This window comes from Cololabis saira, chromosome 22, assembly GCF_033807715.1.
Source record: "Cololabis saira isolate AMF1-May2022 chromosome 22, fColSai1.1, whole genome shotgun sequence".
In the NCBI taxonomy this organism is placed as follows: domain Eukaryota; kingdom Metazoa; phylum Chordata; class Actinopteri; order Beloniformes; family Belonidae; genus Cololabis; species Cololabis saira.
In genome coordinates this window covers 2,613,965-2,686,053 of record NC_084608.1, presented here as the reverse complement: position 1 = coordinate 2,686,053, position 72,089 = coordinate 2,613,965, and the positions used below count along the sequence as shown (strand labels likewise).

At 44.7% G+C, this 72,089-nt stretch overlaps 1 protein-coding gene across 1 annotated transcript; it reads left to right on the top strand.

Annotated features, from left to right (window-relative positions):
* The first annotated feature begins 17,274 nt into the window (after window positions 1-17,274).
* inhbaa (inhibin subunit beta Aa) lies at window positions 17,275-52,482 on the top strand. Its single transcript, XM_061713620.1, has 2 exons — window positions 17,275-17,830; window positions 49,219-52,482. Exons 1-2 carry the CDS (start codon window positions 17,410-17,412, stop codon window positions 50,037-50,039), a joined length of 1,242 nt encoding a protein of 413 aa, XP_061569604.1. The 5' UTR covers window positions 17,275-17,409; the 3' UTR covers window positions 50,040-52,482.
* Window positions 52,483-72,089: the final 19,607 nt, after the last annotated feature.

The window sequence follows — 72,089 nt, the reverse complement described above, 5'->3', positions numbered from 1 at the left end:
ACTGGTGATTGGTGACGATGAACGTTTTTTGATGCACTAGTGGCCTTTATTTAGAAAGTAGGTAGACAGGAAATGGGTAGAGAAAGAGTTGGAGAGACATTGTAATACAGAGCGTCACTCTGGGACTTGAACCTGCGCTGCCCGAACGAGGACTATAGCCAAATTGTTGCCGGCTCAGTGTACTGAGCTATCCAGGGCCCGTGACAATGAAAGTTTACAGAAGAGAAAATGTGCAAGTTCTCAATTGAAAACAATGTTTACCAGATGTAGTGGTATTTTATCAGAAAACAATCTAAATTTAGACTAAAATGTTTGGAGGAATCAGAGCCCGCAGCACTGGGCAAACGGAAACAGACTGCAAACAACAAACAGGAAGCAATATGTTACCCCCAACCAACCAAGTATCCAGAGAACGCTGCAAAATACAACTAGTGATCGAGCTGGAGGAAGAAAAAGAGAAGAGGAAAGGGAAGAACGGTGGTTAACAGGCACTGCAGTCCCTCCTCCTCTCCTCTTACTGCTCTGCCTCCTGTCATTTGAAATCTGTATAGATTTAGAAATTTATATCCGACAGATTTCTTCGAGATTTGAGATCTTGTATTTCTGTGACACATCAACGGTACCGGTCCTGGTAATGGTACTCCTGCTCTGTTTTTATCAGCACTCTGAGACTCATGCATCTTATTTGCCAGGAGTCTCACATTCCTCCATTATCCCTGAGGGACGAAATCAACTTTAACTTCCTCCTCTCTACCCTCTGTTTTGCTCCTGCTTTAGAACTACTACTTTAACTTGTTTGGATTTCCTGTCTCATTCTGGACATCACTTTAAAGCCCAGTCAGGGAAATCACTTTCTTTTTGTCATGCTTTGGCAGAGGCTTGAGAGTCCCAACATTTTCAGCAAAAAGTCAACGAAGAAGCGATCGAACGTGGGATATAAAAAGATCAGAATTTGAATGGAAAAAAAACAAGGGATAGAAACACGAGTTGTCACGTGCACTGATCAGCATGAATGGCTACACCCCCTTTGGAAAGTCAGTTTAATAACATCTCCATCAAAACAAGAACAACTTCCAAAAACTGGATTTTATAGACAATTTTGCTCATGAAATGAAAGAAAGGGCTGACTTGTACGTCTTCCCAGCATTAAATGAACAATTGGTGACATATTATGTATATCTTTTTCTTAAAAAATGACCTCCATCCAGCCTCCAGGCTCCTGAGAGCGATGCTCTCACTTTGTTTAGCTTCCGGCTTTTCCGGTCACAGTGAATCAAAGAGATAAGGACAACTATTGTGCAAAAAACCAAAACAACCCCCCTAAAAAAAATCACACACACGGAGAAAAGAGGCTGAAAGTTCACGACTGCTTCATGAACCGGAACCAGAAATGCGTTGCTACCAAGTGAACCAATCACAGGCCTCTCGGTCTGCGTTGGGTCTGCGTTGGGTCTGCGTCGCCTCAACGCGTAGTTACATTTTTTGAGAGGTGCACGTCAGTCTACGGCGTAGGCTATGGAGAGTTAGTTAGTTAGTTAGTTAGTTAGTTAGTTAGTTAGTTAGTTAGTTAGTTAGTTTTATTTTGGTCCATTAGTAAATCAAAACATGCACCACAGTAAAGCTGGATATATAAATAAATGAACCAAAATAGGTGTAGACTGAAGCCGTAGCTTATATAATGCCTACCCTTTTTTACAATACATCACAACAAATCTAAATAAAAAGTATTACAGAGATCCATTACAACAAGAGCATGTGATATAGAGGATTTACAGGAGAAGCTGCTCTTGGTCATAGTTTATATTTATCAATTGCCCTAAGTTTAGACATTTTTTTGAATTTGCGGATAGAACTACACATTTTGAGCTCATCACAGAGACTATTCCACAAGTTTACCCCTTTAACAGAAACACATCTACTTCTAAAGTTTGTCCTTACCTTTATTTTTTTAAACATACAAGTTCCCCTGAGTTCATACCGACTTTCTCTGGGTGAAAACATTTCCTGAATGCAGTAAGGAAGTAGGTTGTTGTGCCTTATACATTATAAGAGAAGTCCTTAGCTCAACTAGATCTACAAATTTTAAGGTATTTAGTTTAATGAAGAGTGGGTTCGTTGGGTCGCAGTATTTTGAATTATTTACAATTCGTATGGCTCTCTTTTATAATTTAATTATTGGATCAATGTTTGTTATGTAAGTCTCCCGCATAGCCGCGATCCTATGGCGTAGGCTCTGCGTTGATTTAACGCGGAATCATAATTCAGCCTTTACAGGGGACGAATAAAGCCGGGGTTGAAAGACAAGCTAGTTTAAGCCTCCTCAAAGAATCTAAAATGTTTTCCTAAACGAGGCCTCCAACTTTGGCATCTACACGAATTACAAGTGGACTTGTACAGATTTATGATGTTGAGCAGCAAACGTTAGATGTAACAAGGATGTACACTCATTACCATCCAGTAATAGAGCGAGCTTTCCATTATTCAACACGACACGTTAACTCTAATACAAACTGGTTCAACAGGCATCGATTAGTTCACCTGACTTGACTGGAAGCTCCAGAAGAGCTTTTAATGACAGTTCTGCTCTCCGCCGTTTGAAGTTTCATGACTGGAAAATCAATGTTTCATTGATGTTCCGAACGGAAGTCGCGATGATAAACTACGATGCACAGCCTTCCGTGCGCTGACGTGTGAAACGTTCAAAAGCTCCAACGTGTTAAAAGTGATGGAAGATCCAAGTTTGGGGTATTTCAGTGGAAACCCAGCAGAGTTACGCCCACCAAAGCTCTCAGATGTTGGTTCAGTGCCAAAATATTTATAATCTGATCCAGTGACTGTGGCAGAAACAGGAAGAATTCAGAGATCACAGCCTCTTTGACTCAGCGTCTCTGCAGAGAGCGCGTTGGGGGTCCTGATTCACTGCTTGTTTTACATGAGACTCGCACGTCTTTAATGTTTGACTGCGGAAGCGGCTCTGAATCACCTCAGACTCTTTGAAGTGTCGGTGGACTGTTTGGAAATGTCTGGACGCTTGAAAACACACACAGAGCCTTGAAGATGAGGAGGTGGGGAAGTGAAGTGTGTGTGTTTCCATCCGTGCTTTTCCATCTATCATTGCAGGGACTTGGCTGAATTTTACACCTTGAGAGGACCAGGGGGCCAAACTTTAAAGGACACTTTCAGATTCTGGTTAACGGGTTCCAGAAACAGGTTTGGGGCGTTAGGATGAGTTCACTGGAGAAAAAAGCATCTGTGACCTTTGGAAAGTCAAACCACTGATTCTTAATTAACGGCCCTTTGAAGTACAAAGATCAGCACAAAGCTCCTCTGAGCTGCTAATTTGTACTCTCTTCAATACTTAATACATTTTCTACCTATAACATATGGTTTTAATGTATTTTATTTGGCATTAATAGCCATATTTTCTCTACGGGGTGAAACAATGAAAACTGTTGCACAGCTTATCTGAACTTTTCAGATAGTCTTCAAATGACCAGATGGAAGCAGAGATTTACAGGTTTGGTTTCAGGACACATGGAGACGGTTTGAAGACACCTCCAGCATCCTGTCCTTGGGTCTTGGAACTGACTTAGGCCGCGTTCAGACTGCAAGCAAATATCCGATTTTTAGCCCATCCAGATTGAAACTGGATGTCTCTTTTGAAGTCAGTCCCAAACCACATGAGATCCGATTTTTGCAAACCAGATGGAAACCACCTCCAGGAGGTAGTTTCATATCCGATCCATATCGCATTTGGGCAGATGCGTCTCAGTCTGAACAGCTCCAAACACTCAGATCGGATATGACTGTCCCAGACGCTCCAAACCACCCGCCCATTTCCAGTTGTGGAGCTACTCATCCTTTCACAGAGAGCATGTACAATCTCTGATGTCACGTCAAAAACTATTATTTGTAGTTTAAGTGTTGCAAATTCACATTACAAATCATGTTTTAATAGCAGAAAAAAGACTGCATTTCCACGTACGGTGTGGATCGCCGCGTACCCTACGCCGTAGGTCTGCGTTGGTGTAACGCGGAACCATAAATCAGCCTTCATATCTTCCTATCAGTCGCGCTGTGAGCCTGAACCTGCAGTCCGTCAGCTCATTTGTTGTTCATTGCTGGTTCGTTTTGTTAACTTTGATATTGTTGGTTGGTTTGTTAGTTTGCTGGTGGTTTTGTTCTGAACACTTTTCTCTGTTTCTCATTTTGCTGGGACGCCGGGTCCCTTCGCCGAGACACAACTTTTGCGGTATGCGTTCATTGTTATGTCTAAAAATGATGCGCAGTGCCCACCCAATCAGGAAAGGTACAGATATATATATTTATATATATATATATATATATATATATTAAAAAAAAATATATAAAAAAATAAAGGATCCCCAATACCTTTGATCTGGGTGGGCAGGACGCACGTTTTGCCCCAAAACCAGCCTCGAGTTCCAGTACACAGAGGTCCGACGGGAGGATTAGAGTGAGATGGGACAGTGTCAAACGATTTAAAATATTGCACAGTGTATGCCCAGCTTTACAGGTATGGAACAGCATGTGAGCTGGCTCCATATTGTTATTGTTTTTGATGTCGCAATTACATGACTTCACACAATACACGCGCTGGGTGATGCCTCCGCCTCCGCCTCCGCTCCAACATCGTTGCTACGGCAACCCGTCAGATCAGTCAATGATGTGGCCCAGTCTGAACAGAGCCAGATCCGATTTGGACACTTGCTAAAACCAGTGTGGACAGTCAGCCCTGAAAATCGGATATGAGAAGGAATCAGATATGAATCAGATTTGCCTGCAGTCTGAACGCGGCCTTAGCGTGGTGACATCATCACCTTTCTATAATCTGATTGGTTGAGTCAGTCAGTATGGTTACATGCACTAACAGAAAGTCGAATTGTTGCCTTAATGCAACCAATATCGAATTTTTAAAAGCCATGGATACACCTTAGCCGGGCTATGGTCGAACCGAACTGAAGCTCATGAGATCGAGCTGTTAGTGCCAGATGACGCGTCCTAATCTGAGTTATTTCGGCATGTATATGCAGTACTGGAGTTGAGGGGAGATGAGGGGGTATGAGGGGGTATGAGGGGGGATGGCATCCCCCCCTGAAATAAAAACGTCCAAACAGTGGTTTAGTTTTTTACGAAATTTACAGAGCTGCTGCATAGTTATCGTCCATTTTTTCACATGTTGTTGTCTTCCTTCGCGCTTGTTTACTAATTGTACCGGAAGAATGCCAATACGAAAGTAGGTGTGGCGCCACCTAGCGTTGCAGAGTCGAATGCACCTCACTCAATAATCGGTCGTCTTCTTGCGAATGTTTACTTGGATTTCTCTGAACCTCCAGTTTAATCCTTAGCTGGATTGTTGCCAATAGGGGGTCTGCATGGATGTCACTTCCCCACTGGACCACGTCCCCTTACTCACACTGAGTGGCAAAACATCAGCAAAAATGGCTGCAACTAGTCAGGGCTTAAATTAAAGGCAGTTGGACTTGACAGTGACCCGTACAGTTACCCCAAGAACCAGTGGTCCAGGGACATTAATACTGCATTTGGTACAGTTACCAAGAACCAGTGGTCCATGGACATTCATATTTGGTACAGTTACCCCAAGAACCAGTGGTCCATGGACATTAATATTTGGTACAGTTACCAAGAACCAGTGTTCCATGGACATTAATATTTGGTACAGTTACCAAGAACCAGTGGTCCATGGACATTAATATTTGGTACAGTTACCCCAAGAACCAGTGGTCCATGGAGATTCATATTTGGTACAGTTACCCCAAGAACCTGTGGTCCATGGACATTAATATTTGGTACAGTTACCTCAAGAACCAGTGGTCCATGGACATTAATATTTGGTACAGTTATCAAGAACCAGTGGTCCATGGACATTAATATTTGGTACAGTTACCAAGAACCAGTGGTCCATGGACATTAATATTTGGTACAGTTACCAAGAACCAGTGGTCCATGGACATTAATATTTGGTACAGTTACCCCAAGAACCAGTGGTCCATGGAGATTAATATTTGGTACAGTTACCCCAAGAACCAGTGGTCCATGGACATTAATATTTGGTACAGTTACCAAGAACCAGTGGTCCATGGACATTAATATTTGGTACAGTTACCAAGAACCAGTGGTCCATGGACATTAATATTTGGCCACGAATCCAGTTTCCTGATATTTATATGTACTTAATTTCTACGCCGGGGAAATACACAAAGCAAAGCTTGAAGGTAGACAAAAGTCTTGACGCTTGGTCCGACTTCAAGGCAGGATTTGTTGGTGAAATTAAAGTGATGAGGACACCAAACTTTATGATTTGACCGTTTAACGTTAGCTACCCAAAAATCCAACATTACCTGATACAAAATGGGAACCGCAAATCCACGTTTCGGTGCCTGGAATCCAGTTGTTTCTGTGAATTGCAGCGATCCATATGTCTCTCTTCAGAAACTATAACTCAGATTTCTTGCTAAATCTATGAGTACAGTCGATCGCACAACAGCTCTTTCCCATTTTAGATGTTTTCGAGTTGCTTAAACTGAAAGTTTACGCTGCCACTCAGTCTTTCTGACACTCAGTCTTTCTGACACTCAGTCTTTCTGACACTCAGGGCGAAATCCACAAAGAATAGTTTGCGCCCGCAAATAGCGCTGTGAATTGCGCCGCATTTGCCCCCGCAATTTGCCCCGCTTTAAGGTCCTATTCACAAAAGATTTTGCTCTAATGATATACCGGCGCAAACACGCCCATAAAGTTTTGCGGCGGAGTGCAATTTGCCCTTGTCTGAGTAAGTGAGCGGGGCTGTTTCCAGTGTTCTCCATATTTCTGCACACACATTGGTCCATAATGAAAACTGCAGAAATAAAAAGTAAAGCAAGTGAAAATAAAACGCTGTGAGGCGCAAGGGCGCAATTTCCACTGGGAAGAGGGGGGGCATGTCCCCCCCCACTTTTCAAACTCATGCTTTTGTCCCCCCCAGCTTTTTTACAGTTTAAGAACTAACGGTAGGCTCAGCCTGTAATTACAAATCATCAGGACACTGTGCGAAGACGGGACGGCAGCCCGCTCCCCCTCCTCCCTCCTCCCTCCGTGCTGCTCAAGGATGATTTATGGTTCTGCGTTAAATCGACGCAGAGCATACGGCATAGGTTATGCGGCTGGCGCACCGTACAGTGCGTGTCGCCGCGAACCCTACGGCGTAACCCTACGGCGTAACCCTACGGCGTAACCCTACGGCGTAGTCTCTGCGTCGATTTAACGCGGACCATTATTTAGGCATAATTAGGCTTAACTAGTATGTGCGTATGTGACAGACGTGCATGGGACGATTGTAAAATACGGAATAAACTGTTTTATATGAATTCTAATTCCCAATTACGTAACAATTCCGTATTTCAAGGGACGGCTGGCAGCCCACTCACCGCGGCTGCAGCTCCAGCAGCAGCTGAGAGTCCTGACTGACGCTGAGCTTCACAGGGACACGATCAGCGCTATTTTATTATAAGTCTGATATATGTTGTGATATGTGATTACATTATTAAGCTGTTAAACACACACATTCTAGATTTATATGTTTATATGGTGGAATTGTTATAAGCAGCCCCTTACTGTATGGATGAATCCTGAGCTCCTGTTATTTTTATTTTTAAATCCGAGATAAGTCCACAACCCCACTTGATCTGACTGTGTACAGTCATGTCTGACTGTAGATTTCACCCTTAATATCATTCAGTATCACACAGGCTTGAATGACATTGAAGAGAGAGAGAAACAGAGAGATGGGGAGTGAGGAGTGAGTTTACGCGCAGTTAATACACGCTTCTGAAAGACGGTATTTGCTCCACTATTTTTGCGTGTGGCAAATAGCGCTGGCCTTTGTGAATTAGACGGTTTTTGCAATGAGGCTTATTTGCATAGAAAGGGGGCAATTTTGCGCCGAATGTATGAATATTACCTAATTTACATGCATGCAAATGGCACAGGCGCACCATGACGCTATTTGCTTGGCAGCGCAGTTTGTGATGCAATTCGCCCTTTGCGGGTGCTTTGTGAATTAGACGCTCTCTTTTTGTCTCATTTGCACCGGTTTAGCGGCCGCAAAAGCCGCGCAATCCTTTTGTGGATTTGGCCCTCAGTCTTTCTGACACTCAGTCTTTCTGACATTCAGTGGGCATAACCCGCTGTGAAGTCACATCTGTGACGTCACGCACATTCCCTCTATAATCGATTGTCTTCTCGCACATGTGTACTTGGATTTCTCTGAACCTCCAGCTTAATCCTCAGCTGGATTGTTGCCAATAGCTTGATTTAGACGTGCATGTAACCGCACTGACTGTCATGTCCGTGCCCACACATAGACACATATGTGTGTGTGAGTGAGTGTGTGTGAGTGCATGAGTGTGTTTGTGTGTGCGTGTGTACGTGAGTGTTTTAGAGTGTGTGTGTGTCTTAGAGTGAGAGAGAGAGATGGAATGCAGCCTGTAAATAAACTGCGCCCCGCACAGATGTTCCTATATTTCCAAAAGTCTTGCACACGATGTTATCTTTGCCTTTCCCATCAGCCACTGCTGTAGTGGATGTTCACTGCCACTTAGCTCTTGGTAGCAGGTTGACACGTTAACGAAGAATGTAAACACAACATCACACGCTCACCTGGTTAGAAATGTTATCGCCTACGTCTGAAACCACCTCAAAATACCGTTTTCTTCAAATCTCCAGAGATTTAGTTTGAACGGCATCTGAAAAGAATACTTTTTAATCTAAAACTTCTTTGGCAAATAACCCCAAAACATATAAAAGCCTACAGAAGCACATACCCACACGCACGTAAACCATCTTTAAAAATCCCACATGCAGTCCATTTGTTGCAGTATTTTAGCCAGATATTTCCAGATGTTTCCTAAAACCTGCCCAGAAGACTCTATGTAGAGAAGGTACAGTATGGCCAGCTAATTACTGGAGACACCATGAAAATCCATCTTTGACCACTGCAGTCCCCCTTCCAAAAATATTCATTATACATTTGATCAAAATCTTGATTCCAATAAAAGTCTACCTGGAGCTACTTTAACTCAGGAAGTCCTGACCCAACATTCATCCGTCAGATGTTCGAACTTCCATCGTAACAATGAGTTATTGCCCTAAAAAACATTAAAAACTGACTTCTGGCAAAAGTTACTAAGAGTACCAGAAATTCCTACATTGAACCATGCACTCCTGTTACAGCACTTGCAGAAAGTTCAATGAAATGTTGTGTAATATGCCTTAAATATAATTCTTATTTATTTTTCTGTCTTAAATTATGTTTAGTCTAACAAACTTGCTGTTGTTTCTGTCTGAAAGCTGTCCAGATTATGAAACTATTATACATAGAAAAGCAGAAATACCTGGAAACCATTCAGTCCCATAAACAGCCCAATGACTTTAAAAATCCCTTAAAAACCAAGTCATTAACAGTCTTTGGAAGCCATATGTCTAGGTCTTTTCAATACAAAGAAAATCTAGAACCTTGTAAACACCCAGAGGCTAGCTGGGACCTCTAGGAACACCACTGGCGCTTTTCCACTAGTACTTACTCAGCCCGACTCCACCCTTGTTTCTTTTCAATCGCAGATCAGAAGTAGGAGGTTGGAGAAGCTGCTGTGACGTATTTGATTGTGTATCTAAATGAAGAAGACAACAACACTAAAGATGTAGAACCTGGAGGAGATGATAGATGTGCTGCTGGATCTGTAACTTGTGTTTGATATCAAGTTAAAAAATGAGAGTGAGAGAAGCTTCAAGCAGCAACGCTTTTTCTTTCCGTTTGTTTGTCTCTGCGCTGCTGAAAAGTCAGCTGGAGCCGTGAGCAGCTATGAAGAGACAGAGCTCCTGGTAGATCTGGTCGTTCCTTATCTCCGTCTAGATCCCTTTTTAATTCTCTCCTCAGCACCAGCTTTATGAACATCTGACCCTCAGAGTTGGATCATGAAACAGACTTTTGCTGCCGTTGCTGGTTGAATAAAATGAACCAGAATCCGTCAGAGTCTCTTTCTCTGATGTCACATCCTGACTCAGACGTCTGACTCCAACCCCCCGACCAATCGGTGGCCTGTAGTGTGATGATGTCAGATACAGCCGACTCAGCAGCTTAGAACCTCGGCAGAATAGTTACAGAAAAGTATCTACTCGGCACGTTAGACCCCTAGTGGAGTTCAGTAGTCATAGCTGCAGCTACAGAACAAGACTATAATAGTTAGTCTCAAATATAGCTTGGTGGTAGATATGCTGCTATAGGCTTATGCTGCAGGGGGGGCCGACATGATCCACTGGGCGGTGAACATCACCCTTCTTCTCTTCTCCTCTTCCCTTCCTCTCTTCTCCTTTTCAATTTTTATTTATTGTAAGTATCTCATAGCTATCATTTTTTTCCATCATTCCAGTAGTTTCTTGTGCTGGCCCCCTTTTTTTCTCTTTTGTGCATGTTTGCAGGCCAGAGCTTCAGGAGCTGCGTGCTGGCCTGTGGTCCCGCCCCCCCCCCCCCCGGTCATCCCGCTGCTGCTTCCACCTGCCTGCTGTGTGCTTCTGACGTCCCTGATCCCCCAGTCTGGCCTTCGGCAGGAGGGTCCCCCCTTATGATCCAGGTCCTGGTCCAGGTTTCTTCCCTCCTAAAGGGGAGTTTTTCTTGCCACTGTTTGGCTTAAGGCTTTTCTCCCACTAGGGGAGTTTTTACCTGCCATTGTTTATGTAATAATTGCTCGGGGGTTTATGTTCATGTTCTGGATCTCTGGAAAGCGTCTAGAGACAACTTTTGTTGTATTAGACGCTATACAAATAAAATTGAATTGAATTGAAATTGAATAGTGGAAAAGAACCAAACTGAGGCTAGGTACTAGTGGAAAAGCGCCATTAGATTCACCTACAAGGAACTTCAAAACTGAATCTGCTTAATTTTTCTGAGAAACCTTTGAAATCCATAAATCATTTCCAAAACTGATTTTGTTGGCCTTTAAGAAAATTTTTGGCCTTTCTATGCTGCTGTGCTTGGGTCCAAATGAAGTCCCTGATCCCTGGGTAGAAAGACCAGGTGAAGTCCCTATATACATATACATATACATTTTTTTAAGTGTGAAGACTACATAAAGAAAGAAAGAAAGAAAGAAAGAAAGAAAGAAAGAAAGAAAGAAAGAAAGAAAGAAAGAAAGAAAGAAAGAAAGAAAGAAAGAAAGAAAGAAAGAAAGAAAGAAAGAAAGAAAGAAAGAAAGAAAGAAAGAAAGAAAGAGAAAGAAAGGGCCTGTGAGGGGCTTTGAGGTCACAGTGGAAGTTACCGCTGATGTCCAGTAGAGGGAGCAGTTCAATGCTCTTCCACCAACCTCTAGCATCCAGACACAAACACACAAACACACTCATTAAATACATACCACAGACACGTTTACAGACCTGTCACAGGGTAGACAGGCAGGACACAATCCTTGTCTAATGTGTGATGGTTCGCCAATAAAAAAAAACTACTTTTAACACATTTACTCAGAAGAGTTGTGCTCAACGTCCTGCGGTTGGGTTTCCCCTGAAATGTATAAAAAAATCTAAATGATTTGAGGAATCAAGACAAAATCACAAATAAAATAATCCTGGGTGTTTGTTTAAGTGTGTGTAACATTAAACCGCAATAACATGTCCGTCTTCTGCATGACCACTGGATCATTTCATTCCCTTTTTCAAAAAATTCAGTCTGACATGTTTGGTATCTTTGGAAACTTTTGGACCTCACTTGAACCTTCATAAGGCTGTGTGGTTTTGAAGATGTTCACTCCTTCGTAGCATCTTTTTTCAGCTGTTATGAATATATCCTGGATGTGGTTTTTCAGGCCTGGAGGCAGCTTTAAAAACAAAGCCCATCAGTGCGTTTGCCGGCAGTACGTAAGGTTCATGACTCAAGGGTGGAGACTTATTTAAAGAAGCCACCAGTGCAGACACGTTAATGAAATACTACACACTGCACAGTCTTTATAAGGCAACTCAGCGAATGGTGAGCTCACGCAGGCATGAGCTGGAGTGTTTTTACAAAAAACATGCAGACAAGTGAGGAGTCACACACACATACGCACATTCACTCGTGGGCTCGCACACGTTCCCCGCAGTGGTGATGTCAGAGCAGAAACGGGAGAATCCCAGACGTCTGATTAAAGCAGGAAGCCTTGGTGTGTAACTGCGCGTCTTCTCTGCTTCCTCTACACTCACAGCTGACTCGCTTTCAGGGGAACTCGGTGGTGGGGGGCAGTCTTCAAATCTGATTCCTCATCTACACGGGTCATATCTGTTCCTAACCCCTGGGCTGTCCTCGGGTCAAGGAGGGGAGGAAAGAAGGAAGGAAGGGAGGAAAGAAGGAAGGAAGGGAGGAAAGAAGGAAGGGAGAAAAGAAGGAAGGAAGGAAGGAAGGAAAGAAGGAAGGAAGGAAAGAAGGAAGGAAGGGAGAAAAGAAGGAAGGAAGGGAGAAAGGAAGGAAGGAAGGGAGAAAAGAAGGGAGAAAAGAAGGAAGGAAGGAAAGAAGGAAGGAAGGGAGGAAAGAAGGAAGGAAGGAAAGAAGGAAGGAAGGGAGAAAAGAAGGGAGAAAAGAAGGAAGGAAGGAAAGAAGGAAGGAAGGGAGAAAAGAAGGGAGAAAAGAAGGAAGGAAGGAAAGAAGGAAGGAAGGGAGAAAAGAAGGAAGGAAGGGAGAAAAGAAGGAAGGAAGGAAGGAAAGAAGGAAGGAAGGGAGAAAAGAAGGAAGGAAGGAAGGAAAGAAGGAAGGAAGGGAGAAAAGAAGGAAGGAAGGGAGAAAAGAAGGAAGGAAGGAAGGAAAGAAGGAAGGAAGGGAGGAAAGAAGGAAGAAAGGGAGAAAAGAAGGAAGGAAGGGAGAAAAGAAGGAAGGAAGGAAGGAAAGAAGGAAGGAAGGGAGAAAAGAAGGAAGGAAGGGAGAAAAGAAGGAAGGAAGGGAGAAAAGAAGGAAGGAAGAAAAGAAGGAATGAAGGGAGAAAAGAAGGAAGGAAGGGAGAAAAGAAGGAAGGAAGGGAGGAAAGAAGGAAGGAAGGAAGGAAAGAAGGAAGGAAGGGAGAAAAGAAGGAAGGAAGAAAAGAAGGAAGTAAGGGAGAAAAGAAGGAAGGAAGGAAAGAAGGGAGGAAAGAAGGAAGGAAGGGAGAAAGGAAGGAAGGAAGGGAGAAAAGAAGGAATGAAGGAAGGAAGGAAGGAAGGAAGGAAGGGAGAAACGAAGGAAGGAAGGAAGGAAGGAGGAAAGAAGGAAGGAAGGAAGGAAGGGAAAAAAGAATGAAGGAAGGGAGAAAACAAGGAAAGAATGTACGAGGGGAGAAAAGAAGGAAGGAAGGAAAGAAGGAAGGAAGGGAGAAAAGAAGGGAGGTAGGCAGAAAAGAAGGGAGAAAAGAAGGAAGGAAGGAAGGGAGTAAAGAAGGAAGGAAGGGAAAAAAGAAGGAAGGAAGGGGAAAAAGAAGGAAGGAAGGGGAAAAAGAAGGAAGGAAGGAAGGTAGGAAAGAAGGAAGGAAGAGAAGAAGGAAGGAAGGGAAGAAGGAAGGAAGGGAAAAAAGAATGAAGGAAGGAAGGGAGAAAACAAGGAAAGAATGTACGAGGGGGGAAAAGAAGGAAGGAAGGGAGGAAAGAAGGAAGGAAGGGAGAAAAGAAGGAAGGAAGGAAGGAAGGAAGGAAGGAAGAAAAGAAGGAAGGAAGGGAGAAAAGAAGGAAGGAAGGGAGAAAAGAAGGAAGGAAGGAAGGAAGGAAGGAAGGAAGGAAGGAAGGAAGAAAAGAAGGAAGGAAGGGAGAAAAGAAGGAAGGAAGAAAAGAAGGAAGGAAGGAAGGAAAGAAGGGAGGAAAGAAGGAAAGAAGGGAGGAAGGAAGGAAGGAAATGTCCATAATGTCCAAAACCAACAAAAGCTGGTGTGTTTGAGAACCCTCTTACAGAACCATGAGAACATATGAACCCAGTTCAGACACCCCATGTCCATTTCAACCCCTTCAGGGAACATGTTTAAAGTGGCTGAGACTTGAAACCTGCATCTCTCACTGAACTTCACTAGACTGTTTGAAGGATTCTCACATTCATTTTTAGAAATCCAACTATTTCCAATCATTTCAATCTAATTATATCAGAACATCGTGGGAACTCCACAGGAATCCCCCCCTGATTTCCTCCGAATACAGTTGGACAAACCCTAAGATCCCATCTGAACACAGTCCTCCCTGCCACAGCCCGCCATTGTACGAACTCCTTCCCTCGTTCCAGACAGTTTCTGGTGTAGTTGTGAGCAGCGCTGACGATGAAGACTAAACGGAAGTTTCCATCCGTGATTAAACTGGTGAGTTTTTGTCAGCGGTGCTCAGCAACAGTTGGGGGTTGTCCAACAGGGAACAGTGGGTTGATGGAAAATGACTAATGATGATGATGATTATGATGAGACAGTAATGATGCAGACAAACACCACAAACATCCTACAATGTGTTAAGAGAAAATAGCACGTTGAATACCTTATAGAGCCATGGCAAATCTCAGCATTTACAGTAGGCCCTCGTTACAACTTGCTTGGAAACAAATAAAGCCCTGTCATAGTCCTGCTTGGAGCTTAAACCACTTTAGGACAACTTGGTACCTAAACAAGCTTCTGGGATATCATAAAACTATCCCAAAGCTTTATTAGGCCAATTGAAGCCTGTTAGAACATTCTTGTTGATATTGCTTTGTCTTACTCTGACCATTTATGAGAACCCTTTCAAATACATTTAACAGTCTTGTAAATCATACATTTATTTGTCTTTGAGAAGTTCTGACATCCCTTCCTGCCCAGGTTCTATTACTTTTGTTAACTCAAGTGCATGAACTCAGATATATTTCGTACAGTATACGGTAGAATGGATTCTTTGCAGATAAAGCATCATAACTTGGTTTCACACATTTGTATTTAATCTTAACTCTACTCATGCAGCTATTTTCCCACATCTCTTACTTGAGTTGTGAGTAGGGTTTGTTGCCTGGTTGTGATGATTCCTCGGCTGGCTAGTGGATCTTTCTGCTCCAGGGCGTGTTCTGAGCTCAGTTTGCTCCTGGCATCATAAGATCTGACCCCAAGTCTTTGTATAAATGATCGATGTGTCCCACTGTGACGTCAGATGTCAGTGTATGAGTTTTGAAGAAATGTTTTATGTTTGAAGAAGAAGAGCAGAACAGTTCATCATACGCCACACACTTTTAGTCCCAGTCTTCACCCAACCGGCGGTTGCGAAGCGGTTGTCACTTGTTACGTAAGAGTCAATCAAAGATTCATCCAAAAGGCTTGCCGACACATTGCTGAGACATCTCCGCTGAAAGACAGGTAGCTAGCACGATTAACATCTGGAGATGATGGTGATGTAAGGTAAGGGAGACCCATGGAGCAAAGCAGCAACAGGCTGCACCCCTCGGTTTTCCTCGTTGCATTTCCGACCAAGCAACGCCAGCTTTGCACATGGTTTCCTGTCATTTCTTATGTCCCCTCTCCCGTATTTTGTTAGACAAAATGTGGTTTGGAGACCAACTGGGTGATGAAGTTATTGTTAGATGCTGTAGTTTGTGACCCCCTGCCATCGGTCATGTAGTGCGAACGCCACAACAACTTTAAAACTCCCAGTCACAGTACGTCAACAGTGCAGAAGTCTGCCCAAGTCAGGGGGTCTGACGCAACCTTTACCTGTTAACTGTAACCATCAGGTGTATTATTAACCTCCAGAAGAAGGACAGGATGGTTGGTCGCTGCTTCTGCACCCGCATGACGAGGTGAGGGGATAATGTGCATGGAGACCAGTCTGGCCTCCGGCAGGAGGGTCCCCCCTTATGATCCAGGTCCTGGTCTAGGTTTCCCCTTATGATCCAGGTCCTGGTCCAGGTTTCTACCCCCTTATGATCCAGGTCCTGGTCTAGGTTTCCGCTTATGATCCAGGTCCTGGTCTAGGTTTCTACCCCCCTTATGATCCAGGTTCTGGTCCAGGTTTCTCCCCTCCTAAAGGGGAGTTTTTCTTGCCACTGTTTGGCTTAAGGTTTTTCTCCCACTAGGGGAGTTTTTACCTGCCAGTGTTTATGTAATAATTGATCAGGGGTTTATGTTCATGTTCTGGTCTCTGGAAAGATCCTAGAGACAACTTCTGTCGTAATAGATGCTATATAAATAAAATTGAATCGAATTGAATTGAATGGAGAGTTGAAGAGCAACCAGACTAAACACATGAGCGTGTCAGACGGACAGACTGACTGATAAACGACCAGACAGATACCAGATGGAAAGCAGAGTCACAGTTCATCTGAGATTTTTTCCCCTCATTCACAGTCGACCGTGGGAGGAGGGATAAAGGAATCCCAGCTTTGCTCCATTAACAGTCGAGCAGAGGGAGGGAGAAGGTGAAAGTGCTATGAGTCACTGTGGAAGATGGGAGGAGACTTGATTGGAGGAGAGAGAGGGATGGAGGGCGGAGGGAGGTATAATTATGGTAGAAGGCTACCAGGGTGAGAGAGAAGAGCAGCAGAGGGAGGGAAAGAAAGACGAAAGCGAGGAGGAGAGAGGGAGTCCAGCCCACTCTGCTAAAAACCATTCAACTGGTGAACGAGGGAGCGCATTCAACTCTCACAGAGGGAGAGAGGGAGGGAGCAGCAGAGGTAAAAAGAGGGAGAGAGAGAAACTCCCTTCGTCTGGGATAACTTAGTCCAACTGCCTTTCGAACACACACTCACTGAGAACACACACTCTGCAGCGACTTCACCGGGATCAAGGACTCTCCTGCACCAGCTTTTCCTTCATCATTACGTTTGACTACTCTCCTTTTCTTGTTTTCTCATTTTTTCTTGCCCTTTCTTTCTTTCATTCTTTCGTGTGACGCCTCCACATTTTGCAGCCATCTGTCCCTCACAAAAAAGATAAGGATTACTCATTCCTCTCTTGTCGTTGTATCTTTTCTTGCTTTTTTGATATAGTCCTCCCTCGTTTCTTTTTGAGCGTTTTTCCCTCCGTCTTGCAGGTGGACTGTGAACTCAGTTGAACTTTGCGGCTTCCTAACTTCTGAGGAGAGGAAAGACACGGACAGAAAGAAAGCAGAAGAAGGAGGGAACTCTTTTTGTTTTTCTTTTTTCCAGGACTTTTTTTTTCAACCACTTTTTTTCCCAAATTTTGACTTTTACTCCGGGTTTCCGGCTGCATCTGTTCATCTGCACCAGCCAGCATCTGCTCCTCAGGCCGGTCCAGCTGCCCGTCAGGTGTCTCCAGCCGTCATGTCAACGTTGTCCCTGTGGGCCGTCCTGGTCCTGGTCCTGGTCCAGGTCCGAGGCTGCCGCTCGTACTCAGAGCCCCGGCTGCAGCCTCTTTCCCTGACCGTTCATCCTCACCACCAGTCCCCGGCCGGATGTTGCCCCCAGCTCCGAGTGCCCGTCCTGTGCCCTGGCCAGGATGCGGAGGAACGAAGGGGCTACGGCGTCGGAGGATGACCCGGCGGGTCACGAGCGGGGCGACGAGGGGGGAGGCGGCGGCTCAGCAGGACGTGGTGGAGGCGGTGAAGAGGCACATCCTCAACATGCTGCACCTCCAGGAGCGGCCCAACATCACCCGGCCAGTGCCGCGTGCCGCGCTGCTCAACGCGCTGCGCAAGCTGCACGTGGGGCGGGTGGCGGAGGACGGCAGCGTGCAGATCGAAGGGGAGGAGGAGGCGCGGGGAGGCCGGGGAGGCCGGGGAGGAGGAGGGGCAGGAGGAGCGGCGCTGGCGGAGGGACGCTCGGGAGATGGTGAAACGCAGGAAACCACGGAGATCATCACCTTCGCTGAGGCTGGTGAGTCAAAGCAGTGTGTGTGTGTGCATGCGTGTGTGTGTGTAAAAATTTTTAAAAATGCATCTTTGTAGGAAATTACTTTTTTTTAGCCCTTTGTGTGTGTCCACCTGCTTAATTCCTCTGGCGTACTCAGCTTAACTCCCACAAACACAACACACACACACACACACACACACACACACACACACACACACACACACACACACACACACACACACACACACACACACACACACACACACACACACACACACACACACACGCGCACACACACACACACACACACACATGCACGCACAAACACACACACAAAGCTCTGTAATTGCCTCCTGCTGTTTTCTTAGAATACCTCATTATCTACTTATGGTGTGAGAGGAACTGTGTCACTCCCTGCGTGTGTGCTGCTGTGTTTGTGTGCTGCTGTGTTCCTGCGCTGCTGTGTTTGTGCACTGCTTTGTTTGTGCACTGCTGTGTTTGTGTGCTGCTGTGTTCCTGCTGTGTTTGTGCACTGCTGTGTTTGTCGCTGCTGTGTTTGTCGCTGCTGTGTTTGTTCGCTGCTGTGTTTGTTCGCTGCTGTGTTTGTTCGCTGCTGTGTTCCTGCGCTGCTGTGTTTGTGCACTGCTGTGTTTGTACACTGCTGTGTTTGTGTGCTGCTGTGTTCCTGCTGTGTTTGTGCACTGCTGTGTTTGTTCGCTGCTGTGTTCGTGCGCTGCTGTGTTTGTGTGCTGCTGTGTTCGTGCGCTGCTGTGTTTGTGTGCTGCTGTGTTCGTGCGCTGCTGTGTTTGTGTGCTGCTGTGTTCGTGCGCTGCTGTGTTTGTACACTGTTGTGTTCCTGCGCTGCTGTGTTTGTGTGCTGCTGTGTTCGTGAGCTGCTGTGTTTGTGTGCTGCTGTGTTCGTGCACTGCTGTGTTTGCGTGCTGCTGTGTTCCTGCTGTGTTTGTGCACTGCTGTGTTCCTGCACTGCTGTGTTCCTGCGCTGCTGTGTTCCTGCGCTGCTGTGTTTGTGTGCTGCTGTGTTCCTGCGCTGCTGTGTTTAGCTGCTTTCACATATAACGCGGTTTGCGCCGCGCCCACCGCCGGGTAGGGCACAGAGTCGGCGCAGAATAGTGTGTAGCTCATGTCAGTCATCTAGATTTGTGTTTACATGTAGTAAAGTATCTGCTTCAGTTTACAAAAGTATTGACACATGGTCTTTTCATAACCATATATTGATAAATGATTCAAGTGATCCTGATATGAGGCATGGAAATGCTATATTTTATCTTAAGCTAACATTTTATTGTTAAAAGAGCAAAAGAATATCACATTTCTACCACTTTTAAACACACCTGGTATGCCCAAATTCTGGGAGATTTCCCTCCACTTTTGTCACTTTTTATTGATATCCCGATAGGGCCTGCAGTCTCGTATCCCACAGCTCCTCACACAGACTCACAGCCAAAATAATTTTGTCCTCCATCTTGATCGTCTCTGATCTACAACCCACAAGTTTTTTTCACCCTCCACCACCTTCTCTCCTCTTGGACCGCGCCGAAATTTCATCACAGTGCGGCACGGTGAAATTAAAAAATGTTCAATGCGCCTACCGCCGCGTTTGCGCGCCGTCGAGCTGGGCGGCAGAGCGGTCCGCTCTTGAGCCGCGGTAGCACATACACAATGAATGGGATCGCCGGCGGCGGCCGCCACTTTGCGCCCTCTATGTGAAAGGGGCTTTTCTCTTGAGCGCTGGAGCACTCCGCAACCAGAAAGCAGTGACAGAGCAATCACACAGAGGACGGGGAGAGGGGGGGGGGTTTGGAGGTCAAGCGTCTTGTCACCATTGATCTGCAGACGTGCTGCAGGGCCCGCGTCACCCGCTGGAAACGCCTTTGAACCCGGGCAGCGACGGGTTCTGTTTAGGATTCGCTCTTCAGTTTTGTTAGCAGAAACGTTAAACTTGCTGGAAACCTCACGTTTCAAGACCTGTGTGGCGCCGCAGCAGCAGAGCTGAGGCGTTGTTTTTTGTTGAATTTACTTGTCCTGAAACTTTCCACAGAATGTCCGGCACCCGTAGCTAAACAGCTCCTGTCTGAAGACAACACAGGGCAGCGAGGACAGACATGTCTCCCGCTCAGATGTGTGGACGACCTCAGTCTAGCCAGTCCAGTGCAGAAACCTCCTGGATATCACCTGTCAGTCACGTGTGGGCGGGACTGTAACCACCGCTTCCTCTTCTGGACTCTCTGTCACTGTACTTTGAGTTTCTGTAGGCGAAAGTCTGGAGCAGCAGATGGAAAAGGTTTTCATGGACTGGATCTGTGCAGACAGGTTCAGTGGAGCAGCTTTACTGAGAGGAAAACACAGTGAAGAGCTCGTCTCCACAGATGGGTCTGCTGCCAACTGCAGCTAATCAGGTCTCCCAATATCGCTTTGCAGTAGAATCTACCAAACAGGACCGACCTGACAGCTAAAAACTGTATCTTTGAAACAGGAAGCGCTTCTCTGTCTTCATCCAGGATGAAGTTTCTGTCCGTCTCTCCATCTCTGTGTGGGCTTCAGCATCTAGCACGATGCCACAACTTTATAGATCGTCTTTTGCGATCACGTTCCTCACAAACTTGTCTGTACAGTAGTTTCTCCTCAGAGCCTCCGACCTGGAATATTTAAACCCTGAGTTTTGACTGACAAGCACCATCTTTTGAAAATAGTTGACCAGCAGCAAAGACATGTCCCAAACTAAATTGTTGTTTCCCAAATGTACTGACTCACATGGTTTTTTTTTTCCCCACCCCTTGGACCTAAAAAAAAAAAAAAAAAAAAAAAAAAAAAAAGGATAATGCAGAAAAACAGATACTACAAAAATAATAGAACAAAGGACAAAATAAAACAAAGGCAAAACATAGTAATATAAAAAAACTGGACAAGGATAGCTGCACCAAGGTAATCTATGTCAATTTTAAATACATATTTCAAGTTTGGCCTTAATTTTATCTGCTGCCATAAACCAAAATAAAATATGTTGTTGTTTTGCATTATGGATTTGGGCTGTAGATATTTCCAGGTAGATAATTTCAAGGAATGTTAAGTGTGTGTGGTGGTTTCCATCTTACTTCAATCATCTTTTTTGCTGCTGTTAGGCCAGCAAGCAAAATTCGTTCACACAGTTATTTCTGAAGACGAGCAGCCTAACAGATAAAAAAGGTTTAATTACTGAAGAAAAACATGCCTGAAATCACATTTATCTGCAAATCAAACCATCCAGACGACTTAGAAACCCATGAAAGTGGATATCAGACATGTAAAGTTGTATTTGCTTCTACGCTAGACATCTTGTTATATCAGATCAACTTCACCCTTGGTGGTTGTTGCAGACACCAGGGGTTGTCTCTGGTTCATCCCAGTGGAGGTGTCGGGGTGTACCCGCCCGGTGAGTCTCTTTCACCTCTGCGTTGGGTCCGTCGCAGCTCCTCTGGGAGGGTTCAGGCGTTTGAGCAGCTAACTGCTTCGTGTCATTCACAAGCTCATTTCCTCCGTCCCTGGCAGCCAAATGCTGCTGCTCAGAGAATGTTCACAGATTGTTGTGTATGGCAGCATGTAAACCTCAGTGTAGCGCTGTGAGACAACGGTCCAGTCCTGTCCAGACCAGACCAGTTCTGCACAGTCTAACAAATGCATCGACGTTCCAGGAACAATCGTGGCTCTTTAAGGGTGTGAGATGAGGCTATTCTATGGCAAGTGTTAAACTGCCTCACTGATTTTTGCTATGAGAGCGAGAGCAGCGTGGTGTCGTCCAGACTCTTGCATGGGAACTGCCCAGATTCAGAACCGGCGAAGGGGGTTTGTGGTTAGACGACACTCACAGCCGCTTCATCGTCTACACTTTCAAACTCTCAAGTTTATTTGTAAAGCACAATTCAACACAAGGTAATTCAAAGTGCTTTACATCAACATTAATAGCAGCAAGACACAATTAAACAGTAAATAACAAATAAAATGAAATAAAATAATTAGAAAAGAGGTCAAATAACAAAAAGCACAAGTTGTTAAAAAGTAAGGGCAGTAGATCCAGCAGGTACACCTCATTCTTACAATGGCAAGAATTCCGTTTCTATACCGTCAAAACGTACAAAGACCGGGTCAAATACAGTATTACAAAAGTAATCTGTGCCGATTTGTTCAGGACGTTCTAGATTCAAAAGGCATCCCAGAGCATCAGATTGCCCGTGTCCAGTCCGGTGTAAGGTCTGAACACATTTCAGGACGGATTGGGATCACTTTGGATGACTCCTACATGCCCCTTAAAGATGGATCATCCCAGTGTGAACGCCTTGAAGCCCCTCGGCCCCAGCTCGGCCCCCGCTCGGCCCCAGCGTGGTTGGTGGGCACGCTGCCCATGGCGTCACGGCGCTGTTTAGTTGATTGTTGAGCTGATTGGGCTTGTATCAGTGCAGCATTAGTCTACGTGGAAGTCTCTCCCGAGGAAACTTTGCATGTAGAACAGCAGCTCCTCAACAACTGGGTGTGGTGTGACCAAACTCTGCAGCTAGGCAACATTCCACACTGCAATGGAGATGAGTCAAACTGCCTTGTGATCCGTTTCTTAAATAAAGGCACTTCAAAATTTCCGGACCAACCGCAAGCCTTAACCCTGGTACTGTCTTTGGGTCAAAATGACCTAATTCTCCTTCCTTCTTTCCTCCTGCTCTCTCCTTCCTTCTTCCCTTCCTTCCTTCCTTCCTTCCTTCCTTCCTTCCTTCCTTCCTTCCTTCCTTCCTTCCTTCCTTCCTTCCTTCCTTCCTTCCTTCCTTCCTTCCTTCCTTCCTTCCTTCCTTCCTTATTTTCTCCCTTCCTTCCTTCCTTCCTTCCTTCCTTCCTTCCTTCCTTCCTTCCTTCCTTCCTTCCTTCCTTCCTTCCTTCCTTCCTTCTTTTCTCCCTTCTTTCCTTCCTCCCTTCTTTTCTCCCTTCCTTCCTTCCTTCCTTCCTTCCTTCCTTCCTTCCTTCCTTCCTTCCTTCCTTCCTTCCTTCCTTCCTTCCTTCCTTCCTTCCTTCCTTCCTTCCTTCCTTCCTTCCTTCCTTCCTTCCTTCCTTCCTTCCTTCTTTTCTTCCTTCCTTCCTTCCTTCCTCCCTTCCTCTCTTCCTCCTTCCTTGACCTGCAGACAGCCCCAGGGTTAGAGCGTTAGGCTGAGCGTCCCCCTCACTGACACCGGTCCATGTCTGATTATGAGCCCACTCTCATCTTCTGATGACATCACCAAGAACAACTCTTAAACCACCTCCGGTTCACAAACACAATAAATGCATCTTCACATCAGAGGAGAGGATATTTGATCATTTTTCACCAGTTCTGTTCTTCATCCTCTCTTTCCTTCCTCTCTATTCCTGCTTTATCTAGCTGGTCTCCAACACGAGAGTCCCCCCTTATGATCCAGGTCCTGGTCCAGGTTTCTACCCCCTTATGATCCAGGTCCTGGTCCAGGTTTCTACCCCCTTATAATCCAGGTCCTGGTCCAGGTTTCTTCCCTCTTAAAGGGGAGTTTCTACCTGCCGTTGTTTATCTAATAATTGATGGGGGTCATGTCCTGGTCTCTGGAGACCACCTGGAGACAACTTGTGTTGTAATAAAGGCTTTATAAATAAGGCTGGACTGACTTTGCACTTCTGCTAACTCCAAAATGCAAAGACAAGCGATGTGAGCGTGGTCCTGTAGCGCTGACCCCGCGGCAGTGGGGCCAATGCTGCTTATTTTAGCCTTCCAGGCGCTGTATAGAAGCTCGCCGCTTTCCATATGAGCGTGTTGTTTTTCTGAGCTGGAACACGACCCGCTGTGAGAATACTTTGCACCCAGCCAGCTCTGTGCTTTGTTGGGAATAACCCACGCGTTTAGGGAGCCCAACAATTATTTTGGGCAACCGTGACGGCAAGTGAAGGAGCAGAGGGATGACTGAATTCTTGGCGGAGACAACGTGTCAACCTCTGTTTAGCAGCTCCGACACAATATCTATCTGTGCGGTGTTCTCTCCTCTCCTTCATCCCTGTTTATCCCTCTCCTCCGCTCCCCGTCTCTCACCACACACAGAGGACAATTAGGCTAATTGAACTTAATTGAACACATCATTAGCGACATTCCACAATCCACTTTCATGTGCCTGCCTCTAACCTCAGCGTACCCTTGGCAGCTCGGCAGACAGAATAAACCGATCATTGTCGGCTCTGTTCTGGCAGCGCGGCGACGAGCTCGCGGGGTCGCCTCACTGACCTCCAACAACCGCATCAAAGCAGCTGATAGAAAGACAAAAACATCTGTCTGATATGAAAATAAACTACAATTAGCATGTTTTCCTTTCTCTGCCTTCCACTTCCCCCTTTACCCTGCTTTTCTTTTTCAGCCCTTCTCTTCTCCTCGTCTTTTTCTTGGCAGCAGCTCACACTTTCCCTCATCTGCTTCTCTTCCATCCCCTCGCTCCCTCCCCGTCCACGACTGCTCCCGTGACGCAGCATCCGCCCCGCTCATGGCATGTTTACAGCCGTGCCTGTGCAGATGCAGCGCTGCTGGTTTGAACCCCAGGGGCGGCTGCTCTCAGCCGTCCCACCGCACCGTCAGCCTCCGCTTTGATGTGCCACTGACATCCACAGATGAATCACGCAGCAGTAATCAGCTACAGACGGCTCACATACAAATACTACCTGACAACATTCAGCAGATCTTTAAAGGAATTCAAGTAATGATAAAAGTGGGAGGATGAATCTGAAACAACATCCAAGTGTTGGTCAGCTGCAGCTCCCTCTTGCTTGAGAGGTGTTGGTTCAAAAACACGTAACAGCTCAGGGTTAAGGATGATGTGGGCAGAACTGCTAGGTTCCTTCTTCTACTCGCGCTCCATCTCCTCACCAGCTTTTATGAAATACGGCCACACATTATTTCAGCAACAGGATAATAACTAAAGGAAAGGCAAGGCAAGTTTATTTGTATAGCACAGTACAAGGTAATTCAAAGTGCTTTACACCAACATTAAAAGCGGCAAGACACAATTAAACAGTAAATAACAAATAAAATGAAGTAAAATGATAAGAAAAGAGTAAGGGAAGTAGAGTACAGCAGGTACATCTCATTCTTACAATGGCAAGAATTATGTTTCTATACGTTCAAAACGTACAAAGACCGGGTCAAATACAGGATTACAAAAGTAATCTTTGCCGATTCGTGCGGTGAATCAAACCAATTTGACGATTCTACGTCACAATGCCTGCATTCAGGGCTTATCCATAACTAAAGCGCTCCTTACTGTCACTTTGGGGGAAAATAAAAGATTCAAAACCTCCCTCAGAACGGAAACGTGTCGTATTGTTAGCCAGGGAGTCGTGACATCAGCAGACCCCTCGCACCAGGGAGTAAACTTTAGACCCTGACTCTGCACCCTAAAGCTGCTGCTGTGAACAGAGATGGGGTTGTATCCCTTACTGTTGTTTAGAAGGCAAAGTTTGAGTGGTGTACGGAAGAGTGAGACCATTACTGCCCCGGCAGCTCCTCGTAGCTGCGCTGCTCTGGATTACATCCACAGATTTGCAGTCTTTGAAGTCTTGCTGGTCTGATTAGTGGAGTGTGCTGAAGTTTCCTGCGTTCATGTGTCGGTATCCTATCTCAACCTACTGGTTTGGTGTGATCTTACAGTGCAATAACAGTATATTTGGAAGAAGTATGTGTGTGAAAGGGGTTAAAAGTGGGTGGTGGTGCCTCGGATCTGGTCTAGGGGGGAGGTTGGGATGGAGAAGTAAACCGTCTCCACCTCTGTAATAGTCCCTGAGGGACGCCGCCAGACTCGGTTCCCTGTGAGACCATCGCCAGAATCTCCCAGAATGCAATTGAGACACAGGGAAGAAGGGATGATTGTTTATTGTTGTTGATGTGTTGTTACATCAACAGGAAGTTGATAGCTTCACAACCCTGATCAAGCTTTTCCTGTTGAGATAAAATAAAAAAAGCCAACTATTTGAAGAGGACTCTGAGACACTGGCAGCAGTCTGAGCGGCTTCTTTGGCAGTGGGTTTTATCAGAAGAATTCACTTGCGTGAGGTTCAGCTTCTGCAGACCCCATGTGGCATGTGCCTGCGCAGCGGCACATGCCAGCCGAGCTGCAAACAACAGCCAGACGCAGCTACAGGGCCTGATGGGTCTCCCAGGGGCTGGAGACTAAAACCAGAGCCAGAATGAAAATGAGGTGGAAAAATAAAAGTGGAAAAGTTTTCATTAGTTGGACATTGTAACTATTTAAAACCTCTAAAACAGCCACAGAAACACCCTAACCCTAACCCTAACCCTAACCCTAACCTATAACCCAAATTCTAACCCTAACCCAGACCCCAAATCCTAAACCTTTCTACAAAAAAACCCCTCACCTTAATCTCTCCTCTCCAAACTCTCATCCCCCACCCCCCCCATCTAAACTCACAACTCTTCTCTCAAAATGCACCCACTAGCCACATACGCAGAAACCGGATCCTCCAAATTCCGACTACACTCATAAGGGGTACCCAGTTATCCTAATACACCACACAGCACATCTCAAAAAGAAAGCTCTGAAACTCACTCAGAGATACCACACCATACACCACTGACAAAGTACTTTAGTGCATACGGATCTCAAACAGGATGTACGAGTGAGAGTGCAACACTACCTTCAGCAATCTCAGGAATCGCTACCGAGCGTAGGAGGCAGAAGTGTATTGGTTCCCCTCAGGGGGCCGCAATCACTAACCTAACCCTAACCCTAACCCTATCCCTACAACTGACTATAGTACCCTGATTTTCTCAATGGTTAGAGAAAGCTGAACATTTTTAAAAGTTGGATCTCTGTCCGGAGCCAACGTCCGGGTGCCAAATTGTACTCAGATTTTAGTCCATTTAAGACTAACTGAAGTTATCTTACCTTCTTGCTGCGTCTTATTTCTTCTGGTGTGAATTTGTTCAGAATCCGATCACTTTGGGACCCAACCGAAATGTTCAAAGAGACCGTCTCTGTCCAAATACACCAGCGAACTCGGTGAACCAGTGACATCATAGTTGCCGGATTAAGGGCTTTATGTCGTGTTGCCAGGCTGTAGCCAGGATTCTGCAGAGCGATAAGGCTCAGCATGGTCCGGTTTGGAAACAAACGTCCTGGGTGGTGTTTCCCCTCCCAGGTGTGCTGGCCGGACGGCTACAGCAACATAGGAGCAGAACATCATATCCACACCACCAGTGTCTCCCGCCAATAAAATAAGACCGTAAGCAAAAACACAAAGTAAATGGTGGGAAAAGCGAGTAACTAGTTGAGTTAGGTCACGACACCACTGACGAAAACTAACCGAGTACATCGGTCTTAGCAGAGAGGCGTCTCACTCTGGCTCCATTTTCCATCCGATCAGATCACTTCGGATCACTTTCGGTCTTTTTCACTCCAGCCATTTTTCTAGTGACTTGGCAGCTTTCTTTCACTCCGGCACTGCTCATTTGTCCAAGTTCAGCTCCATGAGCTTCATTAGCTGCAACTGCCCAGAGATCAGCAGACTTGGACTCGACGCAACGATCTTCTGCAGATTTGCTGGGACCCACTAATGACCGTAATGACTCTAAATGTAGCCTGCAGTGACCCCTCTTTTACACGCTTCATCCGCCGACTGCAGATGTTTCCTTCAGGATTGTGTGGATGTGAACGTTATCACTTTGTCACCTTTGACCCAAAGCTCCAGAACTTCAGACTCATGTGCCGTGGGCCTGGATTGCTGATCTGAGCTCTGGTCCAGAAACCAGAATCGGGCGGACTGTGCAGGAGGAGGGGGAAGACTTCAGCGAGGATGCAGTTTTCTTTCAGTGTGTCAGAGGCTCTTTCTGTGTTTGAGCCAAGACAAAGCTGTGAGATGGCCCTGCAGCTTTAATGTAGTTCACATCTTTATAGCACCGAAAGAGGAATCTGCTTCGCAGACGATGTCTGAGTATGAAAACATGCCACTTTGTCAAACCAGAGCGTAAACGCGTCAGACGAGCTATCTGGGAAAACAAAGCAGCTGAGGTCCGTTTAATGTTCAAACATCTCTCTTCTGTTTGTTTCTGTCCTCATGTCTGAGGTTGGAGTTCAGTCGCGTCTCACTGGTGGAATCGTTTTACAGCCCCCTTTTATTTGTTGCGAACAGCCGACGCACTCGACGGCACAGTTAACAACTCCAGTTGACACAGTTTTACGGCTCAGACTGCAACCAGAGCCTCCAGTTGTTCTTCTCCAGTTTCATTTCATTTCACTTTATTGTGTCTTCAAGTGAGAAAGTACCCGGGCAGCAGTAATAAAAGTTCCACTGGCTTCAATCTGCACATAAACACATGTCGGAAAATATATTAAAGTGAAGAGAAACAGCACGGGCTAAGTTAATATCTTACCCGAAGATGTATAGACATCCTGTTTACCTGAGCTGCAGATATCTGAGGACGCTGGACACCAGGGCCTTTGTTCCTCAGCCAAACTTCACTCTGGTTTTGGTCTCGTTTGGGGATTTCAGGTTTATGGATTTTACCTGTTCCAACACTTTGTGGCCGTGACATGGTTTTGTTCAATGTTTCGTGATGTTTCCTTTCACGCTGGTCCGACTCAAGCAGCTGCAGTGGAGAACATCTGCTGATTCTGTTCCCTCCTAAAAAAACCTTCACCTTCTTCCCCCAGAACGGCAACTCTTCATTTCCACATCTCTCCCTCTGGTGTTGTCCTTTATAAAAACTGCCTGCATAGACGCTTCCCAACTTGGTTCACGTCTTCTAACAGCTGGATTCCTGGCCAGGTTAAACTGACCTAGCGATATTTTGGTTAACTAGAACATTGGGATTTTTAGTTGATCGCTCTTCTCACAGCTTGTGTTGGCACCATATGGCACCAGTTTAGAGATGGGATGCGTCTTAACCAGGTCCACTGGAGACCTGGGCGTTACACAGCATGCATGGAGTCCTGGTTGTGGACTACGGTATTATAACCAATTGTTGTGCCAACATACTGCTGAGCACCACTGCCAAGTCCATGCAACATCCTACCTTCATCTAATAAAATGAACCTTCTCTGAAGGGTGGCTGGGCTCACTTTTAGGTAAAGGGTGAAGACCTTCATCATCTGTAAAGGGCTCTCCCGTCTGTCTCCATGACGCTTATATTCCACTGGGCTGGTTTTCCAAACAAAGTTTCAAGATGCAGCAGCAGTAAACGCTGGTCAAGAGCAGAGACCATTTATTTAATAAATAGAAAATCATTAAAAGAACTGATGGAAACAGGAAACATAAACATTGTGAGCTTTTCAAAGTTTTAGCGGCTAAGTTAGTTTTTCTTCCGGTAGTTTGACTTCCGGTCCCCCCCCTATCCAATCAGAACCTTCCCAACCCCCAGACCTGGAGAGGAATTGGAGAAAGCCGATGGGGTGGAGTCAGACAAACCACTCCTCCTCTGGAGACTGTGCCTTATTTGTCCTGCAGCTTTGTGCATTCATGTAAATTTAGACACTAATTCCCCTCAATAATCCTGGAAAGGCTGACAGCAACACACCAAACTAGTTTTGAAGCTGTCCGGGTTGTTGAAACACTGCAGATGGGAATGGTGAAGTAATGCAACTAACCCCCAATAAAGCATTAGCAATGTCTTTCTTTCTTCAGTTAGGGGAAACGAGTATTGGCTGATGACAATGCATTGTTAAAAGGAAAGAAAGGAAGAAAAAAGTATTTTTTCCCACATATCTGCTCTGAAATACAGAAAAAAGTTTAGTCTCCATCTGATCCCTTTAATTTATGAATCAAATCCAGATGAATCCTGGAGACGGGACTGGTTGACTGGATCCAGGAGAAGATGTGATGCTCTACTGGATTCAACCATTTATATTGATCTTTTTCATTTTAAACTACAACTGCATAGTTTTCATGGTTGAGGAAAGTTCTGTTTCTCTTGACCCAAATGTTCTGGGTTTATTAGAGCATTTAAATTTCTCCTTAAATGGCCTTGTGGTCTTAGAAAATGTCATGCCGTTGGCTTTCAGTCACAGTGGGATTGGAATAACAACGTCTGGCCCTTTTAAAGCCTTTCTCTTCATTCTTAATGTTAAGTATATTTGAACTGCTGCTGGTAAACACCAGGGCTCATTCCTGCTGACCCAACCCGCCAAGCCCTCCTAATGGGAACGCTAAGGACGGAAGGATGGACAAACTCTGATTCTTTTAGTGTTAAACAGGTCTCCTCGTTCAAATATCCATAAGTAAGTGTCTTCATGGAAAAGTTGTGTAATTGCTGCTCACGTCAGGATTTACTGAACAAACCAGTCACTGTAACTGCAGGGTTGACATTTACATGATCTCAGTGGCCTTAGAAGGATTTATATAATAAAGCTTTAACAATCACCAATGGTGCTAAACGCTTGGACATAGATGTGATTCTTTTGTTCGGTGAATCGTAGTGCGGGAAGTTGATTGAACTTAATGGGCCTGCTGATGGTTCATATTCCAACCCCAGCATGCAGCAGCAGTTTCCTGCTCAGTGAGTGCGTTTACATGGGAAGTTTAATTCTTCTTTAATTCAGAATTCAAATGAAAATCTGATTTAAAATGAGTAAAAATGACCATGTAAACACCTAATTCTGAATGAAAATGGCCATTCTGAATTAAACTTAATTCTGAAGTAAGTGGCTGGTTTATTCTGATTTTAAATCTGAATAGAATAATTCCAGATCATGTTTACACTCATTCCTCTTTAAATTAATTCCGGTCTTTCAGATATTCACATTCCCTTCAGGACGAACATGTCAGTTCTTGAAAACAAGAACTGATGAAAGAATCAATGAAAATGAATGAAAGAATGGTGTTTTGTTGAAAACAGCGCATGGATACAGCTCACTTTTCAAGCAGGTGTCTACACCCCCGTTCATAGAAGCTGGTTCAGGGATTAGGGTTGGGCTCCTGACTCCACCCCTTTCTGTGTGCTTTCTGCTTTATTCTAGACTGTCCTACATCTTAGACCCGGCCGCTTTAAGGTGCTGTGGATGCAGCATGTTGCAGATGCAAGTGGGGAGCCCAGTTAATTTGTTCTTTTGAATCCGGGTCTGTGATGTCACCCGTTCTTCCATAACCAAACCTTTGGTCCTAGTCATCTTCACACTAAGTGGCCAGCTGACATGACACTGGAGCTTTTCAATTGGTCCGCTACGTATGTTTGACATGACATAATAGTTTAACCCTTGTACTGTCTTTGGGTCAAAATGACCCAATTCTTCTATCCATCTTTCCTCCTGCTCTCTCCTTCCTTCTTCCCTTCCTCTTTTCCCCCTTTTTTAACCTCCTTTTTCTTCCTACCTCCCTTTCGTCATTCGTTCCTTCGTACCTTCTTTGCTTTTCCTTCCTTCTTTCCTTATTTTATCCATTCCTACCTTCTTCCCTCCCTTCTTTCCATCTTCTCTCCCTTCCTTACTCCCTTTCCTACTACCTTCCTTTCCTTCTTTTCTCCTTTCTCCATTCCTTCCATCTTTTCTCCCTTCTTTCCTCCCTTCCATCTTTTCTCCCTTCTTTCCTCCCTTCCATCTTTTCTCCCTTCCTTACTCCCTTTCCTACTTCCTTCCTTCTTTCCTTCTTTTCTCCTTTCTTCCTTACTTCCTTCTTTCCTTCCTTCCATCTTTTCTCCCTTCCTTCCTTCCATCTTTTCTCCCTTCCTTCCTTCCTTCTTTTCTCCCTTCCCCCTCCCTTGACCCAAAGACAGCACCAGGGTTAACATGTCCCAACGCCGTCAGGAGGATCAGCAGCAGGTTCAATTCAATCCAATTCAGTTGTATTTATATACTATTACAACAGAAGTTGTTTCTAGGACGTTTCCAGAGACCCAGTACATGACCCCCGAGCAATTATTACACAAACAATGGCAGGTAAAATCTCCCCTAGTGGGAGAAAAAGCTTAAACCAAACAGACGTAGGTGACCGTCACGGTAGAGAAAGAACACTCTCATGAAGTGTGAAGGCACAGCAGCAACGAGCAGGGATGAAGCCCCTCTAATCTCAGAAATGTGAACCCGGCAGGCGCAGAGGCGACCCGACTTTAAAGATGCCTCGGAGTGGACAGGAAGCCGCCCTTGGACAGGAAGTCTTGGCATGCTGATGTCTCACATCTGTCAGACCCTGTACCTACAACTACCTCATCGTCTCCTCCTTGTGATCTCATTCCCCCATTCACTCTCCTGTAAGATAAAGGCAGAAGGCACTTTTTTCCATTTTGGAGTGTGGGAATGAGGGGAGAGGTGGAGAGAAGAGAAGCAGCTGTGCAAACTGTGAATCCCAACAGAAGCTGCTCTCTCTTTCCTTTAATCTCCTTTAGTCTCCCGGAGTAGCAGACAGTCTGAACGTGGGGAGCAGCAGAAGTGGGGTGTCGGAGGAGGAAGCCTCCCATTTACTTCCTGCAGACTAGTCCTCCTGCCAGATGTGAGGCTTCACCTTATGGGGACGTGCATGTGACTGGGAACGTGTATGTCCTCGCGCTAGTGAAAGGTCCTACGGATGTCCGTATGAGGACACTGCACTGGTTTCTGTTCACTGTGTACAGCTTAGGCCCTGTCCCAATCCCCCCACTTCCCCTACTTTTCAGCACTACCCCTACATTTTGTGCGTTCCCGTGAGGGTAGTGGTGTCCCAATTCCTCTTTGCATGTAGTGGTAGTGGACATAACGAGGGTTAGGGATGCATCAATCTAGCCCTACAGAGCGAGGGAATTCAGATGCACACTAGCTGGCTAGAGAAAATTCCCAGAATGCTTTTCGTCGTCATTTGCAGACTGAATCAAAAAAAAAAAACATGGCAGACATTTCTTATTTTTTAGTAAATAAAATCAATATTTTGAGTTAGTTTCTGCATAAAAATGCGTTTTGATTACATTTCTAGCGAGAAATATATATATTTTACCTTCATAATATTCACTCAGTGAATGTACATAATCACTCGTTTGCCCGTTGTTGCAAAGTCTTTTTCAAACCTCGCCAGAATAAAGGCTGATTTATGGTTCCGCGTTACACCAACGCAGAGCCTACGGCGTAGGTTACGCGGCGACGCGCGCCGTACGCCGTACCCTACGCCGTAACCTACGCTGTAGGCTCTGCGTCGATTTAACGCGGAACCATAAATCAGTTCCCGACCCGGCTGCTCTTCTCATCCCAAAAACTTTGGCGCAAATTTCTTAACAGGCATTATTTGGATAAACTGAGCCCAGGTTGGGGATCTTAACGGTTACTTTTACGACTGAAAAAATATAAAAACTTAATAAAGTGGCATATTAACAGCGCTACAGCTGAAATTAAAACAGCTTTTATCTCTGGGCTTCCTGATATGGTGTGACGTATGTGCAAACGTAACTACGCAGTCGCTTACGTACCCGAACGTAAACCACGCAGTGACGTAGCAGCAAAATTTAGGGATAGTGCTGAAAAGTAGGGGTAGTGAGAGTATTGGGACAGGGCCCTGGGAAGATTACAAGAGCCCTAAAATCTGTGGCTTCTTTTTTAGGGCTAGTGGTAGTGAGGGAGGGCTAGTGGTAGAAAGTATGGGGTGTATTGGGATTGGCCCTTAACATGATCAAGGTCCTTAATGGGCCACAAAAACCAGAATACACACCCAGGTCAGTTCACCCTGTTGAGAGCAGCTCGTCCACTGAGGGAGGCATCACGATGCGCAACGACAAACGCACATTTACGCACAGTATGTGTGTGTGTGTGTGTGTGTGTGTGTGTGTGTGTGTGTGTGTGTGTGTGTTTGGACAGATGGGCACCATGTGTGCGTCAGTGTGTAAACATGGAGAACAGAGAATGAAGGAGGATGTCTTCACTCAACCATCTCATCCAGAGCGAGCAGCGTCACAGTCCAGACTCCGCCCCCTCCGTGTGACCACACACACTTCAGTCCAACCTGTTGATCAGATCTGTGATGTGTAAATGGTTCTCCCAGCGGTTTCTCCGCCCACGGTGTTCTCGTGTTACCTGAAAGAGGGCGGCGTTAACCAGCTGGCCCTTCAGCATCAGCGGCTGAGACGGTTGGATAAATCCGTCCGCGGACTGATGCGATAAAGCCCCGCCGTCTCTTAACGGGAGACCCTTGAGTGTTTTACAGTGTGGAAACCTCAAGGACATTGTCCACATTCTCACCAGTTGAAGTCCAGGCAGTGACAGAACCGGACCGCTCAACTTTCAGGTGTCCCATTAGCAAGATTCATTTGGGCTGGAAAGATGACTCGGTCAACTGTGTTTGTGTGAGTGTGTGTGGGAGGGGATTACACAGGATTTAATACGGTTTCACATAAACCAGCAGTGGTTTTAACAGCATACCAAACAGTGTTTGTCACATACTGGCAGAATGTCTTGTTTAGCTCTGTTCATGCTCTGTCTGATAAATGAAAGTCCTAATATGCCCCAGGGGCTGATGGGGGTTTTAGGGAATATTTGCAGGCTATTAACGCCTGTGGTGACGATGTTTGGCTCAAATCTTCCTGATTTGGGCTCGGATGGCTGAGCGGGACAGTCAGAGGAAGGAGCTGGGGACGTTCATGCTGCAAGTGGTGGTTGACGGTGGTTTAAACTGGGACTGAGCCCTCACTGAGTCTAACTCTGCTTTTGCACCGCAGTGAAATGGGAAACACTCACAAAGGCTCATCCATCCGTCCCTGTCTCTCCGGGACCTGAAATAAACACTGCGAGCAGGAGTGAGACGTGGCAGCATGTGTGAGATAGTCCAGAGAAGACCAGCGAGTCCTGGGGATTGATGGAGCCACTGCTTCACTTTAACTTCTCCGTTTCACAGTTACCGCACTCTGACGAGGCATATTTAGACCTAGCGGCTGTTTCAACATTCAAAATGAATGTTTTTATATCCAGACTCACACCAACGCACGGAAAGTCATTGCCTGAGCCGACATGCAACGTTTTCTGCTTCCTGTTTACCTGAACATGTTTCTGGGAAACCAGCAGTTCATACTCTAAACGTTTTGTGACTGTGTTTTTGATGGAGTCTTTTGGGGCCTTGGTGATCTAAACTGGCTGCGTGGCCGATGTTAATGACCTAAAAAGAGTGGGTGGTGATCCAGGTATGTGTCGGGGAACTGGCTATGGGATGGTCTGGGTTTCTGAGTGCTCAGATGTGAAGTGTGATGTTTGCTGATGGTGAACAGTTGGTTGGTCTTCGTCGTGTGTGTGATGGCGTGAGTTTTCTCTGTAATGGCTTTCATGGTACGGTGTGTGGCGCTCTGGATGTGCTGTCACATGATTCTGATGACCTGAACTGGGAATGCGATGGCGTTAATTTAGGTATTAAGCGCTTATAATACAGCTAAGAAATGTCATTATTTAACTGTGCTTAAAGGTTGAAAATGAGGGTAATAGTCTGCTCAGGAGCTTGTGAAGTGTAAGTACCGGGAAACAAAAGGGACTGCGACATGTTGTCTAGTGGCGCTTTTCCACTAGCACCTACTCAGCCCGACCCGCCTCGTCCCGGCTCCACCCGCTTTGTCCTCGTTCGTTTTTACCCCCCCAGGGGAGAAGTGGGGGGGTTGGGGTGAAGCTGCTGTGACGTACTTGATTACTCAACCCCTTTGTTCGTGTCGGCGCTGATGAGAAAATCAGCTGGAGCTGCGAGCGGCTGAGAGTAAAACAGAGCTCCTGGTAGATCTGATCGTTCCTTATCTCCGTCTAGATCCCTTTTTTAATTCTCTCCTCAGCACCAGGTTTATGAACATCTGACCCTCAGAGTTGGATCACCAAACAGACGTTTGCGCTGTATAATAAAATCGCCGCGAGTCGTTCTCGTGCTGACTCCCTCTTCCTGATTCAAACGTCTGACGGCCCCGCCCCCGACCAATCAGTGGCGTGGAGGGTGATGACGTCAGATCCAGTGCCGACTCAGCACGCTCAGAACCTCGGCAGCCTCGGTACAGAAAAGTATCTGCTTGGCACGGCTCCACCCGCCTCGGCCCGTAGTGGAAAAGAACAAGACGGGGGCGTGGCGGGTAGATGAGCTGAGTAGGTACTAGTGGAAAAGAGCCATAGCTCTTTGCTGTTTACACAGGTTTGCTGAGCTGTTGACGCGCCCGTTTGTGAAGACCGTCCTGTAAACAGAGTAGGGGTTGCAAGACGATGAGCTGTGGGGACAGAAGTGGCCGAAAGGCAACCCTGATCTTCAGAGAAGCTGCAGGGCCGTCAGGTCCCTGCTCTGACACGACGTTCCATTGAAACAAACTTCTTCTCATCATCAGCGTCTGCATTGATCTCCTTCCTTCATGCAGCTCCTCTGAACGCTGCATCGCGTCCTGTTTTGGCTTGAGAGCAGTCGCTCCCCCCGAGGGGAAGCCCCAATCCTGCAAAACATCATCTTTTTTTTCCTTTTTTCCTTCACTAGTTGTTTTTCTGTGTTTTGCTTGTGACAGTGACTCCAAACCGCTCTGAAGCTGCGCATTACTGAAATGATTTAATAGTACCAACACTCAAATCTGCATCTGGACCTGCTTCAAAATTCCACATGGAGATGGACAATCATGTGATGCATGCTGCAGACTGTTTTCATTAAAGCAAGAGCAGAAGTTCATGAGAAAAATGTTCAAATATGTTCTCGTCCACCAACGTTCCCTTCAGCTTGAGGGAAATCCGTTTGTACGCACTTCTGCTGAAAAATACTGAAGTCCTCACTCGTGAGAAGGAATAAGGCTGTACTACGACGCGTGGTACGTGTCCTGACGTACACGGACACCGCTGAGCCCGTGAGAACCGCAACCATTCTGTCAGTTATTTCTGGACTTAAACTGCAACCCTTTTGTGGCGACAACAGCCGAGTTGTTTGACTGCAGCTGGACATGAATGTCCCACAGAACCCAGGCGAGATGATCTCCAGCAACAAACACCATGACAGAAAGAGACTTGTCATGATGTCGCCTGCTGTGTCACCACCGCTGATCTAAAATATGACCCACTCGCCAGTAAAGCTGCTTTCATCAACCAAAATGATCACTAAATATCGTCGTCAATGAACCTTTATCACCTGAGGAAAACGAGACGAGACGCAACGAAAATGCTGGTCATGTGATGATAACGATAACTAAATATATAATGCAATATCGTAGAGGAATAAAAATGAGAGTAAAATGTAGATTACGAAATAAAAACTCTGGTAAAATGTGTCTTCATTTTCGTTGACCAAAACGAGACGAAATGTTACAACAAAGATCCTTAATATAATTTTTTAAGTTGTTTCCTCTGGTTTAATCTTTAGATTTTTGGAAACACTTTCCTACAGAGACGTGAAAAAAGAAAACCCAATGTGTCGTCAAAAACAGAAAAAGACGGGGAGAAAAGCAGAAAAATAAATATGCTGTAAACTCAAATTATAGTCTTCTGTATCTGGAATGAGTATTCTTGAGTCTATAAGGTAATAATAATATAATAATAAGATAACCTTGTTTGAATTGTAAAATGAGTTTGGCTAAATATAATCTAGACTAAAATGGTCCTGGAGAATTCTGACTAAAACTAGACTAAAATGCTCAGACTTTTAGTCGACTGAAACTTGACACGACTAAAAGGAGAATGAACGTGACTAAAACTAATAAAACCTAAAATGATAGCTGGACCCAAAGACTAGACTAAAACTAGAATTGAAACAGGCTGACAGAAACACCACTACTGGCCCGGCCTCAGCCCGGTGAGCTTTCTGACGGTGCTCCCTTTTAGGGACGTCCTTCTGCTCCCAGCTGGATCTGAGGAGACGGCGCTCCGTACCTGCAGAAGGGGAGGGCCAGATGTCGTTAGTACGGGTCTAATGGGGCAAAACCGATGAGGGACACAAGCAGTACTCCAGTTGTAAAAAAAACAATCAGGGGGGGTGGTGGATTTTATCATATGGGGACATATAATTTGTGCTGATTACAAATAATATAATATATTACAAATAATAGCAGTGACCAAAACACCTGCAGAAATACTGCAGGAATGACATAGCAGCAGTTAAATGCAGCCTTCTGTAAGCTTTAAATATCCACTGGGCTTACATCAAATACATCAAAACACAACAATAAAAAACACTTTTCTGAACTAAATCTTAACAAGAATATTTGTCTTATTTCTAGTTAAAATGTCTCAATTTAGTAAAATAAATCTCATTACACTTAAAACAAGACTCATCACTGGAAAAAACAACAATTTTCACCTGTTTCAAGTAGATTTTCACTTGAAATAAGTAGAAAAATCTGCCAGTGGAACAAGATTTTTTTGCTTTTAATAAGAAGATAAATCTTGTCCCACTGGCAGATTTTCCTACTTATTTCAAGTGAAATTTACTTGAAACAGGTGAAAATTGTCAAATACGTTATTTTTCTGGTGTTATATTTCTGGTGATGACTCTAAATGTTGAAATAGCAGTAAAACCACATTCATTGATGAAATGACATAAGGGATGGAAAGGGGGGTTTTTATTTCAGGGGGGATGATTTGGACCGTTTTTATTTCAGGGGGGATGCCATCCCCCCTCATCCCCCTCAACTCCAGTACTGGACACAAGTCTCCCTGACTTTACATCTGTTGTTTCTTCGCCTGTGGACCAACGACAGTCCTTTGGTATGAACTCTGAATCGTATTTCCTAAATGTTCTACGAGTTTATGTCCTCAGAAGCTTCCAAAATAATAAGAGTTGCTTTTGTTTCAAAGTTCAGCTTCTGCAGAACACAGTGTAAAAGGACTCCATCTGGGATCTGTCTTTATTAACACCGGCTACTGGTCAGTGGCACCGGCGGCGCCGGCTGCTCACGGGCACGTCGGCGCTGGAAGCGGGCCGGCTGGTGTGGAGAGCCAGCTGTTATTCACGTCTGCGTGGTGGAAGCAGCTGTTGCTGCCTTCAGAGCGCGCCTCTATTTGGACATTTATGGTAAATGTGTTGAAACGGCGCAGATGGAGGTCAGTCATTTCCTCAAACTGTAAATTTTAGTCAAAAAATAGAAACAGAGCCACTTCTCTTGTGGGACTGCTTTCAGCAGCAGATTAATCTCCATTTGGAGCAGGACGATGGCGTGTTTTTGTCTGTGAAGTCAAAACAGCTTTTGTACAACACACTTGGGGCTTGTCTATTCACATGAAGAGAAACTTGTCCTCTATCGGTTGATGCTGTCAGTGCTCTCCACACAGACTGCTCCTTCACTGCCTCTGCGCTCACAGCAGCACAACGTCCAATAAAGACTCTTCATGCTCTGCAGCAGCCTGAATTGACATCACAGAAACTTTTTCTGAGAAAGGATGAATGAACAGGGCTTTTATTATTTTAATCTCCCAGAGATGACGATGATTTAAGTGAGATAATCACCTCTGAATAGCTGCTAAAAGTGCGCTAATGGAGCCGCTACAGTGCCATCCACCTCACACCATTTACAGTTTTTCACAATCGTTAATACCCATTTCTCAAAACAATAACAGCTTTTTTCAAACTGAACACACAGATCTGAAAACCTCACACACAAAATGCTAAACCTGACACTCCCTTTGCAAGATGACTCTTTGCCATCAAATCTCTTACCTGTTCACAAAATGGAACTCGTGTTTTCATTTGGTACACACAGCCATTTTTTCAAATGACACACACATACCATTCATTGAGTACACACAACTAAGCATTTGTCTGCACACTTCCAAGCATTTACAGCACACTTAGGTGCAAAACTGAAAACACAATTATAGAAACAGAACACACCATATGAATGACAATGACTTTGGAAAATGTGCTTTTTCTCCTTTTGTAAAATGTCTGTAGGCCTACTTTTGTATAATCAAACATAAAACAGCACACAAATATGCAACCAAAAAAAGTTTAATTTTAGCACACACAGTACAGTACAGTACAGTACAGTAACCCCCCCCTCACAAAAAAAAATTAGCCATCATGCCTCCGGTTCCTGTCAGGCCAGAGGGCCTCATCGACATCACAGGCAATGTGCTCCCTGTCTAGACAGCGTTGGAAGAATGGCCTTGAGTGGCGAATGAAGCCCTGACAGGCCTCCACACTTACGTCGCCACAAGCCTCCTCCATGGCCTGGAGCAGTGGGACCCGGCCCTGTGGGTTCCGTTCATACACCTTCCACCTCCATGCTGAAAAGAATTCCTCTACTGGATTAAGGAAGGGAGAGTAAGGTGGAAGAAATAGAGTGGAAAAGCGTGGGTGGTCCTGGAACCACCCACGCACTAGAGCAGCCCTATGGAAACTGACATTGTCCCAGATGACAATATAATGGATCCGATGTGGGACATCCATCCGACCAGGTGGTATTAGCAGGTCATGCAGGCCATCCAGGAAGGCAAGGAGACGGGCAGTATTATAGGCCCCTAGGTGGGCATGATGGTGGAGGATGCCATGATGATTCATGGCCGCACACATCGTGATGTTGCCACCACGCTGGCCGGGGACCTCAACAATGGCCCGCTGGCCAATGACATTTCTGCCCCGGCGCCTCTTCTTCACGAGGTTGAACCCAACCTCATCAATGAAAATGTACTCATTCACCTCCATTGCGGTGTCATACATTTTATACTGCAGTCCTGATTGCAAATTGCTCAACAGACCTGAAAGTTTAGAGATTTGAATATTTGTGTGTTGTAGTTTGATGCTTTGAGATTGTATTTGAGAAGTGTGTTCAACGACTGAACATTGTGTGTAGTGTTTTGACAGCAAGGTGATTTGTAATTGACATCAGAGTGTAAAGAAGGAAAGTCAGACTCTAATGCAGATAAGGGAGTGCGAAGTAGTGCCAACTTGGGTCGAGCAATTGGTACATGAAGTGAAGGTTGTGCAAATTGTGCCAGATTTTTGCTTTTTGGGTATTAGCAACTGTGAAAAACTGTAACAGAGCATCGCTTCTGCGGATATTCACAACCTCTAAAATCTTGACTTTGGCGTTCTTTGTGTACACCCACGACTGATGTGAGTGAGGGACAGAGGAAGGTGATATAGCGGTGGTGGACAACAACCAATTACCTTCAGACAAACATCCACCACAACACAAGAAATAGTCACAGTTGGTTCTTGCATGTCATGCCGACAGGGAGATACAGAGAGATACAGAGAGATACAGGAGATACAAGGAGATACAGGGAGATACATGGAGATACAGAGAGATACAGGGAGATACAGAGAGATACAGAGAGATACAGGAGATACAAGGAGATACAGGGAGATACATGGAGATACAGAGAGATACAGGGAGATACAGGGAGATACAGGGAGATACAGAGAGATACAGAGAGATACAAAGAGATACAGAGAGATACAGGGAGATACAGGGAGATACAGGGAGATACAAAGAGATACAAAGAGATACAGGGAGATACAAAGAGATACAGGGAGATACAGAGAGATACAGAGAGATACAGAGAGATACAGAGAGATACAGGGAGATACAGGGAGGTACAGGGAGATACAGAAAGATACAGAGAGATACAGAGAGATACAGGGAGATACAGAGAGATACAAGGAGATACAGAGAGATACAGATAGATACAAGGAGATACAGAGAGATACAAGGAGATACAGGGAGATACAAAGAGATACAGGGAGATACAGGGAGATACAGAGAGATACAGGGAGGTACAGGGAGATACAGAGAGATACAGGGAGATACAAAGAGATACAGGGAGATACAAAGAGATACAGGGAGGTACAGGGAGATACAGAGAGATACAAGGAGATACAGAGATATACAAGGAGATACAGGGAGATACAAAGAGATACAGGGAGATACAAAGAGATACAGGGAGATACAGAGAGGTACAGGGAGGTACAGGGAGATACAGAGAGATACAGGGAGATACAGAGAGATACAGGGAGATACAAAGAGATACAGGGAGATAAAGAGAGATACAGAGAGATACAAGGAGATACAGAGAGATACAGGGAGATACAAAGAGATACAGGGAGATAAAGAGAGATACAGAGAGATACAAGGAGATACAGAGAGATACAGGGAGATACAGAGAGATACAGAGAGATACAAGGAGATACAGAGAGATACAAGGAGATACAGAGAGATACAGGGAGGTACAGGGAGATACAGAGAGATACAGGGAGATACAGGGAGATACAGAGAGATACAATTCAATTCAATTCAATTCAATTTTATTTATATAGCGTCTAATACAACAGATGTTGTCTCTAGACGCTTTCCAGAGATCCAGAACATGAACATAAACATAAACATAAACATAAACATAAACCCCCGAGCAATTATTATATAAACAATGGCAGGTAAAAACTCCCTTAGTGGGAGAAAAGCCTTAAGCCAAACAGTGGCAAGGAAAAACTCCCCTTTAGGAGGGAAGAAACCTTGAGCAGGACCAGGCTCATAAGGGGGGACCCTCCTGCCGAAGGCCAGACTGGGGGAGTCAGGGACGTCGACAGCACACAGCAGGCAGGTGGAAGCAGCAGCGGGATGACCAGAGGTGGGGGGGGGGGGGGGGCGTCAGCAGCATACAACAGTCATGTGGAAGCAGCAGCGGGATGACCAGAGGGGGGGGGGGGCGTCAGCAGCACACAACAGTCATGCGGAAGCAGCAGCGGGATGACCAGAGGGGGGGGGGGGGTGCAGGCAGGCGGAAGCAGCAACAGCAGACATCCACGTAGGCAGGTGGAAGAAGCAATGGGATGACCAGAGGGGGGGGAGGGCCGGGAACACAGGCCAGAACGCAGCTCCTGAGGCTCCGGCCTGCAAACATACACAAAAGAGAAAAAAGGGGGGCCGGCACAAGAAACTACAGGAACAATGGACAAAAATGATAGCTATGAGATATTTATAATAAATAAAAATGGTAATGGAGAAGAGAGGCAGGGAAAAGGAGAGGAGAAGAAGGGTGAGAGGCACCGCCCAGCGGATCATGTCGGTGCCCCCCTGCAGCATAAGCCTATAGCAGCATATCTACCGCGAAGCTATATTTGAGACTAACTATTATAGTTTTGTTCTATAGCTGCGACAATGACTACTGACTCTAACACACTAAAGTTTACACTACCTAGAGATTTACCAACACCAGCTAGAGGTTTACTTAACACTAACTATAAGCTTTACTAAACAGAAAGGTTTTAAGTTTAGTTTTAAAGGTGGAGGTGGTGTCAGCCTCCTTAACCCAGATTGGAAGTTGGTTCCAAAGTAATGGTGCCTGATAGCAGAACGCCCGCCCTCCAAATCTACATTTAGATACTCTAGGAACTACGAGTAAACCTGCACCCTGGGAGCGGAGAGCTCGGCCAGGAACATAAGGCACTATCAAATCTTGTAAATACTGCGGAGCTAAGCCGTTTTGGGCTTTATATGCAAGTAATAAAATTTTAAATTGAATTCTGAATTTTACAGGTAGCCAATGGAGCGACGCTAACACTGGAGAGACGTGGTCTCTCCTGCTGATTCCTGTCAGCACTCGTGCTGCTGCATTTTGGATCAGCTGGAGCCTATTCAGCAAATTACTTGGACATCCTGCTAACAACACATTACAGTAATCCAGTCTAGAAGATACAAACGCATGAACTAGTTTCTCTGCATCCCTCTGCGAGAGGATTTTCCTAATTTTTGCAATATTACGGAGATGGAAAAACGCTATTTTACAAACCTGATTAACATATGGTTTAAACGACAAATCCTGATCGAAAACAACACCAAGGTTTCTCACAGTTGCACTGGAAGCCATCGCAACACCATCTAATCCCTTCCTAAGATGCTCTGGACCAAGAATGATAACCTCTGTTTTATCTGAATTTAGAAGCAAGAAATTTCTGGACATCCAGTCCTTGATGTCCCTAAGACATGCCTGAAGTTTAACTAACGGTTCTGTTTCATCCGGCTTCATAGACAAGTAGAGCTGCGTATCATCAGCATAACAATGAAAGTGTATGCCGTGATTCTGGATTATACTTCCCAACGGCTGCATGTATAAACTGAACAAGACTGGCCCTAGCACTGAACCCTGCGGAACACCATAACAGACCCTCGACTGTTCTGAAGAAACCTCATGTACATGAACAAACTGGAACCTGTCAGATAGATATGATTTAAACCAACGTAGAGCTGTCCCTTTAATCCCAACAACATGCTCTAACCTGTGCAGTAAAATGCCATGATCAACAGTGTCAAAAGCAGCACTGAGGTCCAGTAAAACCAATATGGACACTAATCCCTTATCTGAGGCCATAAGAAGGTCATTCGTAACTCGAACCAGTGCTGTCTCTGTGCTATGATGCATTCTGAACCCTGACTGAAAGACTTCAAACAGATCATTTCTATACAAATAGTCACATAACTGGCTTGAAACTGCCTTTTCCAGAATTTTAGATACAAATGGAAGGTTAGAAATTGGCCTATAATTAGCTAAGGTGTCTGGGTCAAGGGAAGGTTTTTTAAGTAAAGGTTTAATTACTGCCACTTTGAAAACCTGTGGTACATATCCTAAGCTTAGGGATAGGTTGATTTGGTCCAGTATTGTCACACCAATAAGAGAAAAAACATTTTTGAATAGTCGAGTCGGGATGGGGTCTAACATACATGTGGTAGACTTAGCTCTATTAACGAGTGAGGTCAGCTCAGGGAGGTCTATAGGATCAAAACAGTCTAGAGACAAGTCAGAGCCTAGGGAAGTCGCTAAAGCTGAAGAAACGCCCACAACCGGCTGGTTGATTTCTTCTCTAATTCTCGTGATTTTACTGTTAAAGAAGCTCATAAAGTCCTCACTACTGAGAGCTGCAGGAATACACGGCTCCACAGAGCTGTGACTCTTTGTCAGCCTGGCTACAGTGCTGAACAGAAAACGTGGGTTACTTTTGTTATCCTCTATCAACGTTGAATAATAAGCTGTTCTTGCTTTGCGAATGGCTTTTTTATATACTATTAGAATATCTTTCCATTCACGATAAGAGTCTACAGACCTACAAGAGTACCACTTCCTTTCCATTTTACGCACGCTTTGTTTCAACATGCGAATATCTGAATTGTACCAGGGAGTTAAGCTCCTGTGGCTAGAAACCCTCCTTTTCAAAGGAGCAACTTCATCTAAAGCTGAGTGCAACAGATCAGCAGTGTTACTAATACAAGGAGATACAGAGAGATACAGAGAGATACAAGGAGATACAGAGAGATACAAGGAGATACAGGGAGATACAAAGAGATACAGGGAGATACAGAGAGATACAGGGAGGTACAGGGAGATACAGAGAGATACAGGGAGATACAGGGAGATACAAAGAGATACAGGGAGATACAAAGAGATACAGGGAGGTACAGGGAGATACAGAGAGATACAGAGAGATACAAGGAGATACAGAGAGATACAAGGAGATACAGGGAGATACAAAGAGATACAGGGAGATACAAAGAGATACAGGGAGATACAGAGAGATACAGGGAGGTACAGGGAGATACAGAGAGATACAGGGAGATACAGAGAGATACAGGGAGATACAAAGAGATACAGGGAGATACAGAGAGATACAGAGAGATACAAGGAGATACAGAGAGATACAAGGAGATACAGAGAGATACAGGGAGGTACAGGGAGATACAGAGAGATACAGGGAGATACAGAGAGATACAGAGAGATACAGGGAGGTACAAGGAGATACAGAGAGATACAGGGAGATACAGGGAGATACAGAGAGATACAGGGAGATACAGAGAGATACAGAGAGATACAGGGAGGTACAGGGAGATACAGAGAGATACAGAGAGATACAAGGAGATACAGAGAGATACAGGGAGATACAAGGAGATACAGGGAGATACAGAGAGATACAAGGAGATACAGAGAGATACAAGGAGATACAGAGAGATACAGGGAGATACAAAGAGATACAGGGAGATACAAAGAGATACAGGGAGATACAAAGAGATACAGGCAGATACAAAGAGATACAGAGATACAGAGAGATACAGGGAGGTACAGGGCGATACAGGGATATACAAAGAGATACAGAGAGATACAGATAGATACAGAGAGATACAGAGAGATACAAAGAGATACAGGGCGATGAGGAATTGCACAAAACAGCATCCGTCAGTTGACCCTGTGTTCACATGGAACATCTGGAATGTTTGCATTCAGTGGACCCGAGAACCGCCACATCCCGCCCCCCCCGATACGACTCGCATCCTCTCATATTGTGCGTATGAAGAAACTCAGGTAAAAATCATCGTGATATCAAAGCTCTGGGATGAAGTGGTATTGATCAGGGCCGTGTGTTGAGATTAGAGGAAGACAGATGGTGACTTTGCTCTCCAGATGTGATCTGTCCCGATTTACACCACGCCATATCTCTGAAACTTGAATTAGAAGTTTGGAAAGAAGCCGATTGTGCAACTCTTATGCTGAACAGTTGAATATAATCACCAGTAAGTCAGTTTTCTCTGCATGAGGCATGCTGGGATATTTACCAGTCTTCTGCAGCAGCTTGCTTATGCTCATCTTTCTAACTCAAGTTAGATTCCCGAATGCGGTTTTCTCTGAGAACTTTGGAGCAGAGATTAAATTTGAGGTTTCTGTTGTTCTTAACCTCGGGTAAAGATTTGTTGATTAGACAAACTCTGGCTGGAGTTTTGCTGCTGGTTGGTGGCCCTGGTCTTCATTGAAGCTGAAGCTTGTTTTTCTTCCACCTTGGCTTTGCCTCGATGGAGGAATGTGAAGCAGAACTTCACCAAGCCCCCTGGGGAGTTGAATCATCTGCAAAGCAATAATCCATGAAACTTTGGACCAGATACAGTCGTCCTGCAGCGGTAGCAGGTTCGAGTCCTCTTTGCTGCACATCACCCCCAGTCCTTCTCTCTACCCCCTTCCTGTATAAGGGCCACTAGAGCCAAAAATCGTAAAAAAAAAATAAATGTGTTCAACCATTGAGGCCCAACCGAGGATGGAGGGATGTTTCACTACCCATCGGGAAGGAGTTATGAGTTACTGCCTCAGGTGGAGGCCTTCCAGTATCTCAGCTTGTTGCTCATGACTGTAGATCACTGTAGATAACTGTAGATCAACAGGTGGATTATGATGAACCGCACCAGCCGCTGTGGTGAGAGAGATCTGTGCCAGTCAGTCACTCTACGCTGCCACCCTCGCCTGTGGTTGTGAACTGGGGGTAGTGACGGATAGATAACGTTGCACAAGGTGCTGAGATGTTTAAAAGAGGCAAATGGGGAGAGTTATGTATATGCACTGTATATATCCATACAAAGATAGATATAAATCCATAATTCTCTATAAATCAGGCTCGTAAGTCTGTGTCTGTATTCTGCTATGCATTTTGTTGTTCAGTTTAGTTTTAACAAGCAACAGTTGCTGTTGTTGTTTTTCAGATGTGGACTGAAATCAGACACGAGGGGGGCTCTTCAGCCTTGGCAGACACGTGTCGTGCAAGCCTGCTCTACCTCAACAATCATTTAAGAAATGTATTTAAGTGAAACCACCAAAAGCTCCCAGCCGGTGTGAGGACTTTCTCCCTCCCTCCTTTCATGAGATTGTAAATTCTTTTCTGGACTGCTGTTCAGGGACTGTCAGCTCCGTGAAACCTCGGTGGTCTGATATTTTATAGTTAAAAAAAAAACCCAGCTGGAAAAAATCAATCATTAGCTGCTTTCTCACAATCTGCTTACAAACTGACTCACTGAATTTACTTTATGGCGGCAAAGAGCTGCCTGAGAGGCTGGATTCAGGCTTATCCTGCACGCGCCGCCAGCTCAGGAACTCCCAGCGCAGCGCCGAGCTACGGCTCTGAGCATAACTCACTGTGGAGCGGTGCAGGAACGAGGTTTCACGGCAGTTCTCTGCCACTGTGAACGGCAGCACACACGGCTCCTGGTGGGAACCATTAGCTGCTTTAAATGCTGCCTGACTCTAAAACCTCCAACCGCTGCTGCCGAGTCAGCAGGAAGGGTCCAATCAGCAGCGTGCGTGTGTGTGTGTGTGTGTGTGTGTGTGATGGTAACATAATGAATGTGTGCTGTGTTGTGAAGACTCAGTAGCTTAGATGTGGTGACACATGATGAGCTTGTTTGTGACGGACTGAACTTGCTCCAGCACACACACACACACACACACACACACACACACACACACACACACACACACACACACACACACACACACACACACACACACACACACACACACACACACACACACACACTCAACTCCTGTTTGCGTGGCATGTCACCGCAGAAGAAGCCTGGCATGCTGAACTGTGTTGCCTGACACCTTCAGGCATCAGTACTGTTGTCATGGCAACATTGGGTTTACTGTCATTTACGTAACTTTAACAGAAAATGACTTCTGTACATCCCACTGTTTGATACAAAAAGTCAGTATTTCCTCCTCTTAGCAACCCGTTTATTACTGTAAGCAAGAACGATGAAGGACCTCTGGCCTTGATGGAAGTTTTATTTTGATCCAAACAAGGCTCAAACCCCGTGGTTAGAGACCTTTGGTCCGTGTGGTTGAAGACAGCTTGGTGATTGAAGAAATTTAAACTCTTATGTGACAGACATCTGCTGATCTTGAAGTTGAAGCTTCTTTAGGAACCAACGCGACAAGTCAGTTTGTCCTCTGCTCAGGTTTTTCTAGCACTGCTCACGTTGACAGAAGCCTCATGTCTCAGGTCCACCATGAGTGCGTTTACAAGGGAAGTTTAATTCCCCTTTAATTCAGAATTAAAATTAAATCTGATTTAAAATGAGTAAAAATTACCATGTAAACACCTAATTCTGAATGAAAATGGCCATTCTGAATTAAACTTAATTCCAAAGTAAGTGGCTGGTTTATTCTGATTTTAAATCTGAATAGAATAATTCCAGATCATGTATTCACTCATTCCTCTTTAAATTAATTCCGGTCTTTCTTTCTGCTCGTTCCCTCCCCGTCTGTCTCCATGATCTTATATTCCACTGGGCTGGTTTTCCAAACAAAGTTTCAAGATGCAGCAGCAGTAAACGCTGGTCAAGAGCAGAGACCATTTATTTAATAAATAGAAATCATTAAAAGAACACATGGAAACAGGAAACATCTAAATTGTGATCTTTTCAAAGTTGTAGCGGCTAAGTTAGTTTTTCTTCCGGTAGTTTAACTTCCGGTCCCCCCCCTATCCAATCAGAACCTTCCCAACCCCCAGACCTGGAGAGGAATTGGAGAAAGACCATCAAACATGTTTTCCATGTAAACCTCAATTCAGAATTACTATTTCCATGTAAACTGGAAGGAAAATAGTTTAATTCTGAATTATTTATTTCGGAATAATGAATTCCGAATTAAAAAACGTCATGTAACCGTGGCCCATGTTGTTGAGGGTCTATCAGCAGGTGATATGGTTGTCAACTAGACATGGTCTAACAGCATCCTTTTGTCTGTCTCTCTCAGGTGAATCTCAGGGCATGATCAACTTTGTTCTCTCTAAAGAAGGAGGTGATATGTCTTTGGTGGAGCAGGCTAACGTCTGGCTCTTCCTCCGATTGGCCAAGACCAACCGGAGTCGAGCCAAAGTCAACATCCGTCTCTTCCAGCAACGCCTCCACCTTAGCAGGCACTCTTCTTCACCGCAGGACGACCTCCTCCTGGCCGAGAAGACTGTGGACACTCGTCGGAGCGGCTGGCACACCTTCCCCGTGTCGGCGGCGGTGCAGGAGGTGCTGGAGAAGTCAGAGGGCACGACACTGAGGCTCAGGGTTTCCTGCCCGCTCTGCAGCGACACCGGCGCCACAATCGTCCTGGTCTCAGGAAACTCAGAGACGCCACAGCGCAACAACCAGCGCGAACAGTCCCACCGGCCTTTCCTCATGGCCGTGGTCCGGCAGGGGGACGGCAGCGACTCGCGGCGGCGCAGGAAGCGAGGCCTAGAGTGCGATGGGAAGGTGCGCGTCTGCTGCAAGCGACAGTTCTACGTCAACTTCAAAGACATTGGCTGGAACGACTGGATAATTGCACCGTCCGGTTACCACGCCAACTACTGTGAGGGGGAGTGCCCCTCTCACGTGACGAGCATCACCGGGTCCTCACTGTCCTTCCACTCCACCGTCATCAGCCACTATCGCATGAGGGGCTACAGCCCCTTCCAGAACCTGAGGTCGTGCTGCGTGCCCACCAGGCTACGAGCCATGTCCATGCTCTACTACAACGAGGAGCAGAAGATCATTAAGAAGGACATCCAGAACATGATCGTGGAGGAGTGTGGGTGCTCGTAAGCACAAACCAGAACCAGATATCAGACTGAAGTGACTAGATAGGAGGGGACCGGCTTGGAGGAAGACAAGGTGGAGGACGGATGAGTCGTTGACTTCATGATCAGTTTTATCCATCACCTCTCATCCAAGGCCTCCCTCTGGATCAGTCTCTGGGAAAGGAATCCCTCTCCAGATTTGTTCAACAGAACTCAAAGAGTCTTGATGGCACTTTCAGAAAAAAAAGAAAAAGATAGAAAAAAAAGAATATCTAATATATTTTTGTTACAAACAGAGGAAGCAAGGCTTATTTATGTGGCTGAGACGTTCACGCACCGACTCCGGCAGTCAGACCCTGAAGCGACGAGGTGCCTGAAAAACTACGAAAAAGAAAAAATCTCAAAACTATGCAACTTGTTTCACATACTACGACCTTATTGTATTTTACTTTGACTTGTTTTTTTTTTTCCAACGGTTTACTTTTTCAAAGTGTTAGAGGAAGAAAAGAGGAAAGCTCTTTCGTATTATTTCTTTGGAAGTGTACATGTGTGGAGTGTGTGTGTTTGTTTTCGTCCGCACATTTGCATGAGTGTTTGTGCGCGTGTGTTGAGAGATACTTGAAAGAAACAAGTTGGCCTGGCTGCTGGAACCAAACACTTCTTTTATGTTGCCATGGTAACCATGTTAATTTTATAATTGTTATTGTTAGTAAGTATATTAATAATATTAATGTTATTGTTGTTAATATTTTTGTGTTAATGCGTCTTTAAAAAAAAACAAACGTTACAAACGTTGTAATATTTTGCACTATAGCAACACTCGTGTTCAGATTAGACAGACGACGGCTGACTGGAGTCTCTTTTCATTGATCCCAGAGGAGTTCAACAAAATGCCACTCCTCTCCCACGTGTCCTGTCTGGGGTTTTATCTTTATTTTAAAGAAAGGAAAAACAAACAAACAAATCGAAATTGTCCAAAACTGGATGGACAGCACGGCTGCCTTTGATAGGCGGAGTCAACTACCTGTCCCAGGTGGGCCGGTCTGCAGGCTTCAAACTTATGGTCCCAGAGGACGTTTGGCAAATTTAAAACAGCCTTTCAAAACACAAAACCCGTCACCAGTATCTGAAGTCTTGGCTCCATGAAATGGCAAATAGCCTACAGCATTGAGAATCCCTACAAACGTCTGTTTTTGTTGTTATTCCAGACTTCTGACATGTTTGAAAGACATGTAAACCTTAAATCTGATTTCACTGGAACTTCAATGCTTCTTTAAATTCTTCTCCCAAGAGACATAAATAAAAATTACATTCTAGCATCAATCCTGCATCCCATCTTGTTTTTCTCCGTAGCTCTCAGGCTACACAGCCCTTGAAGATTCTCCCCATGTTTGAATGTTTAGGGTTCTAAAGCTGGACATGGCTGACTGAACATATGCAGGGATTAAAAGCATTTACCACATTCTCCATACAATTCTAATCTGAAGTAATACTAAACATGTGTATAAGGTTCATTAATGATGAAAACTGCTATTTCGGTATATATATTAAAGTAGGGTAGCTCGGTGGCTTGGTGGTTAGCACTGTTGCCTCACAGCAAGAAGGTCCCCGGTTCGACTCCCTGGCCAGGCGGGGGTCTTTCTGTGTGGAGTTTGCATGTTCTCCCCGTGCTTGCATGGGTTTCCTCCGGTTACTCCGGTTTCCTCCCACAGTCCAAAAACATGCATAGTAGGTTAACTGATGATTCTAAATTGCCTGTAAATTGCCCTACCCTTTAAGAGCCGGGATAGGCTCCAGCCGACCCCTGTGACTCTTCAAAGGATAAAGCGGGAATAGATAATGGATGGATGGAAGGATGGATGGAAGGATGGATGGACGGATGGATGGATGGATATTAAAATAGACGCACCTGTCTGCCACCTGTTGATCGTCAAACGATCATCACATTCAAGCCTTACAACGTCACAGTGACCCTCTCAAAGCTTCCATGAAATGGCCAGAAAGTTCAGGAACTGTGGAGCTGTTGCAGCGTATGTGTCCGGGGGAAGGGAAGTTGTGACGGCGTGCTCTGATTGGTCAGCTCCAGTAGTCTCATCAGGCTCCGCCTCCAAGGCACCCAGCGACAACCATAGACATATATACATAGACGCCTCATGACATGCTGGAACGTAATCCAGCGTGGCCGCCATCTTGGATGGGTCTCCTCACTCCAGGCAGAATTAACTACACTGGAGTTACAGAGTTACAGTTACAGAGTTACAGTTACAGAGTTACAGTTACAGTTACAGTTACAGAGTTACAGTTACAGCCAGCACACGCAAGAAGCTGCAAAACAGTTCTTTTCAAGGGTTTTATCTCCCCAGCCCCAGTTCAAGCCTAACAGGGTATTAGAAGACTCTGGAAAGACCTGGATTTATTTTTATAGATATATTTATTGAGGGCAATAAGAGAAAAAAAAAGATTTACAATAACAATAGAAATATCAATATTTTCCCCTTTTTTTAACTTTTCAAAACAATAATTAAATAAAAATAAATAAATAATATTAATAAGAAAGTAAGAAAAAAAAATATATAAATAAATAAATACAACAACATACCCCTCTCCCCTTCAAATAAATTCAACTGAACAATCAAACTTGTTTCTTTATTAAAATATAAAATTAATTAATTTATATATTTATCAATATGCCATACCATATGTATTTGTTAAAGAGCATAATACAAAGTCTTTCAGCGTGTGACAGCGTCCTGTATCATAACTAAATCTCTGCTGTTTGTAACAAATCAAACCGTGTGAAAATCGGGTAAAAATTCGGGGAGTTATGGATGATTGTAGTCGGGGATAAAACCTTCCTCAGTAGAAATAAATGCACTGGGGGCGCAATGGAGACCCATCCAAGATGGCGGCCGTGCTGAACGTCATCTCCAATAGGCAGCGTCAGTCTATGAGGCGTCTACGTATATATGTCTATGGCGACAACGCTCACTTAAATGTTTCATTGAACCCTAAAAAAGGAAAATGTGGCTCCTTCATGAAATACAGATGAAGAGTGTCAAGTTTGTAAATGATTGTTAGCCGTTAGCATGGATGATCAACCCAAGGCTAATCTAAACGACCACCAGCAAGTCCAACCAGAGCTCACGTCCTTCCCCGAGGCCAGAGCTGTATTCAGCATATTTGTTGCAATAAACCTGGTTTCATTTTCACTTGCCAGCGTTCCAACTTTTGTCAATATTGCCAATTAACAGCAAACTGGAAAAATTGTTTAACTTTGAAGTTGATGGACCTCAAATTAAAAAAGTTAATGGTGAAAAAAGAAGTTTTTTTTGCGGCAGAAAAAGAAAGCCCCCACGTGACCCCCAGAATTGTTAATTTGAGTCTCACAGAAACTAAAGTACATGTTGAATATGTGCGAGGGGTCTTTTCATGTGACTAACCCATCATTAAAGGCGTTTTCACGTCTTCCAACAAGCAGGATATGTGGTCTGAAGTATGAAGATGCTGTTAATGTTGGTTCGGTTGCAGCCTTCACGTGAAAACATGCAGTTTTAGCTCGCTTTTAGAACGCCAAAGAGTCATGTTTGTGCTTTTCTGGAGCTCAGTGAACCCGAGGGGTCGAAAAAACAATCCACCTACTGCCTGATAAAGAGAAAAGATCATCTGTAAACTGTAACTGCTAGTACAAATGTCTGAAACATTTCACCTGCTCTCAGAAAGATCAGCGCGTGATTCATGCTCTGCAGTTTTTTCTTGTGAAGGTTTAAATGTCTCCCACCTAACAGCACACCCAGGACTCCACTACACAAGATGCTTTACATTTTAATTTGATCTCTATAATAACAAAAGGGACACAGTTCCTCATTTTGGGAGAAAACAGCGCGTACACAGACAGTGCCAACAAACTTAGCCTCAAAAATAAATGAAGTGGTTGTATTTGTTCACATTTGTCGTTTTTATTAGGACATACATAATATGAGTGAGAATAAAAACACTGAACAAAGTGGACAAAGAATAAAAAATCTATTTTTTATTCTGTATATATGGAGATGAAGCTTCCAGTATGATGCTTTGCTTTGTTGTACAAAATAAATGTGCTTGTGGCATTTTCTAATCTAATTTATTTTACAGTATCATCTTGTTTTGTTTTCAGTTTCACCATTAAAGTTTAAAGGATGTACACAAGACACATGTGTCGTTGCTTATTTTCCGGGGAAGTCGGTAGCGCTGAACATCAGTGACCGGAGATAAATGAAAGAATGCTCCGGGCTCAGTCACGCCACAACCTGGCAACCCTCAACATCCACCGCCATCTTCCGGGTCGGCTCCAGCGTGAGACATGAATGTTCGGAACTTCTGCATGATGACGTTTACGGGCGGCTCCATCTGGACCGGATCTCAGATAAAACCACAGTGCATGATTTTTACAGATTGGTTGAGTTTATAGGACTAGATAGTACAATCCCTAAGAAAATCAGAACTTGGCATTGAGTGGGTAGGGGTAAAGGCTTCACTGAGGTCATCAGGTGGGCCGGTCTGCAGGTACATGGTTCCAACTTATGGTCCCAGAGGAAGTTTGGCAAATTTAAAACAGCCTTTCAAAACACAAAACCCGTCATCAGTATCTGAAATCTTGGCTCCATGAAATGGTATACAGCAATGAGAATCACTACAAACGTCTGTTTTTGTTGTTATTTTGTTGTTACTCCTCAGGTTAAGGAGATTTCGACTTTATTCACAAAATTTCGACCTTCATTCACGAAATTTCGATTTTATTCACAACATTTTCTACTTTATTCACGAAATTTCTAGTTTTTTCTCGAAATTGTATTTCAACAATAATCTCGACATTTCGACTTTTTTCTCGATATTTCGACTTTTTTCTCGAAATAATATTTCAACATTAATCTCGACATTTCGACTTTTTTCTTGAAGTGCACAATAAAAAAAAATCTTGCCCTCCCAAATATTTTTTCTCCTGCCTGGCCCTAATACTCTTCCGTAACCCTTCCGTAACTCCCCATGTTTGAATGTTTAGGGTTCTAAGTAGACATAGCTGACTGAACATATGCAGGGATTAAAAGCATCAGTGGCTGGAGATAAATGAAAGAATGCTCCTGGCTGAGTCAGTCACGCCACAACCTGGCGATCCTCAACATCCACCACAATCTTCCGGGTCGGCTCCAGCGTGAGACATCAATGTCCAGAGTTTCTGCATGATGACGTTTACGGGCGGCTCCATCTGGACCGGATCTCAGATAAAACCACAGTGCATGATTTTTACAGACAATTAAATCTGAAACTCTAGACACAAATTTCCTCGGAGCAGGTTTTAAGGTTACCATGGTGATTAAGCAGGTTAAAGGACAGCCAACAAACCTCCCTGAGCCTTGTGTTCATGCAGTTCTCCACCAGCAGGTGCGCTCCGGTTCAAGTGAAACGTGGGTTTGCACCTTCCATGCAGGCTTTGCAGCACCATGCAGCATTTCTGCTGACATTTACAACAACACAAACTTCTCCTCGTTAAACACATATTTTCATAAAGGGATTAAAGACACTGAGCATCACAGGATGGGTGTTAAGGGTCGGCCCAACCACTGCAATGGGGGAAGAAGCAGCAGGAATTCATTTCCTCCTGGGGAAGAGAAAAATGCAGCCTCCACTAAAGCTGGATGCTCCGGGGGGAGAAGCCCCATGGTTTCTCTGCACCGTTTAACTTTAAAGCTGCTAAAAGCCCAAGCGTTTGCAAACCAAGAATGAAAACTGTTGGCAGAGTGGAAACATTTTTACAGGCTCAAAGATAAACAAGTGTACTACGTGCACGGCTGAGGGAGTTCCACTTGATTCTGAGTTGGTGGAGATGAACACCTGCACCATCTGAAGCGCTTCAAAGAGCTCCTAATGATCAAAGCAGGACTCTCTTCTCTATCTCCGGGACTGCAGGCCCAATGTGACATCACAACCCCAACTCAAGAAAGGTGGAATGATGTGGAAGTTAAAAAACAAAAACACATGTGCAGTGATTCAAACAAACTTTGACCTCTACTGTTTGCAGATGGTTTGCCTCCATAGCTGCATTTAATTTGTTAATATTTTGAATTTCAGGCTCAAAAAATTACAAAAAAGGCTGGTTCCTGGGCCATTTAGTGCTAATATAAAAGTAAAGGGACAAAGATGTTATTTCAAACAGATGACGGCAACAGGTGAGCGTAATATTTTGGTACATAAGAAGTAAAGGCTGCGTCTTCATCAATGAAATCTCTCACTGAAGGTGTGTGTGCATTTTTCGACTACAGTGCATAATACTATTAAACCATTTGAGGAATATGAATTAATATAAGGTCCTGTTTGGAGCAGTTGTTCCGAAACAGGGAGCGTTTCCCCCTAAAAATCGGTTCGTTTGGTATATGTGAACACAGCAATCGCACTTGCATGCGGGACAAAACAAGCGAGCCGAGATCTCCTAGGAGAGGTGGTCTCGGCTTGATTCCATTCCACACGTGGAGCGGTTCGTTTGCAGTGAGAACAGAATCCACACAGCACACAGAAACACACAGAAACAAACTATCCACACGATGCTCCATAGTTGTTTTTCCCAGGGTACGGAAGAGGAAACTCCTTCCACGTTCATTTCTGACCAATGAGAGAACAGTTGGTTCGTGCATGGCATTTGTTAATTTTGTGCTGTACTGTGCTGAACACCTCCCACCTACCTCAGAAGGTTGGGAAGCACAGATCATCATTCAGTAGCTGACGGAAACACACGGTCAAGGGGGATAGAAAACACCTACCAGGCACTACAGAAGGGAACTACGTACCAAAAAGGACACTCATAACAACGTTATTACAGCTCTGGCTCAGACGCATCACAGAGGTGGAATTCGTATCGGGATTAGTTTTGGAAGAACTTGGGACCATGTTAAACAGATCAGTGATACATTAAGTAAGGAGTGAAATGAAGATGATTAAGGTTAAAAAAAATTAAAAATAAACAATTTCCAAATCGTGCAAATACTTTCATACATCACCTCGAACAGGAATCCCAGTTCCCCCATTTCCTCCAACTCCTCCAGCTCCACCAGTTCCCCCAGCTCCCCCAGCTCCTCCAATTCCCCCAGTTCGTCCAACTCCCCCAGCTCCTCCAGCTCCTCCAGCTCCTCCAACTCCCCCAGCTCCTCCAATTCCCCCAGCTCCTCCAATTCCCCCAGTTCGTCCAACTCCTCCAGCTCCTCCAGCTCCTCCAGCTCCCCCAGCTCCTCCAATTCCCCCAGTTCCCCCAGCTCCTCCAACTCGCCCAGCTCCTCCAGCTCCCCTCGCTCCTCCAGCTCCCCCAACTCGCCCAGCTCCTCCAGCTCCCCCAGCTCCCCCAACTCCTCCAGCTTACCAAGCTCCTCCAACCCCCCCAAGCTCCTCCAGCTCCTCCAGCTCCCCCAGCTCCTCCAGATCCCCCAGCTCCTCCAGCTCCTCCAATTCCCCCAGCACCTCCAGCTCCCCCAGCTCCTCCAGCTCCTCCAGCTCCTCCAATTCCCCCAGTTCGTCCAACTCCTCCAGCTCCCCCAGCTCCTCCAGCTCCCCCAGCTCCCCCAACTCCTCCAATTCCCCCAGCTCCTCCAGCTCCTCCAGCTCCCCCAGTTCCCCCAGCTCCTCCAGCTCTTCCAGCTCCCCCAGCTCCTCCAGCTCCTCCAATTCCCCCAGCACCTCCAGCTCCCCCAGCTCCCCCAGTTACCCCAGCTCCTCCAGCTCTTCCAACTCCTCCAGCTCCCCCAGCTCCTCCAATTCCCCCAGCACCTCCAGCTCCCCCAGCTCATCCAACTCATCCAATTCCCCCAGCTTACCAAGCTCCTCCAACCCCCCCAAGCTCCTCCAGCTCCTCCAGCTCCTCCAGTTCCTCCAGCTCCTCCAGATCCCCCAGCTCCTCCAGCTCCTCTAGCTCCTCCATCTCCTCCAGCTCCTCCAGCTCCCCCAGCTCCTCCAGCACCTCCAGCTCCCCCAGCTCCTCCAGATCCCCCAGCTCCTCCAGCTCCTCTAGCTCCTCCATCTCCTCCAGCTCCTCCAGCTCCCCCAGCTCCTCCAGCTCCTCCACCATTCCAATCTTTTCAAGGTGCAGATCTTTATCCCTGCCACCACACTCATCCGCAAACTGCTGCAGGAGCTGAAGATCTACGATCGCATCATTCACAAAATACACAGACGAAATCCTGTACGACGCTGAGGATTCAAACACTGAACACTCGAGGGCAGGAGTGGACAAAAGAAAAAGAAATGTTGCACACTGCAGAAAAATTTAAAAAGTGAGAGAAGACAAAACACTTATGGGTCATGAACGGGGCGAATCAGAACTTTTCCTTTCGGCTGCTCCCTCCGGGCATCGCCACAGCAACAACCCCATCCTCATCTACTGTGGGGCAAAAAAGTATTTAGTCAGCCACCAATGGTGCAAGTTCTCCCACTTAAAGAGATGAGAGGCCTGTCATTTTCATCATAGCTACACTTCAATTATGAGAGACAGAATGGGGGGAAAGAATCCAGGAAATCACATTGTAGGATTTTTACTGAATGAATTGGTAAATTCCTGGGTAAAATAAGTATTTGGTCACCTATGAACAAGCAAGATTTCTGACTTTAAGAGACCTGTAACTTTGTTTAATCCAAAGTGAATGAATCGACATGAGTCCTTTCATGAGCTAGTCTCTCGTTCATATGGGGGTTGTTGTATTACGAATAGTGTCTAGTGCTTAATTAAAGCTGAGTATAATACTTTGTCCAAGGATATTAACCTGTTAAGGATTTTGGAGGTGAATTTCACCTAAACAGACCTATCCAAATTAAATCAACAATATCTCCACAATTATAAGAACAATATGCACAATCTTGGTCTTGTTGCATAGCTAAGACCCGACAGCATACATTTCTAATGTATCTAAAAATTATGAATGTTCAGAACGTCCAGAGCGCAATTTGAAGTTGAAAAATCTCAACTTTATGCAACTTTATTGGAGGCAGCGTCCAATCACAGACCGGGATTCCCGAAGCAAAAAGCCTCAACGCCGATTGTACTTTCTTGTACTTTTTTGTACACACAAACGTACACTCATTCACATGCTTATATATGAGCAGAGCTTTGAACTAACAAAGTTATTTTATCAGGAATTAATATATTTCCTCCAGGAAACTGACATTTTTGCTGATTTGACTGCCGTTTTTATCTGAACTCTGCTCATGTGAAACACGTATCTGATGGTTGAGGAGCTGGATGGTCCGAACGGTTTTATTTGCTGCATTGATCCAACGCAAAATAATAAAAAAAAAACATGCTTATTAATCACAAAACACAGTTTAAACAATATGACCAAATCCGCTACGACCCGGTGTGTCAGTGTTCACTCAGACAGACTGCTGCTTCACCGGGACCAACGATGATGGTTAATCTTGATTCAGGACCAAACTTGTGAAAGAGCATCAAACTCACTCTTATCTATGTGGAAATAACGCTAAAATATAAAGAAGGCTTCCCAAAGTGTGATCCATGGTGAAATAGGAAACTGAAGATGTGCAGCTATATATAGATATTGGTAGCCTATATATATATACCCTCCAGTTCTGCAGCGCAAGCCCCGCCCACTGCAGGCCCCGCCCACTGCAGGCGTCAGACAGACTTTCAGTGTGAATCTACCGAGCAGCGCGATGCAGGCGTGAGGCGATTTTTGAAACTTTCAGTGTGAATCCAGGGTTACCGATGGCCAGCTGCTTGAGGAGAATTAATGAATTTACAAAGGCGATGTCAATAAAATGGTAAAAAAATGTCTTATACCATTTCATCAACTTCCCATGTATGGAAGAGTACTGGACGAGGGCATCGGAAAGGTCCACTCCACCCATGTACATGTTGTAATCCCTCACAGGATCAGGGATGTTTATTGACTTGCCACTGTCCATTCTCCTTCACCCTCCTTTGTGTGGTGTGTCCAGTAAAGGCCTTGTGGAAAGAGATGCACACAGTTACGTCCTTAGTGTCTTTCCATTTGACAAAGAGGAGGTTGTCTTTCCGTAACCACCTCATGTCTCCCCTCTCAGCTTTCCTTGGCAAATCATTTACAGTTGTTTTGGGAAATCCAATGTGTGTCTGTCTTATGGTGCCACAAGCCAGTGTGTTGTGGGCAGAGAGATTCTGGAAAAGCGTGGAGCTGGAATAAAAGTTATCTAAACAGGTGGAAGTGGATCAAGTCCATTACAGAGATGTAACTGAGGCTCTCACCCTGAATACTTTTTACCATAAATGGGCAATGCAAAGTAGTATTTGCATATGAATGAGCCTGCTGAGCATGCACAGCGGCTTCCTGCAACCTGTTTGGGCGTCAGGATGAATGAGACCGTGCCACTAAATTTCACGGAGGCTGAGATCGAGATGTTGTGGATGAGGTGGAGGACAGGAAAACCACATTATTTGGTGGTCACAGTAAAAGTATAAATAGTATATAAATAGAATAAAATAAAGCGAGTGAAAATAAAACGTCGTGAGGCGCAAGGGCGCAATTTCCACTGGGAACAGGGGGGACATGTCCCCCCCACTTTTCAAACTCATGTTTTTGTCCCCCCCACTTTTTACAGTTTAAGAACTAACGGTAGGCTCAGCCTGTAATTGATGTAAATCATCATGATACTCGTGCGAAGACGATGCGAAGACGGCCCGGCAGCCCGCTCCCCCTCCTCCCCTCCCCTCTCCCCTCAGTGCTGCTCAAGGCTGATTTATGGTTCCGCGTTAAATCGACGCAGAGCATACGGCGTAGGTTACGCGGCCCGCGCACCGTACAGGGCGCGTCGCCGCGTAACCTACGGCGTAACCCTACGGCGTAGGCTCTGCGTCGATTTAACGTGGAACCATAATTTAGGCATAATTAGGCTTAACTAGTGTGTGCGTGTGTGACAGACGTACATGGGACAATTGTGAAATACGGAATAAACTGCGTTCCGTATTGGTTCAATACGGAGCGTAACTTTTAATTCCCAGTTACGTAACAATTCCATATTTCAACGGGTGGCAAGCCCACTCACCGCGGCTGCAGCTCCAGCAGCAGCTGAGCGTCCTGACTGACGCTGTGCTTCACACACAGAGGGACACGATCAGCTCTATTATATTATAAGTCTGATATGTGATGACATTATTAAGAGTATGACATGAATCTGGCTTCATTTCACCACCTCACCGCCTGCGTCGCCAGTTCCCCATATCTTAAGTATGTTCCTACGGGAGGGTCAGGGTTGGCGTAGGGATACGCAGATTTTTCGGTTAGTTTTTTCTTTTTAAATCCCAACCTTTGCGTAGAAGGTGGCTTGCGCATCTTTCAAGCCCTGTTTTGTGCGCAAGCAAGCTTTATAAATGAGGCCCCTGGTTGGTTTGTCATTCATAAACTGCCTGAAACCAATTTCTTTACTCGCCACCATCCTCTCATCAATTGTAATTTCCCTCCCGGGTTGGTATAGTGAATTGCAGGCATCAAGTGGCTTTATCTTTACGAGCCGGTCATAGGCTGCTGTTCCTCTTCTTCTTTAATTTTTTTCATCTTCTTTTATGCTGCACAGATGAAGAGACCAAAAAATGGCCTCAAACCTGTCTCTGGTCATTTGGCTCAGAGGAGAGCAAAAGTTGTATGGCCACTCTCTATATTAGATTTTCCATGCACCGGAACTATCCCAGCCAAAATTATGATTGCCTAAAATACATGCATTTCTGGTACTGAGAGGGAACACCAATTTAATTAATTTAATTGAATTAATTAAATGAATTTAATTTGATTCCTGCTGCTTTTCTTTTTTTAATTTCTTTTCTTCTCTCCGCATTGGCATTGGCATTTGTATTGTATTGGCCTCCCTCAGGCTCATAAGTGTCCTCCCTTATGAGCCAGGTTGTGGCTCATAATTGAATTAATTAAATTAATTTCATTTCATTCCTGCTGTCTCTGGCGCCTACAGACAACTTCTGTTATAATAGACGCTATATAAATAATATTGAATTGAATTAAATTAGGCCTGAGCAATGACAGTGCCAAGGCCCTATTGTATGTGTAGGAAATGTTTTTATTCTCGTTTTCCTCGTTTTTATTTTTCTTCCGACGAAATGAGGGCCTTTTTTCCCCCCTAAACGGTCAGTGTATCTTTTGGTCATTGGATTTTTCCGTCATGAGTGGGAATCAAAAAACATAAAACGATTGGTTTATTTGATTTTCCTTTTAAAACAAAAAACAAATATTGAATTACACTGCATTTTTTCTTTTTCTGTATTAATATGATTTAACAAAGATTCAAAATACGCTTTTATTTTCGTTTTCTATTTCATATAAGAAAAATGAAATCACTAGTCAACAGGAACTAAAAAACGAACCAAAAACAACCGTTTATTCATATTCGTGCACCGGAAGCTGGCATTTACAACCGAGTGAACTTAGTTCTGGATATTTGACAGGCATTCCTGTGACAATTCTCTCCAGGGGAAGTTGTTCTGTACCACCCCGTCCCACTCCAGCCAGCCACTATAGGCTACTATCCCCCCCCCCCCCCCTGTGTTTTCTGCGGTGCATTCACACTATACGCGAGGCATGTATTTTACTCGTATTTACTGACATTACGCCCCCAGATGTAGCTACAGTTGTCATAGCAACAGTAAACACCAGGTCAAAGCAGCAACAGGACTGTGGTCATTTGTTGTGGGGATAATGGGCTGACGTCAGTTCTAGAGCTTGTTAAAAGATAGAAAAATGTTCTTTACCGCAGGCTGCTGCATGTTAGCATCTCAATATCATGTGAAAGTTCACTCTTCTGATGGATTTGAACTACATGCATTTGCAGCTACAACAATGTCAAGACGGTCATTCATGATTTCCACTGCAGCCTCCATGTTTCTACCGGGAGAAGGGTCGTGAAAAGCACGGAAAAATAATAATAAAAAAAAACTAGAATAGGCTACAATATATGCCGACAGTCCATTATGCCGAAGGTCGTGCTTTAATTGTTACAACGTTTGGGTAGGCTGTGACCTTCATCAGGTTAACTGTCAGACAGTTCATGTAGGTGGAAAAACACGTCACTCATTGTGTCATTCAATCTTCATTCATAAATTCTGGCTCAGGTCTGACACTTAGTGGCCTAAATAGTAAACGATCACGCAGCGCGCATCAATTACCACTGGAAACAAGAAACACACACAGGAAAAACATCGAGATAAATATCTATCCATACAAAATAAAGAACAACAGCAACAACAATAATAATACATCTATTAGACCAAAAGGTAAAATAAAATTAACTTAGGCTTTTTTACCCACAAAATGACAAGATGGTGATAAAATGAAAATAATAAACTCTATTGTCATAGAACTTTTCTAAGTTTGCAAGGCACTTCAAAAACAGATTTTTTTATATAAAATATAAATTTTATATAAAAATAAAAACATATGATAAAAACAACACAGACAACGAAATATACAGGCGCCCTAATAGCTTATAAGATAATATAATAGGCTATATTGAGCTATGAATAATTTTATAAATGCACAACGACGTCTGAGGAGAGAGAGAGAGAGAGAGAGAGAGAGAGAGAGAGAGAGAGAGAGAGAGAATTAGCAGAGCCTACAGACGTTTAAAAGTCAAAACAAAAGTATTTACTCACAAGAAGTGATTGTAATCAATGACATAATTTAAAGTAGATTTTTACTAAATATGATAATACATCTAGGCCTATGCGTGGTCTAATGATCAGCTCTCAACATAAGACTATATTAAATTCTCTGTGGATTAATGCTCCACCTGCATCGATTGGATCCTCGTCAAAAGGACATGTCATGTTCGTAGCCTAATAGTAGTGAAAAGAAAAGTTGTAACACTGATTTTTTTTTTCTAATCAATGAAAGACGGCATAACTGCCTCAACTGCGCTCTTGGTTGGTAAAGAACAGCTCATTTGCGCGCTTGCTTTGTAAATGCCAGCTTCCGGTGCACGAATATGAATAAACGGTTGTTTTTGGTTCGTTTTTTCGTTCCTGTTGCCTAGTGATTTCATTTTTCTTATATGAAATAGAAAACGAAAATAAAAGCGTATTTTGAATCTTTGTTAAATCATATTAACACAAAAAAAGAAAAAATGCAGTGTAATTCAATATTTGTTTTTTGTTTTAAAAGGAAAATCAAATAAACCAATCGTTTTTTGTTTTTTGATTCCCACTCATGACGGAAAAATCCAATGACCAAAAGATACACTGACCCTAAACGTGCCCTAAAAGTCACCAAATTTTGCACGCAAGCCAGGCCTGGCGACAAATTTGATATTTAATGGTTTGCATAAATGGGCGTGGCAAAATGGCTCAACAGCGCCCTCTAGAAAACTTTGTGCCTCAAGCCCCTCAATACGGTATGATTTACAAGCACGAAAATCGGTAAACACCTGTATCATGTCGCAACTTAAAGAAAAGTCTCTTGGTGCCATGGCCGAAGCCGAACAGGAAGTCGGACATTTTGAATCAATCGTGTCATTTGGGCGCAATTTATGCCATTTCTTCGGCCGCTTCTTCGCCCGAACCGTAACGTGCACCCAGGTGTGTTATACATCAAAATGTGCGTCTAGATCCTGCGACGATGGGCATCACTTTTCTCAGTCAAAAGCGTTACCGTGGCGACGATAGATGCCAAAAAGCGTGCCCCCCCTTCATCTGATTGGTCGATATTTGATGGTCCCTATTTTCTGCCATAACTTTTGAATGGTTTGACATAGAGTCGTGGGTGGTGTCATCGGACTTGGTTTTGAGTACTTGACCTTCATTGGCATGAATTAGCCCCGCCCCTTCTTCTGATTGGTCCATATTTGATAGATCCTATTTTCTGCCATAACTTTTAAATGGTATGACATACAGAGTCGTGGATAGTATCATCGGACTCGGTTTAGACTCATTCACCTTAATTGGTGCAAAGTAGCCCCGCCCCTTCTTCTGATTGGTCGATATGTGATAGTTCCGATTTTCTGCAATAACTTTTGAATGGTTTGACATAAAGACTTGTGGGTGGTGTCATCGGACTCGGTTTTTAGTCCTTGAACATAATTGCTGCAAATTAGCCCCGCCCCTTCATCTGATTGGTCGATATCTGATAGTTCCTACTTTCTGCCATAACTTTTGCATGGTTTGATATAGAGAGTCGTGGGTGGTGTCATCCACTAAATGTCCAGGCCTGAATAAACTACATGCAAGTCATACAAGCACTTCCACTGCAGCCTGAACGTGCACAAGGGTGTGAGGGCCCATTCATCGCTGCTTGGAGCTTTAATTAGGGCCCGAGCACTGACAGTGCGAAGGCCCTATTGTATCTGTAGAATTTTTTTATTTTTTTTATTTTTCTCATTTTTATTTTTCCGACGAAATGAGGGCCTTTTTTCCCCCTAAACGTGCCCCAAAAGTCACCAACTTTTGCATGCAAGCCAGGCTTGGCGAAAAATGGGATATTAATGGTTTGCATTAATGGGCGTGGCAAAATGGCTCAACAGCGCCCCCTAGAAAACTTTGTGCCTCAAGCCCCACAATACGGTTTGACGTACATGCACGAAAATCGGTACACACCTGTATCATGTCGCAACTTAAAGAAAAGTCTCTTGGCGCCATGGCCGAAACGAACATGAAGTTGGCCATTTTGAATTAATCGTGTAATTTTGGTGCAATTTATGCAATTTATTTGGCTGTTATTGCGGCCCGAACTGTAACGTGCACCCAGGTATGTTATACATCAAAATGTGTGTCTAGATCTTGCGACGATGGGCATTACTTTTCTCAGTCAAAAGCGTTACTGTGGCAACGATAGACGCCAAAAAGCGCGCCCCCCCCCACCCCCCCCCCCCTCATCTGGTTGGTCCATATTTGATAGTTCCTACTTTCTGCCATAACTTTTGAATGGTTTGACATAAAGACTTGTGGGTGGTGTCATCTGACTCGGTATTGAGTACTTGACCTTCATTGGCATGAATTAGCCCCGCCCCTTCTTCTGATTGGTCGATATTTGATAGTTCCTATTTTCTGCCGTAACTTTTGAATGGTTTGACATAAAGAGTCGTGGGTGGTGTCATTGGATTTGGTTTAGAGTCCTCCGGTGGCCATTAGTGCGAGGGCCCGTTCATCGCTGCTTGCAGCTTTAATTAAATTTGAATTTATCATAGTGTGCAAAACACTGGAGGCAAAAAAAGTTTGAACAGGCTCAGTAGTGACCATGCCGTTGTGGTGTCCATTCTGGGCCCTACCAGATGTTTTGGCTTGAACTTGGGTGATGGCGGCTCCACATCTGACTCGTCTGGACTATGCCTTACCTTTCCAGTAAATCAGATTCAGATACAGCCTGTTTGGGGCACTTACTTGCAACTCCACGTGCTCTCTGCCAGGTCCTTTTGGGATGTAATGATGGACCTGGGATAGGGGATGGACACCTTGAGCGAGACCTTTGTCCTGGCATGGAGTCTCCCTGTGAAAGGCATGTTGCTGGTCTTGAGGTGGATGTCTTTATGTTGATTTTCCATCGAGATGGAACAAGTTCCTCATCTTCACTATGGAAACACAGAACAGAGTAAGGAGTCAGTTTGCATTGGTTAATGAAAATTACTTACCCAAAAGATATCCTGCCTAAAAAATTGAGAACATTCTTCTGAAATGTGCTGCTGTCTGAAACTTAAGAAACAGCTCAATACACAAACCTTGAAGGAGGAGATGATTCAGCTTGAGGCTGGGCAGCTGCTGTACTTGATGGCTGGATGGCAGGGGTCTCCTCTTTGTCACTGGATTCGTGGTTATGATGAATTCAAAAATAAAATCAGTTATATAATTGGTATGATAAAACACAGAATCAATTATTCCCACAGCTGACGAGCAGAGCATATTTCAAATGTAGCCTACACCATCTCATGATGTAAAAAAAGGCTACACACAATTAGTAATATGAACTAAAATATGAAACTTTTATACTCACTCTCTCTTTTATACCTACAATATCAATAAAACTAGCTAACTATACTGCAGTTATTCAAAATACACAAAACATGTATACTTACTCATAAACTGGGTCAATGTTTGACAAAAAGTATTCCTTCCTCCTCTGAGTCATAGTTAGCATTAGCACCGCTGCTGTCTTTGGAACTTGATACATCCACATCTCTACGTCACATTACTTCCTCAAGAACTTCTAAGATGGAGTATTTCGTTCTCTTGGACATCCTGGCAACTTTTAGTCTCTGTCCTAAATGTAAATTCTGAATCCAAAAATGACGGCGCTCTGTGCGGGTATCTCAATTCAATTCAATTCAATTTTATTTATATAGCGTCTAATACAACAGAGTTGTCTCTAGACGCTTTACAGAGACCCATACCCAGAACATGACCCCCGAGCAGTTATTACATAAACAATGGCAGGTAAAAACTCCCCTAGTGGGAGAAAAACCTTAAGCCAAACAGTGGCAAGGAAAAACTCCCCTTTAGGAGGGAAGAAACCTTGAGCAGGACCAGGCTCATCAGGGTGGACCCTCCTGCCGAGGGCCAGACTGGTGGGTCAGGGACGGCAACAGCACAGCAGGCAGGTGGAAGCAGCAACGGGATGACCGGGGGTGGGGACCACAGGCCAGCACACAGCTCCCGAAGCTCCGGCCCAATCAGCAAGTCCCAGGTTGGGGTGCAGGGTCAGAAAAAGACTTGTGCTCCGTAATGCAAGCTACAAGCCACCCACGGCCACCTGCAGGACAAAAGAGAGAAAAGGGAGGAGAAGGGGGGGCCAGCAACGGGATGACCAGGGGTGGGGACCGCAGGCCAGCACGCAGCTCCCGAAGCTCCGGCCCAATCAGCAAGTCCCAGGTTGGGGTGCAGGGTCGGGGAAAGACTTGTGCTCCGTAATGCAAGCTACAAGCCACCCACGACCACCTGCAGGTTCCGGTGTCCGGCAAAGGATGCTGCAACATGGACAAAAGAGAGAAAAGGGAGGAGAAGGGGGGGCCAGCACAAGAAACCACAGGAGCGACTCTGACACACTACCTAGAGATTTACCAACACCAGCTAGAGGTTTACTAAACACTAACTATAGGCTTTACTAAACAGAAATGTTTTAAGTTTAGTTTTAAAGGTGGAGGTGGTGTCAGCCCCCTTAACCCAGATTGGAAGTTGGTTCCATAGTAGTGGCGCCTGATAGCAGAACGCCCGCCCTCCAAATCTACATTTAGATACTCTAGGAACTACAAGTAAACCTGCACTCTGAGAACGGAGAGCTCTGACAGGAACATAAGGCACTATCAGGTCTTGCAAATAATGCGGAGCTAAGCCGTTTTGGGCTTTATACGCAAGTAATACAATTTTAAATTGGATTCTGAATTTTACGGGTAACCAATGGAGCGACACTAACACTGGAGAGACGTGGTCTCTCCTGCTAATTCCTGTCAGTACTCGTGCTGCTGCATTTTGGATCAGCTGGAGCCTATTCAGCAAATTACAATTCTCGGTGTATCTCGGTGTTGCTCTCTCGGGGCGTCTCTCTCGGGGCGTCTCTCTCGGTGCGTCTCTCTCGGTACGTCTCTCTCTGTGTTTTTCTCTCGGTGTTGCTCTCTCGGTGCGTCTCTCTCAGTGCGTCTCTTTCGGTGCGTCTCTCTCTATGCGCTGTGCATCTGTGAGTCAATGATCTGAGATAGCTGCGGCGCTCCAGGGTTTACGCTCAAAGGTAGACATTTGATGGATGAAAAAAGTGTAATATATTGTTTGAAAGCTTGCGACATGTAAAATGTCATCAAAGTATACTTAAATTACCAGGAGACACGAGAAGTCAACAAAATGGCTGTGAACGGCAGGATATGAAATGACGGCGCATAAAGCAGTTTCACTACTATGAAGGATTAAGCTGTGAATTTTGGTCAAATAATGGTGTGGATAGACTGAAAATGACAACAAAACGGTAAGGAAATAAAATATACTGCTTTTGGTGAGAATAGCTTTGGGATTTGCTTGCGTACTGTGTGATGAACACGCAATATGATGAGCTGGCTGTGAAATGTGAATTTTGCCTCTCTGTTTGTTTTGAGATTGGCATGAAGTGGTCGGCCCAGACAAAATTATGCTCAGTATCATCTGAAAGTGTAGCTTTTTTAGTTTCATATGATACCGACTACGTTGGGGTGGAGAAAATGGATCTTGTGTTCTGTTGCGTTTTGTTGCGGGTGTTGCTCCTGTTGATGGCGCCATCATTTTTTGCATACAGTATGTATTTTGAAGTTGTTATAAATCAAGTACTTTGTTGACAAAACATACTTGGAATTTTGACATATTGGCTTTCGCGCTTCTTGTTTGAGAAACAGTTGAAAGAAAATACCCTGACAGCACTTGAGTAACTTTTTCACACATGTACTGGTGCATAGAGCTGGTCGATCCCAGTACCGGGTCCGTCTGGGGGAACAGGTTAAGGGTTTTTTGTGGTTTCACTCAGCATCTTGTAGGGTTGCCACAAGATCCTTTTCCACTTGCCATGTCCATGTCCATTTCCATTTGCTATATCGGTTTCATTTCTCACATCCCGTTTGTTTGTCATATACCAGGTTCATTTGTCATGTCCATCGGTGTATTGTCTTCTCAAGAAGGAGACTGCACCATTCTAATTCTGGAACCTCAGATTTTTCACCAACACTAGATCCCTTCCCTCTAACGTTGACTCTCGCACTGCTCTGTCGTAACTGCGCTTGTTTTTGTCAGCAACTTTTTGTGACTTCCAAGTGGCAATCTGATAACTATCCTTCAGGTGTTTGACATACTGAAAGTGGGACTTAGGAAACCATCTTTCACAGGTAAGGAGAAGGCAATGTCAACAGGTAATTGAGGTTGACGCTTTGACAGCAATTCGTATTGACTGAACCCCGTGACATCGTTCTTGAACAGGTATAGGCATGGGTGAGTGGTTTTACAAAATCTCACCAATGACTTTTCTCTTTGTCCTTTAAGGTTCCGAACATGCCTAACAGGTTTCGATTAAACCTTTACAGGGTTTCCTCTAGGGCATAGTGCGCACCTTAATGATGCCTGCTAAGGCGCAGAGTTCTTTAATGAGTTAGAATTCGAAGTCCCTGCCCTGATCACTCAGCAACTGCTTGAGAAAGCCGTAGTGCATTAAGAACTGCTTCCAAAGAGTTTTGGTGACAGTTGTTGCCTTCTGGTCCTTGGTTGGTATGGGGACCACATATGTGGTAAAATGGTCTGTGATGACCAATATGTCTTTGGTATTGTGACTGTCGGACCATAGTGACAAGTAGTCAATGCACACCAATTCCCTAGGGCAAGTTGTATGGATGTTCACATGAGGCGCTGATCTTTCTGGTTGTGTCTTCCTTCTGACACTGTCCGCATGATTTAATCGTCCACAGCCATTTTTGACCAATGGAACCTTGTTCTAAGTCCAGGGTTCTATCCATACACATGTGTTCCATATCCTCATGTAAAGACTTGAGAATGGTGAACTAAGAGAATTCGGAGCAATGAACTGGTAAGTTACATCATCTACGGATTAATGTGTTTTGTAAAAAAGACCATTTCTCATTTCCAAACTTTTCCTTTCCTTTAGCATCAGCTTGAGCTCCAGAGAGTAACATCCTCCAAGACTTGGATAATCTGTCCAATGATCGGATCAGACCTTTGAGTTCCTCTGGACTGTAGGTAGGTATAGTAGACGAACCTAGTACCATATGTGTCTGGAATTGCATCTAGATGGATAGCAAGGGATTCGACCAAAGTGATGGATGGAGGTAGGTCAGAGTCTGCCTAGCTAAGAAGATGGTATTTACACAAGACAGTAACTACGTCTGCAGGTTTTACAGTCTAGTTCGTCAGAAGATGAAGAAAGATGATGTGAAGTGAATCTTTTGATTCGCTCTTTTTCCTCAAGAGATGCAGGATCGTCAGCCAAACTGTCATGCGGCCGTCTTGAGAGACTGTCGGTCTCCTGGTTGCTTTTCCCAGCACGGTACTTAATGTTGAAGTCGAAGCTCGAAAGAGCTGCTAGCCAGCGATAACGGACAGCGTCTCGTTTGGGAGACTTCAAAACTTAAGTCATTGGATTGTTGTCCATTAAAGGAGCATGAGGCTCCTTTTAAGAAATGAGACTCTCTAGCGCCACCATTCGCCACGACGGCCGTCGGGGCTACTGCAGCCAACAGCGAAGCCGGCACGGGAGAACGGGGAGAACGCACATGCAGCGTCATGTGACATCACATCCGCAGGGCAGCGCGGGAAAAGCGGCCCCAGCCTTGCAGCACATTTTGCAGCACACAGCCTGTTCAAGGCAACGGACAGATATACTAGAGGGCTCACTCTTTTTGGTTTGGAACGCTTCATCTGACATTATTACTAGAAAAATTTAAACGTATACAATTTTTTTTCATAAATCCAGCCTCAAGCTCCTTTAAGACAGTGAATGTGTTTCCATAGAGGTAGTTGTGGAACTTCTCTACAATCAACCACTAGGAACTCAAGCTTATGGGCAGGATATCGCTTTTCACTGGATGAAAGACCTCTGCTTGCATAAGCAATGACTCACATTTTGCCTTCCTGTTCTTGGTAGAGGGCAGGCCCCGCACCGGCAGTGTTGACATCGGTGTGGAGCACGTATGGTAGTTTAGGGTCTGCGAAACCAAGGACAGGTGCGGATGGAGTTCCAAAAAAGCTGATTTATTATGCCAAAAACAAACCAAATTGGCTGCAGAGCAGGGTAACAAAAAAACCACAAGGGCTTACAAAAAACCTGACAGAACAAAAGGAGAGTAGAACAGTATGGACCAGCAGGGAGCAAGGGAAAGTCAAGACATAACTGAAACACAAGGACATGGGGTTTCAAAATTAAACAGGAACTAAATACCAAAACTGTTACAGTAGGTAAGTTATGGTTCTGGAGAAAGGGAATGGATTACCTTGTGTTTGCTTTGGGCTTAACGTTTTGTTTTCTTACTCAGCTTTGCCGGCACTTGGCTCGAGCTTAGGGATGCTTTTAAAGAAGCTAATTGGGCTTGTGGTTTCACCATATCCTTCTGTCAGAGGGGTAGC

Bases quoted from the DNA above. Each gene is read 5' to 3' on its own strand.
- inhbaa (XM_061713620.1), top strand. From the start codon at position 17,410: ATGTTGCCCCCAGCTCCGAGTGCCCGTCCTGTGCCCTGGCCAGGATGC. The intron at 17,831-49,218 runs GTGAGTCAAAGC...TGTCTCTCTCAG, and splicing joins CATCACCTTCGCTGAGGCTG to GTGAATCTCAGGGCATGATC.